This window comes from Oncorhynchus kisutch, linkage group LG6 (assembly GCF_002021735.2).
Source record: "Oncorhynchus kisutch isolate 150728-3 linkage group LG6, Okis_V2, whole genome shotgun sequence".
Classification (NCBI taxonomy): Eukaryota; Metazoa; Chordata; class Actinopteri; order Salmoniformes; family Salmonidae; genus Oncorhynchus; species Oncorhynchus kisutch.
In genome coordinates this window covers 21,874,813-21,946,901 of record NC_034179.2, presented here as the reverse complement: position 1 = coordinate 21,946,901, position 72,089 = coordinate 21,874,813, and the positions used below count along the sequence as shown (strand labels likewise).

Below are 72,089 nucleotides of genomic sequence, written 5' to 3'. Positions count from 1 at the left end.
TGTGATGAAAGAAATAAAAGCTGAAATAAATCATTCTCTCGAATATTATTCTGACATTTCACATTCTTTAAAAATGGTGATCCTAACTGACCTAGGACAGGGAATTCTTACTCGGATTAAATGTCAGGAATTGTGAAAAACTGAGTTTAAATGTATTTGGCTAAGGTGTATGTAAACTTCCACCTTCAACTGTATATTCAATATACAATTGAATATAGTTGTTATTAATGAATATACCTAATAGCATGCAATAAGAACAAAGTAAACACATTTCTTTATCTTATATAGAGCCCAATTATGCTGTTTTGTACTCACAAAAACTATTCTACAAACAGAATAATAATGTTGGAAATGGCATCATTATCATAGTAGTTACCTTGAGCAAGTGAGTGGGAGACAAAGAGAGAAACATAAAGAGAATTAGAGAAGCCGTTGGCTGGAGTTACTGGGGGTAAAGAGTTTAAATTGGTGCCATCCTGACTCGGCCCATGCCCTTCAGGTCAGGTCATGGAGCATGCAGACAGGGGTCTTTCATCCCTGTGGAGCATGCCATGTTAAACGTGAACCCTTAGCTCCATTCAGGAACCAGCACAGGGAAGTGGCAACGGATCAATAGTGTTGATTCATTAACTTCTAATGAGCTCCTGTGGGTGTGAAGGCCCGGCCGGGGAGCCTGGAGACGTCCTCTGCTGCTCTGCCCTCAGCCTGGCTGCATAGGCCAATGGTGACAATATATCTCACCTCCCCAACCCTAGACACACTATCATCACATATCAATCATATTCAGTAAGTCAAGGCCTATGAAGTGTCCCTGTTGCTGTTGTTCACTCGTTTTACCCTCTATCTTGTTTTCCTAAGAAATGTTCTTCTCAGAATTTGAGTAATGATATAAATACAACGAGGAGAGGAAAGCATAGTTTGACAGGGGATAATTCTAGAGATGTGTTTTGTTGTTAGGTACAGTACACTTGAGATGAAGGAAGAATTGAGTACAAAACTTGACTGAAAGCAAAAGTGGAAGCACTTATGCTACGTGGACCTACAGCTAGGCAACTCAGAAGAATAAATGGCCTCGTAAAAATCTGAAAACATTATGCCATCCATCATCGCCTGACCTGTTGTCGATTGTGGGTCAACATCCTTCTTCAACATGATTATACACAAAATCATCAAAATTCAGGACTTTCTGCTAGAGTCAGCAAAGGAGGGGTTAGTGTACACGTATGTGCTCTCCTTCTCTCTGGGCCATTCATAATTCTGAGAGATTCCAAAAACAGGAAGAAAAGTTCAGCATTTAAAATATGCTCAGCACAACATTGCCAGAACATTGTATTTATATCTTGCTCATTTACTTATTTAACTAATCTTTCAGGCAGAGCAGCCAACATCACTAATGCACCAGAGAATGCTGGGGGCCGATATAAGAGGATGGGCTCATTGTAATGGATGGAATGGTATAAATGGAACAGATTCAAACATGTGGTTTCCACACGATTGATGTGCATGAATCGGTCCATTAATTATATTTTCAGTCTTTACAATGAGCCCATCCTCACATACAGTTGAAGTCGGAAGTTTACATACACTTAGGATGGAGTCATTAAAACTCATTTTTCAACCACTCCACTAATTTCTTGTTAACAAACCATAGTTTTGGTAAGTCTACTTTGTGCATGACACAAAAAATATTTCCAACAATTGTTTACAGACGGATTATTTCACTTATAATTCACTGAATCACAATTCCAGTGGGTCAGAAGTTTACATACACTACGTTGACTGTGCCTTTAAACAGCTTGGAAAATTCCAGAAAATGATGTCATGACTTTAGAAGCTTCTGATAGGCTAATTGACATCATTTGAGTCAATTGGAGGTGTAGCTGTGGATGTATTTCAAAGCCTATCTTCAAACTCAGTGCCTCTTTGTTTGACATCATGAGAAAATAAAAAACAATCAGCTAAGACCTCAGAAAAAAAATTGTAGACCTCCACGAGTCTGGTTCATCCTTGGGAGCAATTTCCAAATGCCCAAAGGTACCACGTTCATCTGTACAAATAATAGTACGCAAGTATAAACACCAAGGGACCACGTATCCATCATACTGCTCAGGAAGGAGATGCAATCAAGTACCAAAGTATCTATATCCACAGTAAAACAAGTCCTATATCAACATAACCTGAAAGGCCGCTCAGCAAGGAAGAAGCCACTGTTCCAAAACCGCCATAAAAAAAAGCCAGTCTACGGATTGCAACTGCACATGGGGGCAAAGATCGTACTTTTTGGAGAAATGTCCTCTGGTCTGATGAAACATAAATAGGACTGTTTGGCCATAATGACCATTGTTATGCTTGGAGGTAAAAGGGAGAACCTTGCAAGCCGAAGAACACCATCCCAACCGTGAAGCACGGGGGTGGCAGCATCATGTTGTGGGGGTGCTTTGCTGCAGGATGGACTGGTGCACATAACAAAATAGATGGCATCATGAGGTAGGAAAATTATGTGGATATATTGAAGCAACATCTCAAGACATCAGTCAGGAGGTTAAAGCTTGGTCGCAAACAGTGTAACTATTCCTTCTGCAAGGCAATCAAACAAGCTAAGCGTCAGTATAGAGACAAAGTAGAATCTCAATTCAACGGCTCAGACACAAGAGGTATGTGGCAGGGTCTTCAGTCAATCACGGATTACAAAAAGAAAACCAGCACAGTCACGGACCAGGATGTCTTGCTCCCAGGCAGACTAAATAACTTTTTTGCCCGCTTTGAGGACAATACAGTGCCCCTGACACTGCCCGCAACTAAAACATGCGGACTCTCCTTCACTGCAGCCGACGTGAGGAAAACATTTAAACGTGTCAACCCTCGCAAGGCTGCAGGGCCAGAGGGCATCCCCAGCCGCGCCCTCAGAGCATGCGCAGACCAGCTGGCTGGTGTGTTTACGGACATATTCAATCAATCCCTATCCCAGTCTGTTGTTCCCACATGCTTCAAGAGGGCCACCATTGTTCCTGTTCCCAAGAAAGCTAAGGTAACTGAGCTAAACGACTCACTTCCGTCATCATGAAGTGCTTTGAGAGACTAGTCAAGGACCATATCACCTCCACCCTACCTGACACCCTAGACCCACTCCAATTTGCTTACCGCCCAAATAGGTCCACAGACGATGCAATCTCAACCACACTGCACACTGCCCTAACCCATCTGGACAAGAGGAATACCTATGTGAGAATGCTGTTCATCGACTACAGCTCGGCATTTAACACCATAGTGCCCTCCAAGCTCGTCATCAAGCTCGAGACCCTGGGTCTTGACCCCGCCCTGTGCAACTGGGTACTGGACTTCCTGACGGGCCTCCCCCAGGTGGTGAGGGTAGGCAACAACATCTCCACCCCGCTGATCCTCAACACTGGGGCCCCACAAGGGTGCGTTCTGAGCCCTCTCCTGTACTCCCTGTTCACCCACGACTGCGTGGCCACGCACGCCTCCAACTCAATCATCAAGTTTGCGGACGACACAACAGTGGTAGGCTTGATTACCAACAACGACGAGACGGCCTACAGGGAGGAGGTGAGGGCCCTCGGAGTGTGGTGTCAGGAAAATAACCTCACACTCAACGTCAACAAAACTAAGGAGATTATTGTGGACTTCAGGAAACAGCAGAGGGAACACCCCCCTATCCACATCGATGGAACAGTAGTGGAGAGGGTAGTAAGTTTTAAGTTCCTCGGCGTACACATCACAGACAAACTGAATAGGTCCACCCACACAGACAGCATCGTGAAGAAGGCGCAGCAGCGCCTCTTCAACCTCAGGAGGCTGAAGAAATTCGGCTTGTCACCAAAAGCACTAACTGCACAATCGAGAGCATCCTGTCGGGCTGTATCACCGCCTGGTACTGCAACTGCTCCGCCCACAACCGTAAGGCTCTCCAGAGGGTAGTGAGGTCTGCACAACGCATCACCGGGGGCAAACTTCCTGCCCTCCAGGACACCTATAACACCCGATGTCACAGGAAGGCCATAAAGATCATCAAGGACAGCAACCACCCGAGCCACTGCCTGTTCACCCCGCTATCATCCAGAAGGCGAGGTCAGTACAGGTGCATCAAACCTGGGACCGTGAGACTGAAAACAGCTTCTATCTCAAGGCCATCAGACTGTTAAACAGCCACCACTAACATTGAGTGGCTGCTGCCAACACACTGACTCAACTCCAGTCACTTTAATAATGGGAATTGATGGGAATTGATGTAAAATATATCACTAGCCACTTTAAACAATGCTACCTAATATAATGTTTACATACCCTACATTATTAATCTCATATGTATACGTATATACTGTACTCTATATCATCTACTGCATCCTTATGTAGTACATGTATCACTAGCCACTTTAACTATGCCACTTTGTTTACATACTCATCTCATATGTACATACTGCACTCAATACCATCTACTGTATCTTGCCTTTGCCGCTCTGTACCATCACTCATTCATATATCTTTATGTACATATTCTTTATCCCCTTACACTTGTGTCTATAAGGTAGTAGTTTTGGAATTGTTAGCTAGATTACTTGTTGGTTATTACTGCATTGTCGGATATAGAAGCACAAGCATTTCGCTACACTCACACTAACATCTGCTAACCATGTGTATGTGACAAATACAATTTGATTTGATTTGATTTGATTTGAAATGGGTCTTCCAAATGGACAATGACTCCAAGCATTCTTCCAAAGTTGTGGCAAAATGGCTTAAGGACAACAAAGTCAAGGTATTGGAGTGGCCATCACAAAGCCCTGACCTCAATCCTATAGAAATTCGTGGGCAGAACTGAAAAAGCGTGTGCGAGCAAGGAGGCCTACAAACCTGACTCCGTTACACCAGCTCTGTCAGGAGGTATGAGCCAAAATTCACCCAACTTATTGTGAGAAGCTTGTGGAATGCTTCCTGAAACGTTTGACCCAAGTTAAAACATTTAAAGGCAATGCTATCAAATACAATTGAGTGTATGTAAACTTCTGACCCACTGGGAATGTCATGAATGAAATAAAAGCTGAAATAAATCATTCTCTCTACTATTATTCTGACATTTCACATTCTTAAAATAAAGTGGTGATCCTAACAGACCTAGCACAGGGAATTTTTACGAGGATTAAATGTCAGGAATTTTGAAAAACTGAGTTTAAATGTATTTGGCGACGGTGTATGTAACTTCCGACTTCAACTGTTGCTCCTCCCACCAACCTCCTCTGTAATACACTCTATTGGCACATTTCCATACAGGATTTACCACAGTGTTTTACCCAAAAGGCTCAGACCTTTCTGTTTGCATCTACGTGGGCCGGCACCTGTGTCTCACTGGCCATGGCCCGGCGGACCGGTTCTCACTTTGGGCCAAAGCCATGTCACTGGTACCTTTCAGCTTTCATTTAAATAATGTTGGTTAGCTGTAAATGTTAACACCTGTTGATTCTCCTCACTGACAGCCCTAGAATTAGAAACACAACTTCCCTAGTACAGCATAAGGGTCTATGCCCTAGTGTAACACTGGTGTTACCAGTCGAAAAGTAGCATATGAGTGTATGTATCCAACATTCCATCCCCTGGAATTCTTACCAGACCAGCAGTTAGGGTATGAACTGTGAAGATGACAATGAGCCTTCTCTCCTACAACAGAACAGACAGGGAAATAATGCCCAGCCTGATGATGAACACCACTCAGTAAACCCGTCAGAGCCATTCTGAAGAGAAGAGGAAGCATGCACCAATTACATTTGGATTAAGCAGATTAATGTGTATCGAGGCCCTCCGGGACACACATCAATTTGCCAAGCAGGAGAAGGCTTTAGAGCATGAGCAGAAGGGATGCAATGATTTTAGCATGTCTAACCGCCTGGAATTGGAGGAGGGATTAGATGAATATCAATTACAACTGGGATCAAATGTTTGCGTTGTGTGAAGACACTCACCAGCCAAGCTGCTACTGAGACAGACACTGACACACTATTTGGAGGTGTGCAACTGCTAAAATGGCCTGACAGTGAATTTGGTATTACAAAGGCTCTTTGCCAGGCAGTTAGTGGTTTACTGGAGAGGTTCCTACTCCATTGATATTTCTGAACGTGTCATTGTCAATGTTAAAGGGATAATCCACCCCAAAACACTAATTCCTATGATTAAGAGTGTTAAACAGTGTTAAATAACACAAATATGCTCAAACAATATTTTTTGTGGACAAATGTTTAATTTTGTTGTTATAATAAGGTTGGTAGTAATCTCTCATGGACAGATTCTCGTGGACAGATGAAACAACGAGAATCTATCAAGGCTCACATATAATTATGTGATTACGAGCAGCAGTAGTTCCTGGTTTGGGTTTTTTATCATTGATTATTTGAACGAATCAGGATTGGGAAAAGGCAGTGCTTAAACTGGTGCAGTGATTTCAAGCCTGTGTGCTGATGATATATAAGATTCCACAGTCACAAAGTCAACATTTTCTGATTCAGAAAATGTATGAAAGCTCAAATGTGCTCATTATAAACATGGGTGAAATTAATGGAAGGGAGGTGTTTGGCAGAGAGAATCCGTTTGCAAGGGAGGAGACTTTGCTTCTTTTCTTTGCAAAAAGGTTATCGCAATTCTTAACACCATACCACCCAGAAGTAAAACAAGAAATGACATACTTTCCCGAGAGAATTTTACTAACTGAGACTAGGTTGGTAGCAACATGTGAAAATCGTTGTGGAAATCTGTTGCAGCTCAAGTCGACTACAAAACCCACAATGCAATGCTCTCTCGGGGGCTGTCTAGATCAATCACATCTCAGCATGTGAAGTAGCTAGCTAGCTGTACAATTGCCTAAACAAACTGCACTGTCAATTTAGGAGTCAATTTCACTAATTCAACGTGCAGTTCCTCCCTGCCCAGAGCAAGTGCACAGTATGTTGCTATGGCTACAACATCCTTTCCCACATTTCCCACAGATACGCAGGGAGCATTGCGAGGTGGTACTTTTTGAATAATTTGGTACACTGTTTAGATTGAGCACAGCTTAGCTAAATACACTGAGTGTACAAAACAACAGGAACACATTCTTAATATTGAGTTGCACCCACTTTTGCCCTCTAAACAGCTTCAGTTCTCTACAAGGTGTCAAAAGCGTTCCACAGGGATGCTGGCCCATGTTGACTTCAATGTTTCCCAAAGTGATGTCAAGTTGGCTGGATGTCCTTTGGGTTCTGGATCATTCCTGATACACACGGGAAACTGTTGAGCGTGAAAAACCCAGCAGTGTTGCAGTTCTCGCTTCACCATCTGGCATTCCAGATGCAACTTTGTGGCAACAGTTTGGTGAAGGTCCATTCCTGTTTCAGCATGACAATGCCCCTGTGCACAAAGCGAAGGTTCACACAGAAATGGTTAGTTGAGATTGGTGGAAGAACTTGACTGGCCTGCACAGAAGCCTGACCTCAACCCCATCAAACACCTTTGGGTGAATAGGAACGCCGATTGCGAGCCAGGCCTAATCGCCCAAAATCAGTGCCCGACCTCACTAATGCGCAAGTCCCCGCAGCAATGTTCCAACATCTAATGGAAAGCTTTCCCAGAAGAGTGGAGGGAATTATAGCAACAAATGGGGGACCAACTCCATATTAATGCCCATGATTTTTGAATGAGAGGTTCGATGAGCAGGTGTCCCCATAATTTTGGTCATGTAGTGTAGCTATGATGCATTCCTAAATGATTTCCTGATTTCACAGACAGACCCCTTAGAAGTTAAATTATAGGGAGAATTTTACTCACTAATAGAACATAGGCTTTCACCGAATTGACATGAATATTATGATTTTGATTGCTGTGGATGGATTCTCCCTTTAATATCATTTTTTAGGATCATGATGTACGTACATATGAATTATTGAATTATGTAGATGACCAGGTGCCCTTCAGTCTTAATGATTTAATTATGATGATTTATTTTAATTATACATTTTATGTTGATTATGGCTTTTAGACCAGTGATGATATAAAGTATACTAACTTGGAACTGCACTTGCACTTTTGTAAAGTTTATTTAATGATCTCGAGTATGATGTGCTCCTGATGGTGTAGTCAATTGATGCGCCCTCACGTGACACGTCACGGGTCATTTTGAATATCGAATAACTCCTGTGTGTTTATTGTAGAGATTTACCGTAACTTGCAGTGGGTGCAGCTCAATCTCCTCCTTCCGTCGATATAAAATGTGCGCATATTACATAATATCTGTTTTTATGTACCATAGACAAATTTCCAAATAAAGTTTTTCTAATTCTAATTTCTAATTCAAATTTTTGTACAGAATGTTTTTTCTTCCGGTTTAATATTGGACAATTCTGCTGAAATAGCCTTCCCTCTACACAGGCAACACTGAACCATGCATGAGAGCACCAGTAGGATTCAATCTTAGTCCTGTAATGTAGCTTTGCCCAACAGATACACAGATGACACAATCGCTTTTGCACAGCACACTGCCTTCATCCACCTGGACAAAAGGAATACTTATGTAAGAATGGTGTTCATTGACTACAGCTCAGCACCATAGTCCTCTCCAAGCTCATCCCCTAGCCCTGGGACTGAACACCTCCTTCTGCAACTGGACCCTGGACTTTCTGATGGGCCACCCCCAAACGGTGAGGGTAGACAACAACACATCCGCCATGGTGACCATCAACAGAGGGGCTCCTCTGGGGTGTGGACTTAGTTCCCTTCTGTGCTCCCTGTTCACCCACAACTGCGTGGCTGCACACAACTCCAACCCCATCATCAAGTTTGCTGATGACACGACGGGAGGTAGTATTGATCACAGACGACGATGAGGCAACTTATAGGGAGGAGGTCAGAGACCAGTGTAGTGCCAGTACAACTACCTGTCCCTCAATGTCAGCAAGACAAAGGAGCTGATTGTGGACTACAGGAAACGGAGTGTCAAACATGTCACCACCCACATCGATGGGGCTGTAGTGGAGAAGGTTGAGAACTTCAAGTTCCTTGGTGTCCACATAACTAAGGAATTAACATAGTCCACACACACCCACACAATTGTGAAGAGGGCATGACAGCGCCTCTTCCCCCTCAGCAAGCTGATTTGGCATGGGCACTCAGATCCTCAAAAGTTCTACAGCTGCACCCTTGAAAGCATCTTGACTGGCTGCATCACCGCTTGGTACGGCAACTGCAAGGCACCCGACCGCAAGGCACTACAAAGGGTGGTGAGTATGGCCCAGTACATTACTGGGGCCGAGCTTCCTGCCATCCAGGACCTCTATATCAGGCGCTGTCAGTGAAAGGCCCCCCCAAAAATTCACAGACTCCAGCCACCAGCCGTAGACTGCTCTGTCTGCTATCGGATGGAAAACGGTACCTATGCACCAGGTTCGGAACCAACAGGACTCTGAACAGCTTCTACCTCCAAGCCATAAGACTGCTAAACAAGACTGCTAAATAGCTAATCAAATGGCTACCCGAACTACCTGCATTGACCCTTTTTTGCGCTAACTCTTTTACACTGACTCTATACACACATACTGTGCATTCGCAAAGTATTCAGACCCCTTGACTTTTTCCGTATTTTGTTTTACTACAGCCTTTTCTGAAATGGATTAAATGAAAAACGTCCCTCGTCAATCTGCACAATACCCCATAATGACAAAGCGAAAACAGGTTTTTATAGAATTTGACAATTTCATAAAAAAATTAAAGTACTCAGACCCTTGGCTATGAGACTAATAATTGAGCTCAGGTGCATCCTGCTTCCAAATCAAATCAAATCAAAGTCTATTTGTCACGTGCGTCGAATACAACAGGTGTAAACCTTACAGTTAAATGCTTACTTACAGGCTCTAACCAATGGTGTGAAAAAAATAAGGTGTGTGTGTGTGTGTAGGTACTGTAAGTAAAGAAATAAAACAACAGTAAAAAGACATTTGAAAAAAGAGTAGCAAGTCTATATACAGACACCTGTTAGTCAAGCTTATTGAGGTAGTATGTACATGTAGATATGGTTAAAGTGACTATGCATATATGATGAACAGAGAGTAGCAGAAGCGTAAAAAGAAGGGTTGGTGGGTGGTGGGACACAGTGCAGATAACCCGGTTAGCCAATGTGCGGGAGCACTGGTTGGTCGGCCATTTAGGTAGTATGTATATGAACGTATGACTATGCATATGAATATAAGATAAACGGAGAGTAGCAGCAGCGTAAAAGAGGGGTTGGGGGGGGACACACAATGCAAATAGTCCGGGTAACCATTTGGTTACCTGTTCAGGAGTCGTATGGCTTGGGGGTAAAAACTGTTGAGAAGCCTTTTTGTCCTGGACTTGGCACTCGGGTACCGCTTGCCATGCGGTAGTAGAGAGAACAGTCTATGACTGGGGTGGCTGGGGTCTTTGTCAATTTTTAGGGCCTGCCTCTGACACCGCCTGGTATAGAGGTCCTGGATGGCAGGCAGCTTTGCCCCAGTGATGTACTGGGCCATACGCACTACCCTCTGAAGTGCCTTCCGGTCGGAGGCCGAGCAATTGCCATTCCAGACAGTGATGCAACCGGTCAGAATGCTCTCGATGTTGCAGCTGTAGAACCTTTTGAGGATCTCAGGACCCATGCCAAATCTTTTTAGTTTCCTGAGGGGGAATAGGCTTTGTCGTGCCCTCTTCACGACTGTCTTGGTGTGTTTGGACCAATCTAGTTTGTTGTTGATGTGGACACCAAGGAATTTGAAGCTCTCAACCTGCTCCACTACAGCCCCGTCGATGAGAATGGGGACATGCTCGGTGCTCCTTTTCCGGTAGTCCACAGTCATCTCCTTAGTCTTGGTTACGTTGAGGGATAGGTTGTTATTCTGGCACCACCCAGCCAGGTCTCTGACCTCCTCCCTATAGGCTGTCTTGTCGTTGTCGGTGATCAGGCCTACCACTGTTGTGTCGTCAGCAAACTTAATGATGGTGTTGGAGTCGTGCCTGGCCATGCAGTCGTGGGAGAACAGGGAATACAGGAGGGGACTGAGCACGCACCCCTGGGGAGCTCCGGTGTTGATCATCCTTGAGATGTTTCTACAACTTGATTGGTGTCTCCTTGTGGTAAATTAAATTGATTGGACATGATTTGGAAAGGCACACACTTGTCTATATAAGGTACCACAGTTGACAGTGCATGTCAGAGCAAAAACAAAGCCACAAGGTTGAAGGAATTGTCCGTAGATCTCCGAGACAGGATTGTGTCGAGGCACAGATCTGGGGAAGGGTACCAAAAAATGTCTGCAGCATTGAAGGTCCCCAAGAACATTGTGCCTCTATCATTCTTAAATGGAAGAAGTTTGGAACAACCAAGACTCTTCTTAGAGCTGGCCACCTGGCCAAACTGGGCAATCGGGGGAGAAAGGCCCTTGGTCACCTTCCAACTGGACAACGACTCTAAGCACACAGCCAAGACAACGCATGAGTGGCCCAGTCAGAGCCCAGACTTGAACCCAATCGAACATCTCTGGAGAGACCTGAAAATAGCTGTGTAGTGACTCTCCCCATCCAACCTAAAAGACTTTGAGAGGATCTGCAGAGAAGAATGAGATGAACTCCCCAAACACAGGTGTGCTAAGCTTGTAGGATCATACCCAAGAAGATTGTAATCACTGCCAAAGGTGCTTCATCAATGTACTGAGTAAAGGGTCTGAATACTTATGTAAATGTGATATTTCAGTAGTTTTTTTATTCATTTGCAAACATTTCTAAACACTGTTTTTTGCTTTGACATTACGGGGTATTGTGTGTATATTGATGAGGAAAAAAAAAATATTGTATCAATTTTGAATAAGGCTGTATTGTAACAAAATGTGGAAAAAGTCAATGGGTCTGAATACTTTCAGAATGGACAGTACTTACACTGACACCTCAACACACACAACACACACATACACACACACTGCATACGCCCGCACACACACACACACACACACACACACACACACACACACACACACACACACACACACACACACACACACACACACACACACACTTTCACACTCACCACATACGCTTCTGCTACTGTCTATTATCTATTCAGTTGCTTAGTCAATGTAACCCTACCTATATGTACATAGCTACATCAATTTACCTCTACCCCTGCACGTCAATTCGGCACTGGTACTCCCTATATATGCGCAATTTATTACTCGTTATGGTTATTCGTTGTTCACTGTGTCATTTTCCCTGTTAGTCTACACCTGTTTACGAATCATGTGACAAATAACATTTGATTTGATATGTTATGATATTCGCCGGTTCTGTATATTAGCAACAGGAGCTGAGCCTTGACTTCTGCCCTGTGGAATGGCCTTGTTTACATATCACTGATCTCCATTTCACAGAGAGAGAGAGAGAGAGAGAGAGAGAGAGAGAGAGAGAGAGAGAGAGGGAGAGAGAGAGAGAGAGAGAGAGAGAGGGAGAGAGAGAGAGAGGGAGAGAGAGAGAGAGAGGGAGAGAGAGAGAGAGAGAGAGAGTGTGTTTCTATTTAACACTGAGAACCAAGGTGTGAACAGCATCAGCTCCAGATCGCACAACAGTTGTCAGACCTTTGAGACCGCATTTTTCGCAAAACGACAACAGGATTTGTTACATTATTAGGGCCATTCAGACTGCAGTCACCTCTATATTAGACAAGATATAGGATGACACATAATATGGTGGTGTTGGAGTGTAGGTGCCTCAGGCACAGATTGGAGAAAGTACTCTATTGCGTGTTTGGCCTTCTCCCTTCTTCACCTGTCGTTACAGGTCTGCTTGCTTCTCACCCAGCTAAGGTGGGTGTGAATTCTGAGGAATGTCAGATTGGTGGTGAGACATGACCTCTTCAGCCCCCCCCCCCCCCCCCCAAAGAGCAACCCAGGCAAGAGCAAGCAATTTGAGTAGGTAGACAAGACTTGACTGAAAATCTCATTTGCAGTAGATCTGTGAAAATAATGATCCAGAAGCATTTCCCTCTCTTTCCTCCCATTGCTATTCTAAATGCTGTACCAACAGAGAAGAAACCTGAGGATTTAATTGCTCATCAGAAGTCAGCTAAGCATCCAGAGAGAGCCCTCTCCAGGACAAGGTAATGGCTTTTTTGCCTCCGTTCTTTCTGCTCTTTCTAGTAACCACTGAGACAGTAATCGTGCTGTTAAAATATATGATTTCAGTTTTTTTTACCTGGGATATTTACACTTTCAAATACATGTAATACACAATACTGTAGCAATGGAAGAGATTAATCATATGTCTTTGTATCAATATACAGTACAGTATTATATATGGTAATGCAATGTGCTGGAGAGACTCAGTCTTGTCATTGTCTTGAACGTTTAAAAGAGTCCCTGTCAGAGAACACCATACCTTTCCAATTTATCTGAATGTAGGAAAGGTCGGTCAACAAATATAGACAAAGCACCTTAACGAAGATGATGTACTGTGAGAAAGGTGCCCTCTAGGCCACACGTCAATGTGACTTCTATGTCAGGGTTGAGAAATAGCTGAACTTTACCTTACCTTCACTGTTCTAGCCCTTGTTGAAATGTGGAAATTTGCCCATTTTGAGTGGCAATAAGCATAACATGTTATATTTTGCTTTGTGGTGTAAACTTTTTCAGTATTAGAGGATAATTCACAAGGACAATGACTTCGACAAGGGTAATTATGTTGAACCATTGCTTTATAAATGAGTTTCCTTTTTTCATGACTTTTTCAGTTGAAATAGACATGCACTCCCGTGCTATACTTAAATCATTGTCATCGTGCTGGTGATAGTGAAACCTAACCTTACATTTAATTTATAACCCTGCACTTTAAGCATTGCTTTTCAAGCATAAACCTGTACATTGAGCATTGCTTTTTAATCCTAACCCTTTACTTTGAGAATACATTTTTAATCATAAACTTGTATTTTGAGCATTACTCAATCATAACACTCAAATTTTAGTTTGGATGACTTACATTTTGTACTCCTGAATAGCATGAACAGGTGATTATTAATGCTGAAAGGTCCTCCTATTCTTGTGTTCATTCTTATTGTTCATTGGAGGCAGAAGGGGTCTGTTACCATTCACTTAATGAATGAGTTTAAAACTTGAGCTATGCTTTGTTCAATAAGGGGCATCAATCCTGCAGGAGGAATTTTTTGCTTATTGAAAAAGTATCACCAGTAATAAGATGACAAATATGCTTTCAGTCATTTTGCTAAATGTTTTGTTTCTGTATGTCTCCTGCATAGATGTCTGACGCTAATGCCAAACTGGTGAAAAGAGCAGATGTGACTGTCATTGACTCTCTTTCATTGGCAGATGGCAAGCTTTCTCCTCTTTGGACTTGGGGCCCATCAGTGTCTTCCACCCATATTGGAAGTCCCTCAATGTCAAACACGAATGTGTTCCTTCCTGCCTGATGTATGCACAGAGGTAATTAATGACTGTACACAAAATGTCGGCCTTGGTGAGCACTGCGCTGCTGATGAGCTTAGGAATCATTAATTCATGTTCATATTGACTTTTTCATCCCCCAGCTAAGAAGCTTTGGGTTCCTGCTTCGGAACACTGTCTCAAGAATATTAATAGCTGCCTACACATCTCCAAACAGAGTTGTTACATCACTCAATCTCTGCTAAGTTCAAATCAGAACATAGATTGTGGTGCTGGAGGGTCCATCATATGGCTCCTGCTCAAGTTTACTGTACAGAAAATTGCCTGTCCTAAGAGACCTTTGCTGAACCTGCTCTCAGCTCTTTCCAACAGTACCAAGACAGTACTAGGATGATTTATGATTTGAAATAAAACTCTGTTGTTGAAACCTGATGTTGCAGTACATGTCTGTGCCATAAAAGGTGCATATTTCTGTAGGGTTGGGGCATCTTGGTGAGATGTACCGTGTTTCTGGAGATGTCTTCAAATAGACCTGGAAAGCTTTCTGAAAGCAGAGTGAATGAGTCCACAGTGCATAGAATTAATCAACTGACTACAAACCGTGTGTCACAGGTACTTCAGAAGGTCTGAATCACAAAGCCCTTCCTGTTTCACCCCCTTCCCTGACAGTTGAAACGCCCACAGTGATTTGCATCTTTTAATTACAGGCTCCATATATAATTGGGAGCGAGTGGGAGATGGGTAGAGTTCTGTGGATAGATTGTATATGTACATAAAGATAACTTGTTTTTGTGATGCCGAGGAGAATTCTCGGCTAGATATATAAGCTGATTCAAAATCCATAAAGTTTTCTTGCCTCAGGCCAAAACTTGTAACAGTTATATTACCTTCCTTGTATTGATGTATAATTTCAGACATTTTGCAGAAAATATGACCTAGAATTTTCTGAGGCACAGTAAATAGAGTAAACGGATCTGTTGTACTTGTTTTGTACAAACCAACCAGTTTAGAGAAACACAGAACTGTCTGTATCCCCAAGCTCACAGTAAGCCGAATACCAAAAGACAGAGCACAGAAGATTTATATAACATGTCTTAAGTGTGGACTTAAAAAAAATATATGTTTCTGAACAGAAAAATATCAACAGCATAAAGTGATGCATTTAATAAAGTGATTGTCTTTTGATAAATGCCTGCAGCATATTAAGATGCTTTACTATTTATATGTAATATGTCAGACAGGACACGCATACCTTCACATGTTGGCTTCTTTAGAAAAACTCCATAGGCATATGAGGGAACATGCCTAATTCACTAAGGCATCATTACTTAATGCAGCAGAAAAAATGACCTGGCAAAGGCTGTTGTTTACTAATGCTCAACATTAGGGTGGAACAAGAGTCAAAGGGATGGTACAAACACAGCCGATGACCAGAGCAAACATGCCATGAGCATTCACCAATATTATAGACAGCTTATAAGCTACTAAGTTTTCATGAAGCTTCATATAAATGTGTGTATGCAAGAAGCAGAAGAGCATGTTGCATCATTGTGCTTGTTGTAATGTGAAGGAAATACTTTACAGCCCAGTCATAGCTGTACTGTATGGCAGGAGCAAGTCAATTGGATACACGATTACTTCAGCTAAAATGTATTGGTTAATAAACAGATTGCCAACCCTGACAATCATAGGAACATGTATAACAGGTAGAATTACTTCTACATTATACTGAGTTACTGACAAAAGTTTTTATTCACAGTGTTAGGGGTAGGCAGATTTAGACATGCATTTTAGAGAGACTTACACTTACACCCCTCCATCCTGCAGCCTGCAAACAGCAGGAAGTGTTAGGAAATCCAATTAAATGATGAAATGTGAGTGTGAGTAAAAAGAGTAGGTTGCCATGTAATTGCAGCTTAACATAAGCAATTTCACATTGTCCCGGCTGCAAGATGTTAATGAGGTTTGTGTTGTCTCTGAAAAACAATGCAGTGGAGTGCAGCATTTTCTCAGCCTCCAGAGGCAAATTAGCCATATCTCATAAGTAGGGAAGAGTAGCTAGATCACACCAGATAGACTTCAGTAATCAATGTTCGGCCAGGTATCCAGGACATCGGGAGATTCCTTCAATACCTTCCACTGGGGAAACGTGAGTTCCTATTACCTGTGTGCTCTGGCTCCAAGGATTGTGGGTTCAATCCCAGTGCCAAGCATTCTTTTTTATATTTTTTATTTTTTCAAACCTATGCCAAACATGAACCCTTACCTTAAAGCTGCATTATGTAACTTTTTGGGTGAGCAGGCCAAATTCACATAGAAATGTGAGTTATACAGTGCGGCAAAAAAGTTTTTAGTCAGCCACCAATTGTGCATGTTCTCCCACTTAAAAAGATGAGAGAGGCCTGTAATTGTCATCATAGATACACTTCAACTATGACAGACAAAATGAGAAAAAAAATCCAGAAAATCACATTGTAGGATTTTTAATGAATTTATTTGCAAATTATGGTGGAAAATAAGTATTTGGTCACATACAAACAAGCAAGATTTCTGGCTCTCACAGACCTGTAACTTCTTCTTTAAGAGGCTCCTCTGTCCTCCACTCGTTACCTGTATTAATGGCACCTGTTTGAACTTGTTATCAGTATAAAAAACACCTGTCCGCAACCTCAAACAGTCACACTCCACACTCCACTATGGCCAAGACCAAAGAGCTGTCAAAGGACACCAGAAACAAAATTGTAGACCTGCACCAGGCTGGGAAGACTGAATCTGCAGTTTCAGCAGCTTGGTTTGAAGAAATCAACTGTGGGAGCAATTATTAGGAAATGGAAGACATACAAGACCACTGATAATCAGCCTTGATCTGGGGCTCCACGCAAGATCTCACCCCGTGGGGTCAAAATGATCATGAGCAAAAATCACAGAACCACACGGGGGGGACCTAGTGAATGACCTGCAGAGAGCTGGGACCAAAGTAACAAAACCTACCATCAGTAACACACTACGCCGCCAGGGACTCAAATCCTGCAGTGCCAGACGTGTCCCCCTGCTTAAGCCAGTACATGTCCAGGCCCATCTGAAGTTTGCTAGAGAGCATTTGGATGATCCAGAAGAAGATTGGGAGAATGTCATATGGTCAGATGAAACCAAAATATAACTTTTTGGTAAAAACTCAACTCATCATGTTTGGAGGACAAAGAATGCTGAGTTGCATCCAAAGAACACCATACCTACTGTGAAGCATGGGGGTGGAAACATCATGCTTTGGGGCTGTTTTTCTGCAAAGGGACCAGGACGACTGATCCGTGTATAGGAAAGAATGAATGAATGTATCGTGAGATTTTGAGTGAAAACCTCTTTCCATCAGCAAGGGCATTGAAGATGAACCGTGGCTGGGGTCTTTCAGCATGACAATGATCCCAAACACACCGCCTGGGCAACGAAGGAGTGGCTTTGTAAGAAGCATTTCAAGGTCCTGGAGTGGCCTAGCCAGTCTCCAGATCTCAACCCCATAGAAAATCTTTGGAGGGAGTTGAAAGTCCGTGTTGACCAGCAACAGCCCCAAAACATCATTGCTCTAGAGGAGATCTGCATGGAGGAATGGGCCAAAATACCAGCAACAGTGTGTGTGAAAACCTTGTGAAGACTTACAGAAAACGTTTGACCTCTGTCATTGCCAACAAAGGGTATATAACATGTTGGGGCTAGGGGGTACACATTAACAAGTCCAATACAGCAAATGAAAGATAAACATCTTGTTAATCTACCCATAGTGTCCGATTCTTTAAATGTTTTACAGCGAAAACATAACACATATTTATTTTAGATGACCACCAAAGTCAAAAACACACACAGCGATTTTTCACAGTCACAAAAGCATAAATATAGATAAAATGAATCACTAACCTTTGATTATCTCTATCAGATGACACTCATAGGACATCATGTTATACATGTATTTTGTGTTTTGTTCGATAATGTGCATATATATAAAAAAAATCTCAGTTTACATTGCCACGTTACGTGCAGTAATGTTTTGATTCCAAAACATCCAGTGATTTTGCAGAAATACTCACAATAAACATTGATAAAAGATGCAAGTGTTATTCACAGAATTAAAGATAAACGTATCCTCTATATAACCGCTGTGTCAGATGTTTTTATTTATTATGGAAAAATAATAATCTGAGAACGGCACTCAGAACCCAAAGAAATAGCCGCCATTTTGGCGTCAACAGAAGCTACAAAAAACACTATAAATTTTCACTTACCTTTGAATATCTTCATCAGAAGGCAGTTCCAGGAATCCCAGTTCGACAATAAATGACTGATTTGTTCCATAAAGTTCCATAAAGCCCACCATTTAGCCACTTGTTGTTAGCTTGTTCAGCCCAGCATCCAATACTCAAAAAGCACGACAGACAAAAACTCAAAAAGTTCCGTTACAGGTCGTAGAAAGTCAAATTATGTATGCAATCCATATTTAGGATGTTTTAAACATTATTCAGCAATAAGGTTCCAACCGGAGAATTTCATTGTCTGAAGAAACGCATAGGAACGCAAGAACACTCTCTCGTGACCGCGCGCAATGAGACGGAGGCTTTCTGCCAGACCACCCACTCAAAGAGCTATTATGAGCCCCACCTCTTTGCCCCACTGTATATCTGTCATTCTCATTGAAAGCAAGTCTAAGAAGTGGTAGATGTTAGCCATTTCAATGCTTCCTGTTTTTAAGTTTTGTTTTTGTGTCTTTTACTTTCAGTTTTGTACACCAGCTTCAAACATCTGAAAATACTATATTTCTGGTTATTGAAAAGTTATTTTGGTACGATTCGGTTCAATGATTCTCTACATTATACATAGCTTGTTATGTCAGAAAAGCTGAAATTGGGAAAACTATTAGAATTGTAGCAACCAGGAAATGGTGATTTCTGCATATTGCACCTTTAACCAGTCAGAATTAATGCCTACACCCAACCATGATGTTTTTACTGTTTTAGACCTATCCTAAACCTTAACCCTTACCTTAACCAGTCAGAATTAATGCCCAAACTTAACCCCCCAAAATTTGATAAATGTTGAATACTGAAATGAGACTATGTTGGGAACAGAGGTCCCAGCCACGATGTTTCATGTGAATGGATGCCAAGTGTGACAGGCAGGTAATGAATGCAGAGATTTGCACAAATTACTGACCCTAACAAATTTGTGTTTTTGTTTTCTGAAGCTATGTGTTGTTTATCCTCCTGGGCCGACTTCAGTTAAAGATCTAGTTTTGTATTTACATTTGGTTGAATTGTCAACTAACGTGAATTCAAGGTGAAATCAACAAAAAACGTCACCATGTCATTGGATTAGGTTCAAAGTTGGGTGAAAAAAAGATTAAATGAAGTTAAATGGATTACTTTTTGCAAATCCAATTCGTTTTACACGTTGATTGAACATCATCACATTAACATTTCTGGGTTTGAAATGATGTGGAAACAACATTGATTCAACCAGTTTTTGTACAGCGGGATGGCACATTACTTAGAGAGACGCCTAAGACAGCACTACAGGGAGACAGGACGGACAGCTGATCATCCTCGTTGTGGCAGAGCACGTGTAACAACACCTGCACAGGATCGGTACAGCCGAACATCACACCTGCGGGACAGGTACAGGATGGCAACAACAACTGCCCGAGTTACACCAGGAATGCACAATCCCTCCATCAGTGCTCAGACTGTCCGCAATAGGCTTAGAGAAGCTGGACTGAGGGGTTGTAGGCCTGTTGTAAGGCAGGTCATCACCAGACATCACCAGTAACAACGGCACCTATGGGCATAAACCCACTGTCGGTGGACCAGACAGGACTGGCAAAAAGTGCTCTTCACTGACAAGTCGCGGTTTTGTCTCACCAGGGGTGATGGTCGGATTTGCGTTTATCATCGAAGGAACGAGCGTTGCACCGAGGCCTGTACTCTGGAGCGGGTATTGATTTGGAGGTGGAGGGTCTGTCATGGTCTGTGGCAGTGTGTCACAGCATCATCGGACTGAGCTTGTTGTCATTGCAGGCAATCTCAACGTTGTAAGTTACAGGGACGACATCCTCCTCCATCATGTGGTACCCTTCCTGCAGGCTCATCCTGACATGACCCTCTAGCATGACAATGCCATCAGCCATACTGCTCGTTCTGTGCGTGATTTCCTGCAAGACAAGAATGTCAGTGTTCTGTCATGGCCAGCGAAGAGCCCGGATCTCAATCCCATAGTGGACGTCTGGGACCTGTTGGATCAGAGGGTGAGGGCTAGGGCCATTCCCCACAAAAATGTCTGGGAACTTGCAGGTTCCATGGTGGAAGAGTGGGGTAAAGTCTCACAGCAAGAACTGGCAAATCTGGTGCAGTCCATGAGGAAGAGATGCAATGCAGTACTTAATGCAGCTGGTGGCCACACCAGATACTGACTGTTACTTTTGATTTTGACCCCCCCTTTGTTCAGGGACACATTATTCAATTTCTGTTAGTCACATGTCTGTGGAACTTGTTCAGTTATTGTCTCAGTTGTTGAATTTTGTTGCGTAAATATTTGTATGAACACATGTTAAGTTTGCTGAAAATAAACGCAATTGACAGTGAGAGGACATTTCTTTTTTTGATGAGTTTATGTTTTCTATGGTGCAAAATAGTGTTCCGTTTAGTATTGCATGAGCTAGGCCTGCTGTTACTTGCACACAGTGTTCATTAAACACATGGAGCCAAATCATCCATCTATCATGGAAACAGGACTAGTAATTACAACAGCCAGTGTTCTCGTCTGCACTCCTTACTGCAGGATAGCCTCAAGTTTACTCGTCTCGAAGGGAAAGAGCGCGGTGGATACATGCGCTGTCCATGGTGCTGATTAGCATAAACACAATGCGGCAAGGCGGAAAAGACTAAAACATAAATCTCTGTTGAAGTGTGTTTTACAGACATTCATAGAAAAAACATGTTTGTCTTCTCTGTGGCAAACATTTCATGAGTGTTCACACCACCGCTGGGAGGCGTCTCTCTCTCTTAATTTAGAATAGCCTGATAGGAAGATCTCATACTCACCTATCATTACGACTAGCCTATGATATAAGCTCGTTTTTTTATGTCGTGTTACAATCAATTAAACGGGTCGAGATAAATCAAGAGCACTACCAACACCTATCACTAAATAAAAATATACAATTTGTTTGCTGTCCATCACATAACGGTACTGAGATGCGTATTACCCACTGGGCACAGACATAATTTCAACGTCATTTGATTGAGTTGTCAACGTGAATTTAACGTTAAATCAACAACAAATGTCACCATGCCATTGGATTTAGGTTAAAAGTTTGGTAAAAAAATAGTAGTCTTTTCACTAATCCAATCAGTTTTCCACATTGATTCATCGTCATCATATTGTTTCTTTGTGTGTTTTTTAATGACGTGGAAACAACGTTGATACAACCAGTTTTTGCCAAGTGGATGTCGTTTGTTGCGATCATCGGTTCTGCGTGTGTGTGGTTGTTGTTCAAGGATATGGGTTGTGATCAAAGAGTACAGAGAAGTTCAGCAACACCAACATATTTGCTGCGTTTACAAAAGCAGCCCAATTCTGATATTTATTTCACTAATAGGTATTTTAACCAATCAGATCAGCTCTGAAATAGATCAGATGTCAAAAGATATGATGTGATTGGTCAAAAAAATATATATATCAGAATTGGGCTGCCTGTGTAAATGAGTCCATGATCTCAGTTGCCTCCTCACGTTCTGGCTCAAAAAGACGCCCGCGCGCCTGCATCTCCCCACTGCCCTGTCTTGTTCTAAGCTGCTAGAGATGCGCAGGTCTTTGGATTCCCACCTTCACAAGCCAACCGACAATGAACTACTCATCTAGGATAACTCTGCGTTGGAAACCACACGAAGGATGATTGGATATATGACTGTTCTTAACCGTGGACAGCTGCTGGTTTTAATTCTGTAGCCCATTGGATTGCTGCCACCCGTGCGTTTATGTGGTCCGTTTGGAGACGTTCCTTTGGGTTGCCTGTATTCGGATGTAAATCGGAGGTTTTGTTCCCTGCGCACCTCTCAAATGACTAAGCGTGGCGCGAAGAGGAGACTGCGTTCTCCATCTCGCTTCTATGTTAAAACCTTGGGCTAAAGTTTTCATGGACGGTGCCCTGGATTTTCCACTGCTATCCATCTGAACAGGGTCTTTGCTTTTCAAGCAGAGAACAAGTATTTTACCACGCACACAAGAGGTGCCTTCTTTTGGAATCTATCTCCAAAATGAAGTCCGTTTTTATCCGAGGTACGTATGGGATACGTTTACATCAGATCCGAATGTGTCGTGTGTTTGCTTGTTTGTTAGTCTTTTACTGGTTTAGCAAACTCTGATTCAATTTGCAGACGATTTTATGTTGATTTGCAGAAACATATTATATAAATATCAGTGTTTGCTATTGTAAGTCTGAACACAACGTATTGATGTATAGCCTAGGCCTACTTAATGTGTACTTAACTTGTTTAAATGAGAAGATACAGCCTGTAACATGCCAATGTAGGCTAATAGATATATAATAAGCAAAGTATTTTTCGACGTTTATCTTTTAAAATGATATTGTAGCCTAATGTTGCATGATAGTTGGAACACATAAAACATGCATAGTAAACATGTAATGTTGTTTTATAGTTACCCAAAAATAATCAATGTGTAAACACGTGACATCCCAAGGGCTCCATTTGTCAGATAAAAAAGTGGGGGGGTTCTGTTTGCACTAAGCTTTCTCTCTCTATCGCTCTCTCTTTTTTTTTACCAGCGCCTTTGAGACTATTGTGCACGGTGACCAATCACCCATGTCGTCCTAAATGTTGGCGAAGACCACCAGAGCTCATGAAAATGATTTATCAGTGTTCACTGCTCATTTTGTATATCGCATCTAGTCACGCAGTGGGGATATGGGGACTGGGGAGTTGGGGATTGGGCGGGGTGTTTGCCTTACCTAATAGCAATTAAATAATATGGTTTCTTGTTTCTATGAGTGAGTGCATGCCTACTTTGGTCTTTGTTCTTTTTCTGTCTGTGCATGTGGGATGCCACTGCACACCTCTTAAATGTTAATTCCTGGAGAGCCCAGGTCACAATACATAAAGTGTGATTCACCACCAGACCCAGGGAGGGAGGCTGCCAGGCTGGATCCCTGTCTATCACACCAGCTGGGGGGTAGAGGAGAACAGTCCTGAATAATGAATAATAATCCCAACCAAATGCCCAGTGTGATGAAAATACATCAAACGATCCATAGCTCAAAGGAAGCGGAGAAAGAATAGAGAGATAGGGAGAGAGCATAGGTTGTAAGTGTCTAAGTGTGTGCTAGAAATCTAGACAGCAAGAAACTAGGGTGTGAAGTATGTGTGAATGAGAGAGAGAGAGAGAGAGATAATATGCAAGATATTGCAAACAGGGTGTTGGATTAGACTCATTAGAGACATGGAGAATACTTGAGAGCAGATGGTGAAAACCATCAAATCAAATGTTATTTGTCACATGCTTAGTAAACAACAGGTGTAGACTAACAGTGAGATGCTTACTTACTAGCCCTTCCCAACAATGCAGAGAGAAAAATATAGAAAAAATAGTAATATGAAGAACAAGTACACAATGAGTAACGATAACTTGTCTATATACACAGAGTACCAGTACCAAGTTGATGTGTAGGGGTATGAGGTAATTGAGGTAGATATATACATATAGGTAGGGGTAAAGTGCCTAGGCAACAGGATAGATAATAAATAGTAGCAGCAGCGTATGTGATGAATCAAACGAGTTAGTGCAAAGAGGGTCAATGCAGATTGTCCGGGTAGCTATTTGGTTAACTATTTAGTAGTCTTATGGCTTGGGGTTAGAAGCTGTTCAGGGTCCTGTTGGTTCCAGATTTGGTACATCAGTACTGCTTGCCGTGCGGTAGTAGAGAGAACAGTCTGTGACTTGGCTAGCTGGAGTCTTTGACAATTTTTAGGGCCTTTCTCTGACACTGTCTGGTACAGAGGTCCTGGATGGCAGGGAGCTCGGTCCCAGTGATTGGCAGTATGCACTACCCTCTGTAGTGCCTAGCAGTCTTTCCAGCCTCCTGAGGGGGAAGAGGCGTTGTCATGCCTGTTGGTGTGTGTGGAAGCAAGAGCAAAGACTATAGGATAAAAGACAGTGAGGATGCAGGAGGAATGGATAGCCGGTTATCAAGAGGTTGTTCTATATGTCTGTATGGGCATAGTGTTTGTGGTATTATGTAATATGACAAGCATGACAGGTATAGCTATTGTTTCTGTTTCCTATAGTGTGCACAGTTACACCATTGTCTGTAGGAAGTGAGTAATAATCTGGAATCCACTGACAATTGTTTATAAATCATGTAAGTGGTGTACTGTGTATTTTTCATTCTTACTTACTGGAGGAAAGACCCTGAACAGCCTGCACTGTAAATATAGAATGTTTTTGCAAATGAGAACAAGGCACGAATCCTTTGCTATCCAATCAAATAATCGTAACTCCTCTGTTATGGCTCTGCTGTGTTTGGTCAGGTTTAAAGATCAGACAAATGCTCATATGATATGGTATGTTGAGTGGAAACAGGAATCTCGTCAGTGTAAAGGTCAATCCATCCCCAAACCCATCACCTTTGAAAGATTGAGCCTGTAGTCATTACACTCAGTAGTGCATGATGTCCCTCTAGGAGAAACAACCACTGAGATGTGCACAGAACCTCACAGTGCTTCCTGTACATCAACCACTCTCCCTCCACAGTTCAGCACACATAAATCAACGTCCCAATTGTCTGTTGCAGCCAGCCTCCTTTATTGAAATCCATTAGGCTACGCCTTTGGCCTCAGATTAGCTTTAATTGCAGAAGGGTTGAATCCATTCCTGTGTGTGAGCATGCTGTGGGTGGGCCCCTTCCATTAGCTCGCTGGAGACTTTATGGTTCAATCAGTCGTGGACACGGACGGGCGGTATCTACCATGAAAGTGTCTGGGAGGGTGGAGGGTATGTTGGTGGTTTATTGGTGGAAGGCATGTTCTTCTCATTATTATGCGTGTTGCAGAGGAAGGGAGGAATGGTTTGGTTGATTGATAATTGAGCCAAATGGAAGCAGCCATTTTAGGGGGGAATTAGGGTGTGGCAAATGTACATCATCAACTAGATATCACACACACCTGCATGGTTAAACCTGTGTTTTTACTTGATTTGCTTGGGTATTGTAGCGTGAAGTCACAGACCATTGACTGTGCTGTGAATGGTTTCCACATAAACTGAACATTGCTGCTCAATGGAGTTCGATTAAACCGATGGGATTTACTTAGCTTAATCTGTAACTTCCTTTTAATTTAGAACAAATTTTGGTTCATGGTCCATTCAAGTTATTATAGGCAGAGCTCTGTGATGCAATAAGGCGTTTTGTGATGGTAAATGGGTCTGTGAGAGTTTGATGATTATTATGACATTGATGACATAGGAGCATGTACCAGTAAACCAATATTCAGTGTTTCAATAAATAAGTAATGCAGCATTAAGACTTTCTACTTGTAATCTATCCTTGCTGATTTCAGGCCCTGATACCCCCAGGCTTGAGCTTCCTGACTGGGTAAGGGGAAAGAGGGAGCATCTTAACAAATGTATTTATGCCAATTAAAGTAATGTCAACTGAGAATATTTTATGTTCATAATTATTCTGAAGAAAGTCAGACTCAAAAGGTTGCACAGCTACTAGCTACTTTGTTATTCTGACGCTGATGGGCTTTTCAGAAGAGCTTGAAGGTGATGGTTCATACCTCTCCTCTGCATCGTAAATGCATCCCAGGAAAAATCCCAATTACAGTACATGTAATGACAGCATGCCAGGGTGGACTGCAGAGGTCTTGAAAAAGAAGGGTCAACACTGCAAATATTTGACACTTATGAAATGCTTGTAATCATACTTCAGTATTTCTTAGTAACAACTGACAAAAATATCTAAAGACACTGAAGCAGCAAACTTTGTGGAAATTAATATTTGTGTCATTATCAAAACATTTGGCCACGACTGTATAGGTTTAGACTGCAAACATTCACGAAAATTACAATTCTGTAGGCATATTTCTGTAGATAGTTTCATAGAAGTGATCGATAGAGACAATGAAGAGCTTCAGCAATATTTCAGTGTTTTTTTCTCAGTGTAGAAGGTTTGAAAATGGATCATCTGCCTTCCTTGCAGACGAAGCCTTTAGGTTTCATAATACCCTCAGCAAGTCAAACCTGTAGTTAAAGCAATCATCAGCTTTTTTTAATAAAGCCAATAATTATTGACTAGGTGTGAAAATGACGACCTGCAAAAAATAAATGCTTACATGAGGGTTGTTGCCTGAACAATTTATTGATTGTTGATGTAAAAAAAAGTTTTTATAAAAGCAGTAATAAACTGGAGCCTGTATGTTATTGTGATTATTGTCATGGCTGTGCAATTTGGCAGTATTTAGTGATTGGAGCAGAGCCGGCAATCATAATAATCAATAAAAAAAAAACATTTGAATGCCTTATCGTTGTATTGACATCATGTGATATCCAAATCAAATCAAATCAAATTTATTTGTCACATACACATGGTTAGCAGATGTTAATGCGAGCGTAGCGAAATGCTTGTGCTTCTAGTTCCGACCATGCAGTAATACCTAACAATTTCACAACAACTACCTTATACGCACACAAGTGTAAAGGAATGAATACGAATATGTACATAAAAATATATGAATGAGTGATGCCCGAACGGCATAGGCAAGATGCAGTAGATGGTATAGAGTACAGTATATACATATGAGATGAGTAATGTAGGGTATGTAAACAATATATAAAGTGGCATTGTTTAAAGTGGCTAGTGATACATTACATCAAGATGCAGTAGATGGTGTAGCGTACAGTATATACATATGAGATGAGTAATGAAGGGTGTGTAAGCATTATATAAAGTGGCTAGTGATAGATTGATTACATCAAATTTTCCATTATTAAAGTGGCTAGAGTTGAGGCAGCAGCCACTCAATGTTAGTGATGGCTGTTTAACAGTCTGATGGCCTTGAGATAGAAGCTGTTTTTCAGTCTCTCGGTCCCCGCTTTGATGCACCTGTACTGACCTCGCCTTCTGGATGATAGCGGAGTGAACAGGCAGTGGCTCGGGTGGTTGTTGTCCTTGATGATGTTTTTGGCCTTCTTGTGACATTGGGTGGTGTAGGTGTCCTGGAGGGCAGGTAGTTTGCAGGCGGTGATGCGTTGTGCAGACCTCACTACCCTCTGGAGAGCCTTGCGGTTATGGGCGGAGCAGTTGCCGTACCAGGCGGTGATACAGCCCGACAGGATGCTCTCGATTGTGCATCTGTAAAAGTTTGTGAGTGTTTTTGGTAACAAGCCAAATTTCTTCAGCCTCCTGATAATGAAGAGGCGCTGTTGCGCCTTCTTCACCACGCTGTCTGTGTGGGTGGACCATTTCAGTTTGCCATGATGTGTACACCAAGGAACTTAAAACTTTCCACCCTCTCCACTACTGTCCCGTCAATGTATATAGGGGGCTGCTCCCTCTGCTGTTTCCTGAAATCCACGATCATCTCCATTGTTTTGTTGACATTGAGTGTGAGGTTATTTTCCTGACACAACACTCACACACAGTTTGGAGGGTACTATGGTGTTAAATGCTGAGCTGTAATCGATGAACAGCATTCTTACATTGGTATTCCTCTTGTCTAGATGGGATAGGGCACTGTGCAGTGTGATGGCGATTGCGTCGTCTGTGGACCTATTGGGGCGGTAAGCAAATTGGAGTGGGTCTAGGGTGGAGGTGATATGGTCCTTGACTAGTCTCTCAAAGCACTTCATGATGACGGAAGTGAGTGCTACAGGGCGGTAGTCATTTAGCTCAGTTACCTTCGCTTTCTTGGGAACAGGAACAATGGTGGCCCTCTTGAAGCATGTGGGAACAGCAGACTGGGATAAGGATTGATTGAATATGTCCGTAAACACACCAGCCAGCTGGTCTGTGCATGCTCTGAGGACGCGGCCGGGGATGCCGTCTGGGCATGCAGCCTTCCGAGGGTTAACACGTTTAAATGTTTTACTCATGTTGGCTACAGTGAAGGAGAGCCCGCAGGTTTTGGCCGTGTCAGTGGAACTGTATTTTCCTCAAAGTGAGCAAAAAATTTGTTTTTATTCTGTCTGGGAGCAAGTAGTCTATGATTGACTGTAGACCCTGCCACATACCTCTCGTGTCTGAGCCTTTGAATTGCGACTCCACATTGTCTCTATACTGACGCTTAGCTTGTTTGATTGACTTGCAGAGGGAATAGCTACACTGTTTGTATTCGGTCATGTTTCCGGTCACCTGCCCTGATTAAAAGCAGTGGTTCGTGCTTTCAGTTTTGCGCGAATGCTGCCATCAATCCACGGTTTCTGGTTGGGGAATGTTTTAATAGACGCTGTGGGTACAACATCACCGATGCACTTGCCGATGCACTCTCTCACCGAATCAGCGTATTCGTCAATGTTGTTGTTCGCCGCAATGCGGAACATATCCCAGTCCACGTGATCGAAGCAATCTTGAAGCGTGGAATCCGATTGGTCGTACTAGCGCTGAACAGACCTGAGCGCGGGTGCTTCCTGTTTTTGTTTCTGTCTGTAGGCTGGGAGCAACAAAATGGATTCGTGGTCAGCTTTTCCGAAGGGAGGGCGGGGGAGGGCCTTATATGCGTCGCGGAAGTTAGAATAACAGTGATCTAGGGTTTTGCCAGCCCTGGTAGCACAATCGATATGCTGATAGAATTTGGGGAGCCTTGTCTCAGATTAACCTTGTTAAAATCCCCAGCTACAATAAATGCAGCCTCAGGATATGTGGTTTCCAGTTTACATAGAGTCGAATTAAGTACTTTCAGGGCCGTCGATGTGTCTGCTTGGGGGGGAATATACACGACTGTGATTATGATCGAAGAGAATTCTCTTGGTAGATAATGCAGTCGGCATTTGATTGTGAGGAATTCTAAGTCAGGTGAACAAAAGGACTCGAGTTCCTGTATGTTGTTATGATCACAACATGTCTCGTTAATCATAAAGCATACACCCCCGCCCTTCTTCTTACCAAAGAGAGATGCTTGTTTCTGTCGGCGCGATGCGTGAAGAAACGAGGTGGCTTTACCAACTCAGATCAGATGTCTCGAGTGAGCCATGTTTCCGTGAAACAAAGAACGTTACAGTCTCTGATGTCTCTTTGGAATGCTACCCTTGATCGGCTCCATCACTTATCAGGGGTACATTGGCATATTTTCCCTCCTATCTCCATGTTAACAGACGGAGCCCATGCTGTTGGTATGTGGACAATGTGTGTATAAACTATGGACACAGACAAAAAACTGGTGCCAGAACTCTTGTGTTGTGATATATTGATGTACAAAGAAAGTGCTCCTACAACTTTCAGAGATAAAACATGATGCCATCAGCGTTTTCAGAGTAAAAACTGTTCTTTGTTATTCTACCATGAATCTGGTCAGAGTGCACCAAGCATTTGCATACCCACTCAGTATGGTAGAAGAGTAACCTTTAACTTAAAAACAGAATAATAACTAAGGCTTACAGCTGTCAGCTTCACAACATTAAACTTGCTCTTTTCAACAAGTGCAATACAGCTTACGTCTACGAAACTCAGCACAGTAGCAATTTAATATACCTTCGTGAGCTTGAGAGACTTAAAATATATATATATTTCACCTTTATTTAACCAGGTAGGCCAGTTGAGATCAAGTTCTCATTTACAACTGCGACCTGGCCAAGATAAAGCAAAGCAGTGCGACAAAAACAACAACACAGAGTTACACATGGGATAAACAAACGTACAGTCAATAACACAATAGAAAAATCTGTATACAGTGTGTGCAAATGAAGTAAGGAGGTAAGGCAATAAATAGGCCAAAGTGGCGAAGTAATTACAATTTAGCAATTAACACTAGAGTGATAGATGTGCAGATGAGGATGTGCAAGTAGAAATACTGGTATGCAAAAGAGCAGAAAAACAAAAACAAATATGGAGATGAGGTAGGTACAGTTAAAGACGGAAGTTTACATACACTTAGGTTGGAGTCATTAAAACTTGTTTTTCAACCACTCCACAAATTTCTTGTTAACAAACCAGTTTTGGCAAGTCGTTTAGGACATCTACTTTGTGCATGACACAAGTAATTTTTCAACAATTGTTTACAGATTATTTCACTTATAATTCACTGTATCACAATTCCAGTGGGTCAGAAGTTTACATACACTAAGTTGACTGTGCATTTAAACAGCTTGGAAAATTCCAGAAAATGATGTCATGGCTTTAGAAGCTTCCGATAGGCTAATTGACATCATTTCAGTCAATTGGAGGTGTACCTGTGGATGTATTTCAAGGCCTACTTTCAAACTCTGTGCCTCTTTGATTGACATCATTCGGAAAATCAAAAGGAATCAGCCAAGATCTCAGAAAGAAATTGTAGACCTCCACAGGTCTGGTTCATCCTTGGGAGCAATTTCCAAACGCCTGAAGATACCACGTTCATCTGTACAAACACTAGTACGCAAGTATAAACACCATGGGGACCACGCAGCCGTCACATCGCTCAGGAAGGAGACGCGTTCTGTCTCCTAGAGATGAACGTACTTTGGTGCGAAAATTACAAATCAATCCCAGAACAACAGCAAAGGACCATGTGGAGATGCTGGAGGAAACTGGTACAAAAGTATCTATATCCAAAGTAAAATGAGTCCGATATCGACATAACCTGAAAGGCCACTCAGCAAGGAAGAAGCCGCTGCTCCAAAACTACCATAAAAAAGCCAGACTACGGTTTGCAACTGCACATGGGGACAAAGATCGTACTTTTTGGAGAAATGTCCTCTCGTCTGATGAAATAAAAATAGAACTGTTTGGCCATAATGACCATCGTTATGTTTGAAGGAAAAAGGGGGAGGCTTGCAAGCCGAAGAACACCATCCCAACCGTGAAGCACAGGGGTGGCAGCATGATGTTGTGGGGGTGCTTTGCAGAAGGAGGGACTGGTGCACTTCACAAAATAAATGGCAGGAAAATGATGTGGATATATTGAAGCAACCTTTCATTACATCAGTCAGGAAGTTAAAGCTTGGTCTCAAATGGGTCTTCCAAATGGACAATGACCCCAAGCATACTTCCAAAGTTGTGGAAAAATGGCTTAAGGACAACAAAGTCAAGGTATTGGAGTGGCCATCACAAAGCACTGACCTCAGTCCCATTGAAAATTTGTGGGCAGAACTGAAAAAGCGTGTGCGAGCAAGGAGGCTTACAAACCTGACTCAGTTACACCAGCTCTGTCAGGAGGAATGGGTCAAAATTCACCAACCTATTGTGGGAAGCTTGTGCAAGGCTTCCCGAAATGTTTGACCCAAGTTAAACAATTTAAAGGCAATGGTACCAAATACTAATTGAGTGTATGTAAACTTGTGACCCACTGCGAATGTGATGAAATAAATAATATGTCACGAACCCCGCTTCCTGAGTCTGTGTTTGCCTGTGTTTCTGTCCTGGAGTGTGTTTCCGGTGTCCTGGAACGCACCCTGTCTGGTTGCCGGGCAGATTAGCTTGTTGGGAGATCGATGTTCACCCGCACCTGTATCCCATCAGTAATCTGCACACCTGTCCTGATCATCACCTCTCCCCTTCAAAAGCTCTGACCTGACATCCATTCCCTGCCGGATCGTTAGCCATGAACAGTATGTTGTGCCATAGTATCAGCCTCAAGTTGGATAGAATTTGTTTTGTTGTTTTGTACGTCTTGCTTGCCTTCAACTTACCTCCGTTTGTTCTGTCTTCAGTTACTCACCCGGATCATTTACCCCATTCCCGAGGATTCCGCTTCCCCATTGGATCCACCTATTTACTCCCATCAACTCACCACCGCTGCCCGCTATGCCACCTGGATGTATCTACCCACTCACATTCACTTGTAAATAAATACTCACCTTCTTCCTACTCTCCTTGTCCTGGTCTGCTTCTGGGTTCGATTTTGAAGAAACGTGACATAATAGCTGAAATGAATCATTCTCTCTACTATTATTCTGACATTTCACATTCTTAAAATAAAATGGAGATCCTAACTGACCTAAAACAGGGAATTCTTACTAGTATTAATATTAGTATTAGTCAGGAATTGTGAAAAACGTATGTATTTGGCTAAGGTGTATGCAATCTTCCGACTTCAACTGTATTTGGTTGGATGGGCTATTTACAGATTGGCTGTGTACAGCTGCAGTGATCGGTAAGCTGCTCTGACAGCTGATGCTTGAAATTAGTGATTTAGTGATTAGTGATTTTTACAATTCGTTCCAATCATTGGAAGCAGATAACTTGATCGAAAGGCGGCCAAAGTCGTTGTTGGCTTTGGGGATGACCAGTGAAATATACCTGCTGGAGACCGTGCTACGGGTGGGTGTTGCTATGGTGACCAGTAAGCTGAGATAATGCAGAGCTTTACCTAGCAAAGACTAATAGATTACCTGGAGCCTGTGGGTTTGGCGACGAATATGTAGTGAGGACCAGCCAACGAGAGCATACAGTCGCAGTGGTGGGTAGTATATGGGGCTTTGGTGACAAAGTATATGGAGATTTGGTGGCACTGTGATAGACTGCATCCAATTTGCTGAGTAGAGTGTTGGAGGCTATTTTGTAAATTATATCACTGAAGTCATGGATCGGTAGGATAGTCAGTTATACGAGAATATGTTTGACAGCATGAGTGAAGGAGGCTTTGTTCGTGAAATAGGAAGCCTGATTCTAGATTTAATTTTGCATTGGAGATGCTTAATATGAGTCTGGAATGAGAGTTTACAGTCTAGCCAGACACTTAGGTATTTATAGTTGTCCACATATTCTAGGTCAGAACTGTCCAGAGTAGTGATGCTAGTCGGGCGGGCAGGTGTGGACAGCGATCGGTTGAAGAGCATGCATTTCGCTTTACTTGCATTTAAGAGCAGTTAGAGGCCATGGAAGGAGTGTTGTATGGCATTGAAGCTTGTTTGGTGGTTTGTTAACACAGTGTCCAAAGATGGGCCAGATGTATACAGAATGGTGTCGTCTGAGTAGAGGTGCATCAAAGAATCACCAGTAGCAAGAGCGACATCATGGATGTATACAGAGAAAAGAGTCGGCTCAAGAATTTAACCCTGTGGCACCCCCATAGAGACTGCCAGAGGTCCGGACAACAGGCCCTCCGATTTTACATACTGAACTCTATCTGAGAAGTAGTTGGTGAACCAGGCGAGGCAATCATTTGAGAAACCAAGGCTGTTGAATCTGCCGATAAGAATACGGTGATTGACAGAGTCGAAAGCCTTGGCCAGGTCGATGAAGACGGCTGCACAGTACTCTTTTTTTGATGGCGGTTATGATATTGTTTAGGACCTTGAGCGTGGCTGAAGTGCACCCGTGACCAGCTCGAAAACCGGATTGCATAGCGGAGAAGGTACGGTGAGATTCAAAATAACTGGTGATCTGTTTGTTCACTTGGCTTTCGAAGTCTTTAGATAGGCAGGGCAGGATGGATATAGGTCTGTAACAGTTTGGGTCTAGAGTGTCCCCCCCTTTGAAGAGGGGGATGACCGCGGCCGCTTTCCAATCTTTAGGAATCTCTGACGATAGGAAAGAGAGGTTGAACAGAGTAGTAATATGGCTTGCAACAATGGCGGCGTATAATTATAGGAAGAGAGCGTTCAGATTGTCTAGCCCGGCTGATTTATAGGGATCCAGATTTTGCAGCTCTTTTAGAACATCAGCTGTGTGGATTTGGGTGAAGGAGAAGCGGGGGGGGGGGCAGTTGGCTTGGGCCAGTTGCTGGGTGCAGAGCTGTTGGCCGGGGTTGGGGTAGCCAGGTGAAAAGCATGGCCAGCCGTAGAGAATAGCTTATTGAAATGCTCGATTACCGTGGATTTATCGGTGGTGACAGTGTTTCCTAGCCTCAGTGCAGTGGGCAGCTGGGAGGAGGTGCACTTATTCTCCATGGACTTTACAGTGTCCCAAAACCTTTTGGAATTAGTTCTGCGGGATGCAAATTTCTGTTTGAAAAAGCTAGCCTTTGCTTTCCTAACTGACTGTATATTGGTTCCTGACTTCCCTGAAACGTTGCAAATTGCGGGGACTATTCGATGCTAATGCAGAACACCACAGGATGTTTTTGTGCTGGTCATGGGCAGTCAGGTCTGGAGTGAACCAAGAGCTATATCTGTTCTTAGTTTTAAATTTTTTTGAAAGGGGCATGCTTATTTAAGATGTTGAGGAATACACTTTTAAAGAACAACCAGGCATCCTCTACTGACGGGATGAGGTCAATATCCTTCCAGGATACCCGGGCCAGGTCGATTAGAAAGGCCTGCTCGCAGAAGTGTTTTAGGGAGCGTTTGACAGTGATGAGGGTTGGTCATACCCATAATGGACGCAGGCAATGAGGCAGTGATCTCTGAGATCGTGGTTGAAAACTGCAGAGGTATATTTAGAGGGCAAATTGTTCAGGATGATATCTATGAGGGTGCCCATGTTCACGAATTTGTGGTTGTACCTGGTAGGTTCCTTGATTATTTGTATGAGATTCAGGGCATCTATCTTAGATTGTAGGATCGCCGGGGTGTTAAGCATATCGCAGTTTAGATCACCTAATAGTACGAACTCTGATGATAGATGGGGGGCAATCTATTCACATATGTTGTCCAGGGCACAGCTGGGAGCTGAGGGGGATCTATATCAAGCGGCAACAGTGAGGGACCTACTGGCTCTGGCGTGGGCAACGGCGGTGTGGGAACAAGAGCCACCATCCTGCAGCTCCGTATTAGTCTTCCCTGCCGAGCTGCAACTAGTCTTCGACCACCCAGTCGACGGACGAAAAGCTGTCAGCTGACTGTTCAACATCCGCAAAGGGGTAGACCAGTGGCTGACTTGGCAATTGAGTTCCGCACCCTCGCCGCCGAGAGTGGGTGGAATACGGAGGCCCTGGTTACCGCTTTCCATCAGGGTTTGTCTAACTCTATCAAGGATGAACTGGCCTCTCGGGAACTGGCAAAGGACCTCGAGTCCCTGATAACGCTCGGAGGCGGATCTACAACCGCCTCCGAGAACGTGAGACAGCGCCTTTTTGACACTACCCCAGTATCCCAGTTTCCTGAGCACCCCAAGCCCCCCCAAACACAGCATTGTGGAGCCCATACAGCTGGGACACACACATCTGAGCCCACAGGAGCATGACAGGTGAATGTGCGAAGGGTGCTGAATCTACTGCGGAGGTTACCTCATCCTTTCGTGATCTGGATGGACCATAAGAACTTGGTCTCCATTCAAGAAGCCAAGAGGTTGAACCAGGCTAGGTAGGCTGTTTTTAACAGTTTGTTTTCACACTAGCCTATCTCCCTGGATCCAAGAATCAGAAAGCAGATGCCCTGTCCCACCAACATGATGTCTTTAATGAGGAGAGGGACTCCGAGCCCATCATCCCCAGCTCCCGCATTGTGGCCCCTGTGATATGGAGTATTGAGGCCATGATACGACAAGCCCAGACCTGAGAACCTGACCCCGGCAGGGGTCCCACGAACAGACTTTATGTTCCGCAATCAGCCTGTTCTGGAGTGCTACAATGGGGACACCAACCTCTAAATTAACTGGGCATCCAGGGGTTAATCGGACACTGGAGTTCCTGAGGCAGACATTCTGGTGGCCCAACATGATTGAGGATGTGAGATCCTTTGTTTGCGGTCTGTTCCACCTGTGCACAAAGCAAGTCCTCTTGACAGCGACCGGCTGGGTTGCTCCAACCTCAGCCCATTCCCAGCCGGCCCTGGTCCCACCTGTCCGTAGACTTTATCACAGGGTTACCTCCATCCCAAGGGCTTACCACTATCCCGGTGGTCGTCGATCGGTTCTCCAAGGCAATCCATTTCATCGCCTTACCCAAGTTGCCCTCAGCGAAGGAGACCGCTGATCTCAGGATTACCCATGTATTTTGACTACACCGACTTCCTCAGGACATTGTGGGTCCCAGTTCGTCACACGGTGTTGGAAGGCCTTCTGCTCCCTGTTGGGGGCGTCGGTGAGTCTCTCCTCGGGGTGGGCCAACCAGGAGCGGGCCAACCAGGAGCTGGAGAATTTCCTCCGCTGTTTCATTTCCTCTCAGGCCAGCAATTGGAGCAATTCCTCATCTGGGCGGAATATGCTCATAACACTCTGCTGAATTCATCCACTGGATTGTCACCGTTTGAGTGTCAGTTCGGGTTCGCCCCCCGTTTCCTGAACAAGATGCCGATGCAGGGGAGCCATCAGCCAAGGCATTCATTCGACGAAGTCGCCCATCTGGATCAGAGCGCGATCCTCCTTGCTCCACTCCTCTGCCCGACACCAATACCAGGCAAACTGGGTGTGTCTCTCCACCCATGATATTCCCTTTAATTTAAGGTGGACTCACAGAAGCTCGCTCCATGCTACATAGGACCATTCATGCTCCTGAGTCGCATCTACCCGGTCTCCTATCGTCTCCAGCTTCCCAGGTCTATAAGGGTCTGGCCATCCTTCCATGTCTCCCGTCTCCCGTCTCAAGATGGTAAGGAACAGTCCCTTCTCTCTGCCCACACCTCAGCCACTCCTAGAAAGGGGGGGGGGTATTGTCATGGTTTCACCTGTCACCAAAGGGCGGCAGAGACAGTCCTAGAGACATTAATGACACTCAGATGTGTCCTACTACTCATTATGATTTACCTGTTAAAAGAGGGGGTTTTCTGGTTTCCTTTGCAGAAGCTTGAATTGTTTGCCCTGTGCGTTTGTCTCCTGAGTGAGTTTTCGAGACTTAGTGTTTGTTGTTTTCCCAGTGTTACTGTGATCGTTTGTTTACCGTTCCTCGGTAAAGTATTATGTTTATCTTGAACCACCAATTCCTCGTCTGGTCACTTCTCTGCGCCTGGGTCCAACCTCACCACTACACCCATACAGCATGTAAAGTGTTTTATTGGTGTTTCCAATGATCAGGCTTAGCTTTGTGAGGAATTACAATGTATGCAGAGTTGTCTGCAGAATGAATCGCTGGTGCTTCCATACAGGTGTGGTTCCTGAGTCAATTAACCATCATGCTTAGGGTCATGCATAAAAATGCCCAGTTGACTATTATTTTTCGCTACCATGGCTAGAAGAAGAGCTATCAGTGACTTTGAAAGATAGGTTTTAAAGAAGGATAGGGGGTTGGGTGAGTGGGTGGGTGTGTGTGTGTTGCTTGCTGTTTGGGGTTTTAGGCTGGGTTTCTGTACAGCACTTTGAGATATCAGCTGATGTACGAAGGGCTATATAAATAAATTTGATTTGATTTGATTTGTGTGTTAGTCACCAGATCTCAACTCAATTGAACACTTATGGGAGATTCTGAAGCGACGCCTGAGACGGCACTTGTAGACTCCATGCCAAGGTGCATTGAAGCTGTTCTGGTAGCTTGTGGTGGCCCATCACCCTATTAAGACACTATGTTAGTGTTTACTTTATTTTGGCAGTTACTGTACCTGTAGATTTGCATTGTGCTGTATGGACGCATGAAAAAATATGGCATCACTCTGTCTCTCCCAAGAATACTTGATGGCCTAACTTGCTGTACGCCATAAACCAGGAAGGCCAGAAGCATGGTCCATTTCTACGCCATGATGTGTTAGCACCCCAATGAACTATCCAATATTTTCCTGCTAGAGCACTCTATCAATTAACTGTTTAGTATGGACAACTGCTGTTAAAGCTAGCATGAGGAACCTATAGAAAATGTCAGTAATCTTAATCTCCATTAATGTAAAGACTTAGACAGAATCGGGGTTCCTATTCCAACCATATTCCTTTTCCAGCCCATGCAGAGGGATCTCTTTCCAGACAGTCCTGACAATGCATGTTATAAATAATGCCAGAGCATTTGTTTTTCACTTGAATGAATTCCTCCCTTAAAATACTGCACAAACATAGCCTGAGAGAGAGTGGGACATCTCAGGCCTCTCTGGGAGACAGGTTCGGCTAGAGAACAGAGGATGCTCAAAAGCTCCCTCTCTGTAACGATGTGCGCTGAGAGTCGGGAAGCAAGTTTGGGGAGTGAGGGTTTTAATAAATAAATGAAACATAATACTAAACAAGAAACACGAACAACGCACAGACAGGAAACAGAAACAATGACGCCTGGGGAAGGAACCAAAGGGAGTGACATATATAGGGCAAGTAATCAAGGAAGTGATGGAGTCCAGGTGAGTGATGACACGCAGGTGCGTGTAACGATGGTGACAGCTGTGCGCCATAACAAGCAGCCTGGTAACCTAGAGGCCGGAGAGGGAGCACACGTGACACTCTCAAAGAATGGGTGTAGACAAAGGAAAATTCTGAAGAAAATAGGTCATATGTCGCACGTCACTACTTCACAGGAGAGGCATTTGAAGTTTCTGTAAAAATGTGTATCAAAAGATATTTTGGGGCACAAATGGAACATGTGGAACATGTGAACTTTCATGTGCCTTAATAACGAACTTGAATGCCATCTGTAAATACGAGTAAATTAGCTAAATAACGAGCCTAGTTGGCTTAGCCTCAAAAAATACAGGAACCTTCCTGCTTGCCGTGATTGGCTGAGATAATGGATGAGTTGGACATGCCCGAGAGATGAGTTCGGATTGGTCTGCTATGTAGCATGCTTCTGTCTATAACATGAGTGTCATGTCTTGTCATATTATGTCTTGTTCCTGTTCTTTCTCTTCACTCTGTCTCCCTCTGCTGGTCGTATTAGGCTACCTTCTCTTTCTCTCCTCCTCCAGCTGTTCCTCATCTCCTCTAACTACCTCGTTCACCCTTTTCCCACCTGTTCCCTTTTTTCCCTCTGATTAGGTCTCTATTTCTCTCTCTGTTCCTGCTTCTTTCTTTGTCAGATTCTCGTTTGAGTTTCTCATGCCAGAACCAAACTATCGTCTTGTTTGCTTCACCCTTGTCCCATCCTGTTGGAATCTGCCTGTTCTTCTGATGCTACGTGTGATCAGGTACCTCTGTCCGCTACGACCCGCGCCTACCCAGAGAGACCAGCAGTCTGTCGCCGCAACCCAGCTATTCTCCTCTGCTGCTAAGAAGGGGACTCTTTTGTAAATATCAGAAGGACTTTCTGTTTCATTTGTCGCCCTCTCTGAGGGTTGTGTATTTTGCCATTTTCTACATCTGAAGAGGATCTATGTCTTCCCTGTGTTTTTACATTAAAGGACTCTGTTTTTGTTAAATCGCTTTTGGGTCCTCACTCAAGTGCACAACAGAAGAATCTGACCAAGAATGGACCCAGCGATTTCGGATCCTTTCCACTCAGCCGTCGAGATCCAGGGAGCGATGCTAGGCAGACACGAGCAGGAATTGTCTGTTGCTCGACATGCCGTTGAGACCCTGACCGCCCAAGTCTCCGACCTCACAAGACAGGTTCACCATCTCCGCCTCGATCCACCGGCCACTTCCAGGGCTTCCGAATCTCCGGAGCCCAGAATCAATAACCCGCCGTGTTACTCTGGGGAGGCCACTGAATGCCGCTCGTTCCTCACCCAGTGTGATATTGTGTTTTCTCTCCAGCCCAACACTTACTCCAGGAGCACAGCTCGTATCGCCTACGTCATATCTCTCCTTACTGGACGGGCTCGTGAGTGGGGCACGGCTATCTGGGAGGTGAGGGCTGAGTGTACTAACCAGTATCCGGACTTTAAGGAGGAGATGATACGGGTTTTTGATCATTCTGTTTTTGGGGAGGAAGCTTCCAGGGTCCTGGCTTCCCTATGTCAAGGTAATCGATCCATAACAGATTACTCTATTGAGTTTCGCACTCTTGCTGCCTCCAGTGACTGGAACGAGCCAGCTTTGCTCGCTCGTTTTCTGGAGGGTCTCCGCGCTGAGGTAAAGGATGAGATTCTCTCCCGGGAGGTTCCCTCCAGCGTGGATTCCTTGATTGAACTCGCTATTCGCATAGAGCGACGGGTTGATCTTCGTCACCGAGCTCGGGGAAAGGAGCTCGCGTTCTCCGTTGCCCCCCTCTCCGCATCACTACCATCTTCCTCCGCCGGCTCGGGTGCTGAGCCTATGCAGCTGGGGGGTATCCGCATCTCGACTAAGGAGAGAGAACGGAGAATCACCAACCGCCTCTGTCTCTATTGCGGTTCCGCTGGTCATTTTGTCACTTCATGTCCAGTAAAAGCCAGAGCTCATCAGTAAGAGGAGGGCTACTGGTGAGCGCTACTACTCTGGTCTCTCCTTCAAGATCCTGCACTACCTTGTCGGCCCATCTACGCTGGACCGGTTCGTCAGCTTCCTGCAGCGCCTTGATAGACTCTGGGGCGGAGGGCTGCTTTATGGACGAGACCTGGGCTCGGGAACATGACATTCCTCTCAGACAGTTAAAGGAGCCCACGGCCTTGTTCGCTCTGGATGGGAGTCCTCTCCCCGGGATTCAGCGTGAAACGCTACCTTTAACCCCCACTGTCTCTGGTAATCATAGCGAAACCATTTCTTTTTAAATTTTTCGTTCACCTTTTACACCTGTTGTTTTGGGTCATCCCTGGCTAGTTTGTCATAATCCTTCTATTAATTGGTCTAGTAATTCTATCCTCTCCTGGAACGTCTCTTGTCATGTGAAATGTTTAATGTCTGCTATCCCTCCTGTTTCCTCTGTCTCTTCTTCACAGGAGGAGCCTGGTGATTTGACGAGGGTGCCGGAGGAATATCACGATCTGCGCACGGTGTTCAGTCGGTCCAGGGCCACCTCTCTTCCTCCGCACCGGTCGTATGATTGTAGTATTGATCTCCTTCCAGGAACCACCCCCCCCGGGGTAGACTATACTCTCTGTCGGCTCCCGAACGTAAGGCTCTCGAAGATTATTTGTCTGTAGCTCTCGACGCCGGTACCATAGTCCCCTCCTCCTCTCCCGCCGGAGCGGGGTTTTTTTTTGTTAAGAAGGACGGGTCCCTGCGCCCCTGCATAGATTATCGAGGGCTGAATGACATAACAGTTAAGAATCGTTATCCGCTTCCTCTTATGTCTTCAGCCTTCGAGATCCTGCAGGGAGCCAGGTTTTTCACTAAGTTGGACCTTCGTAACGCTTACCATCTCGTGCGCGTCAGGGAGGGGGACGAGTGGAAAACGGCGTTTAACACTCCGTTAGGGCACTTTGAATACCGGGTTCTTCCTTTCGGCCTCGCAAACGCTCCAGCTGTCTTTCAGGCATTAGTAAATGACGTCCTGAGAGACATGCTGAACATCTTTGTTTTCGTCTACCTTGACGATATCCAGATTTTTTTCACCGTCACTCCAGATTCATGTTCAGCACGTTCGACGTGTCCTCCAGCGCCTTTTAGAGAATTGTCTTTATGTGAAGGCTGAGAAGTGCACTTTTCATGCTGTCATTGATTGGCCCGTTCCTAAGTCACGCGTCGAGCTGCAGCGCTTTCTCGGCTTCGCGAATTTCTATCGTCGTTTCATCCGTAATTTCGGTCAGGTGGCAGCTCCCCTCACAGCCCTTACTTCTGTCAAGACGTGCTTTAAGTTGTCCGATTCCGCCCAGGGAGCTTTTGATCTTCTCAAGAATCGCTTTACATCCGCACCTATCCTTGTTACACCTGACGTCTCTAGACAGTTCGTTGTCGAGGTTGACGCGTCAGAGGTGGGCGTGGGAGCCATTCTTTCTCAGCGCTCCCTCTCTGACGACAAGGTCCACCCTTGCGCGTATTTTTCTCATCGCCTGTCGCCGTCGGAACGTAACTATGATGTGGGAAACCGCGAACTGCTCGCCATCCGCTTAGCCCTAGGCGAATGGCGACAGTGGTTGGAGGGGGCGACCGTTCCTTTTGTCGTTTGGACTGACCATAGGAACCTTGAGTACATCCGTTCTGCCAAACGACTTAATGCGCGTCAGGCTCGTTGGGCGCTGTTTTTCGCTCGTTTCGAGTTCGTAATTTCTTATCGTCCGGGCTCTAAGAACACCAAGCCTGATGCTTTATCTCGTCTCTTCAGTTCTTCAGTAGTCTCCACCGACCCCGAGGGGATTCTCCCTGAGGGGCGTGTTGTCGGGTTGACTGTCTGGGGAATTGAGAGGCAGGTAAAGCAAGCACTCACTCACACTCCGTCGCCGGGCGCTTGTCCTAGGAACCTTCTTTTCGTTCCCGTTCCTACTCGTCTGGCCGTTCTTCAGTGGGCTCACTCTGCCAAGTTAGCCGGCCACCCCGGCGTTCGGGATACGCTTGCTTCCATTCGCCAGCGTTTTTGGTGGCCCACTCGGGAGCGTGACACGCGTCGTTTCGTGGCTGCTTGTTCGGTCTGCGCGCAGACTAAGTCCGGTAACTCCCCTCCTGCCGGCCGTCTCAGACCGCTTCCCATTCCCTCTCGACCGTGGTCTCACATCGCCTTAGATTTTATCACCGGACTGCCTTCGTCAGCGGGGAAGACTGTTATTCTTACGGTTGTCGATAGGTTCTCTAAGGCGGCTCATTTTATTCCCCTCGCTAAGCTCCCTTCTGCTAAAGAAACGGCACAAATCATCATCGAGAATGTTTTCAGAATTCATGGCCTTCCGTCAGACGTCGTTTCGGACAGGGGTCCGCAATTCACGTCTCAATTTTGGAGGGAGTTTTGCCGATTGATTGGAGCTTCCGTCAGTCTCTCTTCCGGCTTTCACCCTCAGTCTAACGGTCAAGCAGAACGGGCCAATCAGACTTTTTGGTCGCATCTTACGCAGTCTTTCTTTTCGTAACCCTGCGTCTTGGTCAGAACAGCTCCCCTGGGCAGAATACGCCCACAACTCGCTTCCTTCGTCTGCGACCGGTCTATCTCCTTTTCAGAGTAGCCTCGAGTACCAGCCTCCGCTGTTCTCGTCTCAGCTCGCCGAGTCCTGCGTCCCCTCCGCTCAGGCTTTTGTCCAACGTTGTGAGCGCACTTGGAAGAGGGTCAGGTCTGCACTTTGCCGTTATAGGGCGCAGACTGTGAGAGCCGCTAATAAGCGTAGAACTAAGAGTCCTAGATATTGTCGCGGTCAGAGAGTATGGCTCTCCACTCAAAACCTTCCCCTTAAGACAGCTTCTCGCAAGTTGACCCCGCGGTTCATTGGTCCGTTCCGTATTTCTCAGATCATTAATCCTGTCACAGTACGACTTCTTCTCCCGCGATATCTTCGTCGCGTCCACCCGGTCTTCCATGTCTCCTGTGTTAAGCCCGTTCTTCGCGCCCCCGCTCGTCTCCCCCCCCCCCCATCCTTGTCGAGGGCGCACCTATCTACAGGGTCCGTAAGATTTTGGACATGCGTCCTCGGGGCCGTGGTCATCAGTACCTACTAGATTGGGAGGGGTACGGTCCTGAGGAAAGGAGTTGGGTTCCCTCTCGGGACGTGCTGGACCGTTCGCTGATCGATGATTTCCTCCGTTGCCGCCAGGTTTCCTCCTCGAGTGCGCCAGGAGGCGCTCGGTGAGTGGGGGGGTACTGTCATGTCTTGTCATATTATGTCTTGTTCCTGTTCTTTCTCTTCACTCTGTCTCCCTCTGCTGGTCGTATTAGGCTACCTTCTCTTTCTCTCCTCCTCCAGCTGTTCCTCATCTCCTCTAACTACCTCGATCACCCTTTTCCCACCTGTTCCCTTTTTTCCCTCTGATTAGGTCTCTATTTCTCTCTCTGTTCCTGCTTCTTTCTTTGTCAGATTCTCGTTTGAGTTTCTCATGCCAGAACCAAACTATCGTCTTGTTTGCTTCACCCTTGTCCCATCCTGTTGGAATCTGCCTGTTCTTCTGATGCTACGTGTGATCAGGTACCTCTGTCCGCTACGACCCGCGCCTACCCAGAGAGACCAGCAGTCTGTCGCCGCAACCCAGCTATTCTCCTCTGCTGCTAAGAAGGGGACACTTTTGTAAATATCAGAAGGACTTTCTGTTTCATTTGTCGCCCTCTCTGAGGGTTGTGTATTTTGCCATTTTCTACATCTGAAGAGGATCTATGTCTTCCCTGTGTTTTTACATTAAAGGACTCTGTTTTTGTTAAATCGCTTTTGGGTCCTCACTCAAGTGCACAACAATGAGCTGCTAAATATGTGTGGATAATCCTGTTTTCCACGGCTTAAAAAAAAATATATCATGAAGAACTGAATAAATGTAGCTACTGTTCTCAACATTGCTGCCCTGAAGGTAATAGCGCTATCGACAAAGCACAGTGTGAAAATGTTGTGATGGACTACATTCTGGAGTGCCGTGCTCACTCTCTTTGACTGGTGGGAGCAGAGAGATTATTGCCAAATGCAGAGAGAGTCCAAAAAGAAAACACAGAAAGAAGGCTGTTGTATAAAACTCCTGTCTCCAGATCACATCAAACTAAGGGCAACCATGGCATCCATGAGGGAGAAGCGTTCATCCATGTATATGGGTAAGAGTTTAGCTACATTTTCAGATATAATATGCTTCTAATTTGGTCAGAAAGTCATTTTCATTGCAAGTTAAAGCATACTGTTAGCTATCTACTGTAGCTAACTGTAGCAGGCTGGCTCGCTAGATAACATTACATGTATGACCTCTGTAGGAGCTCTAGAAAGAGGCCCGAGGTCCCGGAATGAAATTCTGAGTTTATTATTTTTTTGTTCCCAGTTGTTTTGAACGCGGCATCAGAGTTGGGATTATGGTTATTGTTTAGTTAGCTAGCTAGCTACATGTCTAAACAAAAGACTCCACTATGCAAGTAAACATTACACTGTACCGTTTATACATTCTGTGTCCTGTGCATGTGTTAAATAAACTTAGATTTAATTTAATATGGTGTGTGTTGACCAGAGATGGTAATGTGAAGAACAACATGACCTGCACCAAAGTCAGATTAGGATATAGGCCAAGGACTAGATACAATTAATGTTTACTACTACTTTTTGCTACTACTTTTATAACATTTTCTTTGAAATCTTAGTTTTTTTACTACAATGTGAATCCTTAACGAGATGGTTGGGGCTGAGGCTTAAGAGGGTGTGAACGATGCTGCATGGGTGTAAACAAATAGCACTCCAGTAGGTGTACCAAAACATTCATGGGACATTTTCTCAAAAGTGGGGTTACAAGTTTATCAACTTTCAAAGCAGAATAACTTTCTCATTGTTCCTCAACTGTAGTGTATGATTTACAATTTTCTAGCTTGGAGTATCTACTTTTAGCCAATGTAAAACACACTACTTCAAATTTTGCAGCATAGGACCGAATCCAGGTGGTGGGTCACATATAATAATGATGCCCCTCTCTTTGTCTAGCCCACACTTTTAGCCTGCCCTTAACAAGAGCTGCAACTTACCATGACGATTTAGGGGACAGAATGAGAAGTTCTCAAGTTTTTGGCACCACATATTAGCCTTGGGCAATATACCATTTGTATTGTCTACTGGGGTATTTAAAAATACAGATGGTATGATTTTCAATACCATTTCATAAAAAGCGCCCCTTGTGGGCACTTCAGGTAATAATGTATACTGTATGGTACAGCAACGGTATGAAGTGTGAAAATATGGATACCACCCAACCCTACCCCATATATAATAGCATGGTTTCAGTAATATCTATCCTTTATACAACTCAGTGTTGTGTCCCTGTCTATCATAAAGTTGAAGTCAGAAGTTTACATACATTTAGGTTGGAGTCATTAAAACTTGTTTTTCAACCACTCCACAAATTCTTGTAAACACAATATAGTTTTGGAAAGTCAGTTAGGACATCTACTTTGTGCATGACACAAGTAATTTTTCCAACAACTGTTTACAGACAGATTATTTCACTCATAATTCACTGTATCACAATTCCAGTGGGTCAGAAGTTTACATACACTAAGTTGTCTGTGCCTTTTTAAACAGCTTGGACAGTTTGCAACTGCACATGGGGACAAAGATCGTACTTTTTGGAGAAATGTCCTCTGGTCTGATGAAACAAAAATATAACTGTTTGGCCATAATGACCATCGTTGTTTGAAGGAAAAAGGGGGAGGCTTGCAAGCCGAAGAACACCATAAATAATTCTCTCTTCTATTAATCTGACATTTCACATTCTTAAAATAAAGTGGTGATCCTAACTGACCTAAGACCTATCAGGTGTCTGTTCTACCTTGGTAGCTTGCCTTAGGCCTACGTGGTATATGTCAAGAACCATACAAACTCAAAACTGAGTTCATTGTTCACAGGAAGACAGCTTTGCTTGTCACTCAAAGTCAGACAGTTATTTCAATCTAATTGACTTGCCCATTTAATCTCTGTGATGTCCTCTCTGTGGTCTGATTGGGGGTTTGAATTCAATTATTAATTTGGTTATTTCAATTCTGCCTGGAGGCCACCAGCTGGGTTGGACTTGCTCGAGGACCAAGACCAGAATTCATAGTCTAAGACATTTTCCATTGAGCATGAAAAGCCTGGCTGCTCAAGAGACCTGCTGAACTGTGTGGATGTGTAAACCAATCAGCATTGAGTTTTCTATCTATCTTCCTCAGTAAAACATTTTCCATAGCTAAAATACAGCAAGCTGTAGTGAATCACTGTCCCTGCCATCTCTAATAGCACTCTGCTCCGTAACCACATTTTTGTGGAATTGTGATTAGTTCAGATATTATGAGATTTCCCCAAAGCAACCTCTACTGTATGTTAGCAGGCCCTATTGATAGAAGTGACATAATGATAGTGATATCACTGCTCACTTTTCAGTCAGGAACACTAAGAATAGATGGGGAAGAATCTGAGTTTCTTAATGGAGCTCCAATGACTTTAAATGTGACTTATGTATGAGCTAATCCAATAGGCTATATTGACGGGGTGGACCACAGTATGGTGCATTAATATGATCAAGCTTTAGCTGACAGGAAACGGGATCAAATCCTTTTACATTGGATCTCGGCTGTCTGTTTTCAACTAGTCTGTGTGGCGGCATTCTGTTCTTGTATTTATCCCTGTTGGCCAGAGGACTCGGAGCATCTTCCTCTCAAAAAACAAAAAACAAAAACATCTTCAGCAAATCCTCTCTCATGGAAGGACAAGTTGCCCAACACCGAAGACAATCTTGCTTTGCATGTGGATTAATGCCACACAAAGGAACACATTTCTAAACTATTTCAAGCCATTGTTTGCTTTCCTCCTTCCTTCCCTGCTTCCCCTTTTTGGGGTTCAGTTTAAAATAGACAGTCTCCTAAATTAGTTTTCGTCTTAGATTTTGCGGTTCCTCTTCAATGTTTTACAGCAAACTGGAAGCTTTTCCAAAGGGGTGCTAATATTTTGGACACACATTATCAGCTGTAAATAGCAGATGCTTGTCTTGAGTTTGCAATGTTCATTTATGTTGTGCGGATTCATTTTTTGGGGTTGTTTCCTTTTAGATAACTATGGACTTTTTGACTTTTGCTGACTCTGAAAATAGTTTAGCTGACTAATTGAAGCTTAGGTTACCTACATAACTGTTTGTGTCATAACTAAGTCAGTTGCTATCATTATTGTTTATGTCATGGTGATAACTGTGTTGGACAATTATGTCATCAGTACTGTAGCTTTTTAAGCCTGGCAGTCTCAAGTAGTTGTTTTACTACAGATTCCCTCTCTTCACCTACTCTCTATCTCTCTCTCCATTTCAGTGGGATGACCCATTTGCTATGTTGACTGGAGCTAATGGCATAATTAAGTGAGTTTGAACTGCCAGGCAGTTCTGTCAGCGTTGTTTCAAGTCCCGATCACAAATCACTTGAGGAACAAAGACCAGGTCACCCACATGTTTACAGAATAAAACATTATGATAGCATAGCTTAAAGCAGTTTACAGGTGCACCTTTCCACGTTTTCACAGTCAGGAGCTTTTTCCAAAAGGATTACCTTCTCACTTTGATGTTTTCCCATAATATGGTTTAGAACATCAGCTTCTAGACTGCAGGCTTTGCGAGAGGCAGATCAACTGTATTTGCCCTGTTTTCTGAGAATGTACACTGAGTGTACAAAACATTAGGAATGCCTGCTTTTTCCATGACATAGACTGACCAGGTGAAACCAGGTCACCTGTTAAATCCACTTCAATCAGTGTAGTTGAATGGGAGGAGACAGGTTGAAGAAGGATTTTTAAGCCTAGAGATAATTGACAAATGGATTGTTTGTGTGCCATTCAGATGGTGAATGGGAAAGATAAAATATTGAAGTGCCTTTGAATTAGGTATAGTGGTAGGTGCCAGGCACACAGGTTTGAGTGTGTCAAGAACTGCAACGCTGCTGAGTTTTTAATGCTCAACAGTTTCCTGTGTGTATCAAGAATGGTCCACCACCCAAAGGACATCCAGGCAACTTGACACAACTGTGTTCTTCAGCTGTCCCCATAGGAGAACCCTTTGAAGAACCCTTTTCTAAGAGTTTGGGCTTATACCATATAGCCAAAACTAGTATGCAAATTAAAACTGGGTGATCAGAAAGTTGCATAATGTGTATGGGGAATAAGATTCTACGAGCACAACACGCATATGGCTCTACACAATAATTTAGTGTTTAAATTAGTATTCATTGAGGGGTGCTATGCTCTGACACTGTACTGTTCTGATCATTAGATGCATACATGCAGCAGTGTAGCATTGGGGCTACTTTCACAGATAGCTCATCCACTGTGTGTTCCTCTTGTGAATACAATGTGTGACATCTTCAGCAGTTGATGAGAGAGGGAGGGGTGTGTGTGAGAAAGAGGGGAGTGGGAGAGGGGAGTGTGTGATAGAGAGGTGTGGGGAAGAGAGGGAGAGAGAGGGGGGGGGAGCGAGAGAGAAGAGGGGGGCGGGCAGAGGAGATCCCAGTTCAGATCGTCAAAGGCGCCCATGTGCAAACAGATTTCCCTCTTGAGTTTGTGGTTGTGAATACACAAAGATGAAAGGAAAGGAGGGGGAGGGCAGATGATAGATGCAAGGACACACAGAGTGGGAAGGTAGAGGAGACTTATGGAAGTAAGAAACCGAGGGTGGGATGGTAGAGGGATGGAGAGAAGCTGAGAGAAATAGAGAGTGTGAGATGCTTATCAAGTTGTCGTTGCTGATTCATAGACGCTTGGCAATGTACAGCTTAAATTTAATCTGCCAAAGTACATAAAATATTTTATACAGACAGAGTTTATTCATATCTGAATATAATGTTGTTTGATCAGTAGAATTTAACGATCTAACACAATTATTAATATTTGTGTGTGTATGCATTGAGTGTACAAAACATTAGGAACACCTTCCTAATATTGAGATGCACCCCCTTTTGCCCTCAATTCGTCGGGGCATGGACTCTACAAGGCGTTCCACAGGGATGCTGGCCCATGTTGACTCCAATGCTTTCCACAGTTGTGTCAAGTTGGCTGGATGTCCTTTGGGTGGCATTTTTGATACACACTGATTGAAGTGGATTTAACAGGTGTGGTTCACCTGGTCAGTCTGTCATGGAAAGAGCAGGTGTTCCTAATGTTTCGTACATGTTTGTGTACACTCAGTGTATGTGACATACAAAACCCACAATATATTTGAATAGGCTAAGCCACATAATAAACCATATGGAAGAACTATGGAAGATATGCAGGGTTTTTATGAGGACCATTAAGATGCAACGTCACATCTGTGTGAAATCACTTTCATCCTTTTTTCTCTGCTGTATGGCATCTTTCTCTGTAACCTTTTTTAGTTGTGTATTTATGCAAGGCATACATAGCAGGAACCTACTCCCTGTTCACCCATGAATGCGTGGCTATGCATGTCTCCAACTCAATCATCAAGTTTGCTGACGACACAACAGTAGTAGGCCTGATTACCAACAACCACGAGACAGAAGAACAATTGCTCGTTCTGATATTAGTATTATTATTATTTCATATATTTCTTTTGCTAGGTATTACCGCACTGTTGGGACTAGAAATAAGCATTTCGCTGCACCTGCGATAACATCTGCAAATCTGTGTACGCAACCAATAAACTTTGATTTTGGATGGATTCAAAAGGCACGCTAACATGTTAACTTCAGATCCACATTTCTTGTTAAACATAGCTGCATAATAGATGCCATGTGAGACTATTTGCAGTGAAGGTGGAGACTGGTGATTTATGACTCAACCCTTCAGCCTCCATGAAGAACATATACATTTAGAGCTTTGTTCTATTATCAATGGGAGGATGGAAGCTGAGACAATAGGTTTGGCTAATATGGGACCCAATAGAATCAGACTCGCTTTGAAGTTTTCATGAAATACATGCTGTAGCATGCATACCCTTGTTACCCATTGTCAAATAAAATCGTGAAATGATTTTGGGCATTGTGAAAATACCAATTGTGCTCTTCTCACAGATATTTGAAAATTGGAGTGTACCCATGGAAAATATCCAAAATAGGATGAATTCAAGGCAGCACCTCATTTGAACAAACAAAAAGCAGGTTGAGCTTACATAATCATAGGCTTCATTCCAAATGGAACATATGAGTGTAGGCACAAGTAGATCCTTCCAGATTTCGTTAGATAACAAGTGTGTGCACTGACACTATTGTAAACAAAGCTGATCCATAAATATTGCTACGGCAGGTTTTATGGTTTTAATAGGCACAGTATTCATAGCCAGTATTCGAGTACCACCAGGCTGTGGTGGGGCCAGAGAGCAGGCTCTGTTCTCCAGCTGCAGGCATGTTTACCCCCTTCAGTACAGCAGTACCAAGGCAGCTCAGACTGTCTGTGACAGGCAGGAGGAGTGTGGGCTCAGCCTCTCCTACTCCTCTCTGTGACCGCCTGAACAGTGGAGGTAGGCAGCAGATAGGGGCCCTTACAGCTGTGCGATCCTCCACCTTCGCAGCTGCCGCCTGTCGAACACAGACACTTATCAAATCACCGATGACGCTGCCTTTGGCTTACTCAACACCCCCTACCCCTTTCTTCAGGGCCATGTCGAGTGAGGTACACAAACTAATTTCATGTCTGCTTGCATTTCGGTTGTTGTTCAGCAGCGGTGAGATAAGGGGAAGGGAACAAGACCAAGAGTGATGGCTGTCTGGGCTGGCCAGCAAAGGAGCTGTGCTGTGCTGTGGAGAGCAAGGCAGGGCTTAGACTGGACAGCCCTCTAAATGAAAAGGTGATGGATCAATAAACGGCTGTGGCTGAGAAGTGTCCTATCAGCTGAGCAATGAGAAGCTCCAGAGCGCGTTGTGCGATGATCTAGAGGTGGAGAGCGCCAGGGTTCAGTGGCCTCGTGCCTTATCGCTACTATTTACTGCAGAATCTATTTTCCACCACAGGGCTTAGTGCACCCAGGAGCACCCGAACAAGAGCAGCTTGTCAATAATGCAGCACCTTTTCCCCCTCCATAGGATGTTCAGCACAACATGGGCCCCACAACACAGGCATGTAAAACCTTTAAGGGCACAGTCAAACTTTTCTGTATTTCTTTGTGATGGATTGGGGCCCACCTCTCTCTCTTGCATGTCAGTGCAAATGTAATCCCACCCAAAAATGTTGTTTTAGCTTTTTTTCTGTTGACGTGCACTTCACAGTCAGATAAAACAATTTCACACTGTTTCGTGACACGTCAAAGAGGATGAAAAAAGCACCAGTCTGTCAAGAATGTAGATGACGCACAACGATACACCTATGTCTATGCACATAGTCTATGCACACTGATGCACTTAACACCTTTAATTCATTTGGGATATTCTTGCAATTTTTTTAGCATAGTCTGTGACTGAGCGATGTTCTGGACCTGCCTGCAATTTGACTTCAACAAGGACATAGTTGTTACAATATGCTGCCAAAAGATCTGCAATTACTGTATAGTTAATATCTGGAGATTGTCATTTTGTTTATAAACCCCCCTGCCACCAACTCGGTAGCTCCCATGCTTTCATTTGCTGTTTACCAGATGTTGGTTGTCATCATTTGACAGGGTTTTGTCTCAGTGTTCTGCAAATCAGGGCTTTCGACTAAAGTACATTTAAGAAATAAGGTACAAGAGGCAGTGCTGTATCATGAATACAGTCAAAAGTAAATGGCGTTGTTCTACCCGACACGATAGCGGACAGCCAGTCAACCCATTTACCTGTAACTGTATTCATGATACAGCACTGGCTCGCCTTTCTTATTGCTTTTATAAAATGGTTACCAAGATATTAAAATAACAATGAATAACATATTTTCATGCCCTCCCAGGTCCAGCCTATGCCCTCCCAGGTCCACCCATGGCTGCACCCCTGCCCTAATCCATAGATTAGGGCCTAATGAATTTATTTCAATTGACTGATTTCCTGTAACTCAAGAAAATCTTTGAAATTGTTGCTTGTTGCATTTATATTTTTGTTCAGTATGTACTCAGCAAAAAAATAAACGTCTCTGTCATTCAAAGATCATTCGTAAAAATCCACATAACGTCATAGATCTTCATAGTTAAGGGTTTAAACACTATTTCCCATGTTAGTTCAATTAACCACAAACAATTAATGAACATCCACCTGTGGAACGGTCGATAAGACACTAACAACTTACAGACGGTTGGAAATTAAGGTCACAGTTATGAAAACTTAGGACACTAAAGAGGCCTTTCTACTGACTCTAAAAAACACCAAAAGAAAGATACCCAGGGTCCCTGCTCATCTGCGTGAACGTGCCTTGGGCATGCTGCAAGGAGGCATGAGGACTGCAGATGTGGCCAGGGCAATAAATTGCAATATCCGTACTGTGAGACGCCTAAGACAGCCCTACAGGGAGCTAGGACGGACAGCTGATCGTCCTCGCAGTGTCAGACCATGTGTGACAACACCTGTGCAGGATCGGTACATCCGAAAATCACACCTGCGGATCAGGTACAGGATGGCAACATCAACTGCCCGAGTTACACCAGGAATGCATCAATCAGTGCTCAGACTGTCTGCAATAGGCTGAGAGAGGCTGGACTGAGGGCTTGTAGGCCTGTTGTAAGGCAGGTCCTCACCAGACATCACCGGCAACAACGTCGCCTATGGGCACAAACCCACCATTGCTGGACCAGACAGGGCTGGCAAAAGTTCTCTTCACTGACGAGTCGCGGTTTTGTCTCACCAGGGGTGATGGTCAGATTTCCGTTTACCGTAGAAGGAATGAGCGTTACACAGAGGCCTGTACTTTGGATCGGGATCGATTTGGAGGTGGAGGGCCCATCATGGTCTGGGGTTGTGTGTCACAGCATCATCAGACTGAGTTTGTTGTCATTGCAGGCAATCTCAACGCTGTGCGTTACAGACATCCTCCTCCCTCATGTGGTACCCTTCCTGCAGGCTCAACCTGACATGACCCCCTAGCATGACAATGCAACCAGCCATACTGCTTGGTCTGTGATTTCCTGCAAGACAGCTATGTCAGTGTTCTGCCATGGCCAGCGAAGGGCCCGGATCTCAATCCCATTGAGCACATCTGGGACCTGTTGGATCAGAGGGTGAGGGCTAGGGCCGTTCCCCCCAGAAATGTCCGGGAACTTGCAGGTGCCTTGGTGGAAGAGTGGGGTATCACGACAAGAACGGGCAAATCTGGTGCAGTCCATGAGGAGGAGATGCACTTCAGTACTTAATGCAGCTGGTGGCCAAACCAGATACTGACTGTTACTTTTAATTTTGACCCCCCCCCCCCCCCCCTGTTCAGGGACACATTATTCATCTTCTGTTAGTCACATGTCTGTGGAACTTGTTCAGTTTATATCTCAGTTGTTGAATCTTGTTATGTTCACACAAATATTTATACATGTTAATTTTGCTGAAAATAAACACAGTTGACAGTGTGTGGACATTTCTTTTTTGCTGAGTTTATACGTGATGGCCATCAGATGCAAATGTATCATTCTCCACATATCAGTTTCCTGTAACTTTTCCACATAACAGAAGCACGCAAGGGAGCTCCATAACTTCCATTTCAAATGTCCTTTCGCCCAGTGCTCGAGACCCAACAACTGAGCATGCATAAAACCCTTAACTCTCTTTATTCGGTTTCTCAAAGTAAAGTTTACATAAAAATGGAGTTAAAACCATTTCTTACAAGCAAATTTATTTTCTGTGCTCTAGTGCGCCTAAAGTTGATTTAAGCAGTTTTCCAGTACATTTGTCGTCGTTATTTCTTGATGCGCATCAGTTCTAGCACATTAATATTTTATATGGAAAATGGTTATAGACGTGTTAAAGAGGTCAATCGAACTCAACCAAAACAATGGAATTGACATATTTAGGCTATGGTTTATACAGTGCCTTGCGAAAGTATTCGGCCCCCTTGAACTTTGCGACCTTTTGCCACATTTCAGGCTTCAAACATAAAGATATAAAATATATATTTTTTGGTGAAGAATCAACAACAAGTGGGACACAATCATGAAGTGGAACGACATTTATTGGATATTTCAAACTTTGTTAACAAATCAAAAACTGAAAAATTGGGCGTGCAAAAAATTAACCGTCTGCTTTCATTTGACTCTTTTAGTGCATTTATAGTGTCCAGATACCCTTTCCCCACACTATATTGAAATACCAGTATGCATTCTGCAAATGGTGGAACAGGCTAAATCTGAAAATAACACAACAACTTGATAGCACTAACGAACTAGTGTAGCTAACTAGCCAGCTAACCTCTGTAACTAGCCAGCAAGCTAGCTAGTAAAGCTAAGGGTATTGCAAACAGGTTAGCATATCTCCCCCCCAAAAATGCTTTCCCTAATAAGCTAGCTGGCTAGCATTTATAAAGCCAGCAAACACGTTCCTCACACGCTAGGAAGGTATTTCCTCCAACTTTTAATGAAAAGATGTGCCTGCCGCTCCCAAAACACAAGATTTGTGCTGATGAAGTCGCCCACTCTATGCGCTTTCAGGTGGCCTGATTGTATCCAGACTGAGAAGAAATCCGCACACAATGCGTCGCTGACCACCTGCTGAAGTAGTATGCCAGTTCTGAACACAATCTGACCACAATGTGACTTTTGTGCATCTTGACCTGATATGACCTTCAATGCGATCTTCGTATTCTGATAGTGAAAGGGAAAGTGAAACATTGTTTCCGAGGTTGCCCACATGAATACTATGGTATGCTTAAGCAATAAGGACAGAGGGGGTGTGGTATATGGCCAATATACCACGGCTAAGGGCTGTTCCTTTGCACAAGTGCCTGGATACAGCCCTTAGCCATGGTATATTGGCAATATACCACAAAAACCTGAAGTGCATTATTTATATTACAGTGCATTCGGAAAGTATTCACACCCCTTGACTTTTTCCATATTTTATTGCGATACAGCCTTATTCTAAAATGTATGAAATACATGTTTTTCCTTATCAATCTACAAAAAATACCCATAATAAATGTTTTGCAAATGTATTAAAAATAAAAAACAGAAATACCTTATTTACATAAGTATTCAGACCCTTTGCTATGAGACTCGAAATTGAGCTCAGGTGCATCCTGTTTCCATTGATCATCCTTGAGATGTTTCTACAATTTGATTGGAGCCCACCTGTGGTAAATTCAACTGATTGGACATGATTTGGAAAGGCACCCACCTGTCTATATAAGGTCCCACAGTTGGCAGTGCATGTCAGAGCAAAATCAAGCCATGAGGTTGAATAAATTGTCCGTAGAGCTCCGAGACAGGATTGTGTTGAGGCACAGATCTGGGGAAGGAAGAAACCGATGCTGACAGCATTTCAGAGTTGCTCTGTGGAGATGGGAAAACCTTCCAGAAGGACAACCATCTCTGCAGCACTCCACCAATCAGGCCCTTATGGTAGAGTGGCCACACAGAAGCCATTCCTCAGTAAAAGGCACATGACAGCCCACTTGGAGTATGCAAAGGTCACCTAAAGGTGACTCTGACAATGAGTTACAAGATTCTCTGATCTGATTTAACTCTTTGGCCTGAATGCCAAGCGTCACGTCTAAAGGAAACCTGGCACCATCTCTACTGTGAAGCATGGTGGTGGCAGCATCATGCTGTGGGGATTTTGTTCAGCGGCAGGGACTGGGAGACTAGTCAGGATCAAGGGAAGGATGAATGGAGCAAAGTACAGCGTGATCCTTGATGAAAACCTGCTCCAGAGCGCTTAGGACCTCAGACTGTGGCGAAGGTTCACCTTCCAACAGGACAATGGCCCTAAGTACATAGCCAAGACAACGCAGGAGTGGCTTCAGGACAAGTCTCTGAATGTACTTGAGTGGCCCAGCCAGAGCCCGGAGTTGAACCCAATCGAACTTCTCAAGAGGGACCTGAAAATAGCTGTGCAGCGACACTCCCTATCCAACCTGACAGAGCTTAAGAGGATCTGAAGAGAAGAATGAGAGAAACTCCCCAAATACAGGTGTGCCAAGCTTGTAGCCTCATACCCAAGAAGACTTGAGGCTGTAAGTGCAGCTAAAGATGCTTTTAACGAAGTACTAACGGGTCTGAATGTTTATGCAAATGTGATATATATATATATTTTATATGTATATAAATGTGCAAACATGTGTAAAAACCTGTTTTTGCTTTGTTATCATGGGGTATTTTGTGTAGATTGATGAGGGGGAAAAAACTATTTAATCAATTTTAGAATAAGGCTGTAAGGTAACAAAATGTGAAAAATGTCAAGAGGTCTGATTACTTTCCGAATGCACTGTATAAACTGGTCACCAACATAATTAGAGCAGTAAAAATACATGTTTTGTGATACCTGTGGTATACGGTCTGATGTACCATGGCTTTCAGTCAATCAGCATGCAGGGCTCGAACCACCCAGTTTATATATGGTATATAATATGGTAAATACTGTAGCATTCACTGTAGTGTTTTTGTGGACATTACTTTAGTATTTAGGCCTACTATAGTATTTAGTGTAGTATATTGTAGTATACTGTTGTATTTACAGTTAACTATAGTATAAATACTGTAGTAAAAGAACTGTAGTATATATTATTCTATAGTAATTAATATACTGTTTTTGCAGATTGTAGTGTACTGTAGTATTTACTGTCACATTTTTGCAGACATTACTAAACGGTAGTACTTATTTTTGTGTTTTTGCAGAATCTATTGTACTGTAGTATTAACTATAGTGTTTTGCTATAGTGTTTTGGTACTGAGGGAACCTACTGGAGAAATACTAAAAGAGCACATTCTCCATAACCAGTAGGTAGATAGATAGATCTGAACAGATAGTTCAGCGCTTCTGCTCTTTCATATTATCTGTAGGGAACACAATATATCATCTATACTTGGCATGTAGGTTTCTCACTTATGGGTGGCACAAACTGTGATATGGGGAAGGGGAATGGGCAGGGTATATGCAAATTAGATACTGTAGTATTTACTACAGTGTTTTTTTTTGCATAATACTGTAGTGTTCACTATAGTATCCTACTGTGAATAGAGTTTCCATCATGATCGAGGGATAGCATGTGTGTAGTATAGTATTCTACGGTATACTACAGTTTACTTTCGGTAGACAGCTCGCCCAATTAGCAACCGGGATATAAACAACCAGTTTTATAATGGAATTGAAAGTTTTCTTCTTCTTTTCTTCATTCTAACTGATTTGTATGATTGAATAAAGGTGAATAAATGTGTTATCAACTCTGAAACATCTGGAGGAAAAACGTATTTTTCATAAATACTGATACCGTATGCTTGGGTGTCGAGTTGACTTCTGTAGATTTACTGCAAACACTTCTTCCTGAGCTGATCTCAATGCTTTGCAGTTTTAATGACTTGTTGTGACTGTCTGTACTGTGGTGTCCTGTCTAGCAAGCATCCGCTTTTTCTTCTTGCATGGCTCGATGCTGAAAGCTATGCTTTTTTTCTCCCTCTGAAAAGAACCAGCGGAATTGCTGCCAACTATAATAGCCATAGACTCCCAAGCAGTTCAGAAACAATGGGTGTCCTGAAAATCTTTATACCAATAATAAATTAAACCCTGTTAAGACATTTGATTATGAGTTTCTATGAATGTACTGTAAATACATGTACAGTATGTCAATACCGACAAACATCTTTATGAGTGCATTGTACAATTTCAGGTTTCGTTTTAGTGTCGGAAAATGCACACGTGCCATTTTCACTGTGAGTAAATACGCTATGTGGCGGCAGTTCATTTGGGAGTCACCTCTCAGTTCCTGAAATGATGATGGCTTCATTTACAGGATAATTACTGTAGCTGTGGGGACCTTTACGAGAGAGAACATAATGCTGAAGCTGTGAGCATCTCTTCTGAGAGGTCTCCTAGTCCCAAAGCTGGCACCTGTGCCAGAGGAATATTTAACTTAGATGACTAAGGCCTGCCTTTATCACACTGAGGACCGATGGGCAATGCCCACATCCCAGAACACGTTGGACAATGTTGATGAAATAACTGTCTGGTTGGAATGGCTCTAAAAAAATCCTAGAATACAAATAGATTATATTGTGTTAATTAATAATGGTATCAGAGGGGATGGCTGCTGTTTTACTGGCTTCTAACCAACTGGGCTATTTTGTGTGTTTTTTCGCGTTGTTTGTAACTTATTTTGTACATAATGTTGCTGTTACCGTCTCTTATGACCGAAAAGAGCTGCTGGATATCAGAACAGCATTTACTCATCTCGAACTGGATGAAGATTCTTTCTTTAATGAGTTCGATGCGAAGGATATACTGCTTCTCTGAGACCAGGCCCAAATCCCTGTCATTCGCGTGAAGAAAAGACAGAAATACAGGGGGCGGAGATCGGGGTGCCTTGTGAGAATTCGTTGGCGAGTGCGTAAACCGCCTCTACCATCCGTTCTATTGGCCAACGTGCAATTGCTGGAGAATAAACTGGATAATCTCTGTTCAAGACTATCTTAACAACGGGACATTAAAATCTGTAATATATTAGGTTTCACCGAGTCGTGGCTAAACGACGACACAGATAATATACAGTTGGCTGGGATTTCTGTGTATCGGCAGGATAGAACAGCTATGTCTGGTAAGACGAGGGGTGGGTATGTGTGTCTTTTTGTCAATAACAGCTAGTGCGCGATGTCTAATATTAAGGAAGTCTCAAGGTATTGCTCGCCTGAGGTAGAGTACCTCATGATAAGGTGTAGACCACACTATCTACCATGAGAGTTTTCATCTATATTTTTCATAGCCGTCTAATTATCACCACAAACCGATGCTGGCACTAAGACCGCACTCATCCAGAAGTGGCACCCCTAGTGGCCAGGGACTTTAATGCAGGCAAATTTAAATCCGTTTTACCTCATTTTTACCAGCATGTCACATGTGCAACCAGAAAAAAAAACTTGACCATTTTTACTCCACACAGAGATCTATACAAAACTCTCCCTCGCCCTCCATTTGCCAAATCGAACCATAGTTCTATCCTCCTGATTCCTGCTTACAAGCTAATTCTAAAGCAGGAAGTACCAGTGACTCACTCAATACAGAATATGTTCCGGGTTTCATCCAATGGCAATGACCAGTATACCACCTCAATCACAGGCTTCATCAATAAGTGCATAGATGACATCATCCCCACAATGAGCGTACGTAGATATCCCAATCAGAAGCCATGGATTACATCCGCACCGAGTTAAAGGGTAGAGCTGCCGCTTTCAAGCAGCAGGGCACTAATCCGGGTTGCTTATAAGAAATCCTGCTATGTCCTCAGACGAACCATCAAACAAGCAAAGAGTCAATACAGGATTAAGATGGAATCCTACTAACCGGCTCTGACACTCGTCAGATGTAGCAGGGCTTGCAAACTATTACAGACTACAAAGGCAAACCCAGCCAAGAGCTGCCCAGTGAGGTGAGCCTACCAGACAAGCCAAATGCCTTTTATGCTCAATTCGAGGCAAGCAACACTGAAGCGTGCATGTGAGCACCAGCTGTTCTGGACAAATGTGATCCCACTCTCAGTAGCCAATGTGACAAGACCTTTAAACAGGTCAACATTCACAAGGCTGCAGGGCCAGGCGGATTACCAGGATGTGTCCTCTGTGCATGAACGGGCCAGCTGGCAAGTGTCTTCACTGACATTTTCAACCTCTCCCTGACCACGTCTGTAATACCTATATGTTTAAAGTAGACCACCATAGTCCCTGTGCCCAAGAAAGTAAAGATACCCCCCCCCCCCCGCCCCCTAACAAACAGATCACCAACCATTTTGAATCCCACCGTACCTTCTCCGCTATGCAATCTGGTTTCCGAGCTGGTCATGGGTGCACCTCAGTCACGCTCAAGGTCCTAACAATATCATAACCGCCATCGAGAAGAGACAATACTGTGCAGCTGTATTCAACCATATTTGACCAAGGCTTTCGAATCTGTCAATCAGCTCATTCTTAACGGCAGACTCAACAGCCTTGGTTTCTCAAATGACTGCCTTGCTTGGTTCACCAACTACTTCTCAGACAGAGTTCAGTGTGTCAAATCGGAGGGCATGTTGTCCGGACCTCTGGCAGTCTCTTTGGGGGTGCCACAGGGTTCAATCTTTGGGCCAACTCTTTTCTCTGTATCCACAATGATGTCGCTCTTGCTGCTGGTGATTCTCTGATACACCTCTATGCAGATGACACCATTCTGTATACTTCTGGCCCTTCTTAGGGCACTGTGTTAACTAACCCCCAGTCAAGCCTCAATTCCATACAACTCTCCTTCCGTGGCCTCCAACTGCTCTTAAATGCAAGTAAAACTAAATGCATGCTCTTCAACCGATCGCTGCCCACACCTGCCCGCCCATCCAGCATCGCTACTCTGGACGGTTCTGACTTAGAATATGTGGACAACTACAAATACTTAGGTGTCTGGTTAGACTGTAAACTCTCCTTCCAGACTCACATTAAGCATCTCCAATCCAAAATTAAATCTAGAATCGGCTTCCTATTTCTTAACACAGCCTTCTTCACTCATGCTGCCAAACATACCCTTATAAAACTGACTATCCTACCGAACCTTGACTTCAGCGATGTCATTTACAAAATAGCCTCCAACACTCCAACAAAATTACTGAAGCTGGAGACTCATATCTCCCTCACTAGCTTTAAGCACCAGCTGTCAGAGCAGCTCACAGATGACTGCGCCTGTACATAGCCGTCTGTAAATAGCTCATCCAACTACCTCATCCTCATACTGTTATTTATTTGATTTATTTTGCTCCTTTGCACCCCAATATCTCTACTTGCACACTCATCTTCTGTACATCTATAACTTCAGTGTTTAATTGCTATATTGTAATTATTTCTCCACTATGGCCTATTTATTGCCTTACCTCCCTTTTCCTACCTCATTTGCACACACTGTATATAGACTTTTTTTTCTATTGCATTATTGACTGTATGTTTGTTTATTCCATGTGTAACTCTGTGTTTTTGTTTGTGTCACACTGCTTTGCTTTATCTTGGCCAGGTCGCAGTTGTAAATGAGAACTTGTTCTCAACTAGCCTGGTTAAATAAAGGTGAAATAAAGTTTCAAAAAATGTAAAAAATGCCTCCATGTTGCCAGTCTGACAGCCTTCGCAGCCTGACAGCCATTTTAAATTGATCCAAGGTATTTATTAAAATCATATTATATTTATCTTTTCTTCTAATAAGCTAATAAATTACAATGCACATCAATTGGCAAAAACCTGTAGTCCATATGATATTTTGGTGAGGTGGCATAGTCCTGCAATGTAAGACTTTTCAGCACACAGTTTGTGTATGTTTTTTTATGGATATTATGTTTAAGAAAACATATCTGTTTTATCAAATTGAGTTGTCCTTTACTATAAGAGTAAAGTATAGTAACTGTAGGAGGAAAGTGCATCCTGCACTGGACACGAGTTCTACTGTAGGCACTCATGCGATGTCAGTACTGATGTGAGAGCCATATGCCAACTTTCCTTTCTCCACCCCATCACTCCATCACTACCATTGAAGCAAGAAAATCCACTCTGAGATCTCTAGCACAGGCCAAGTGGCAATTCCCAGCTATCCTCAAATGTGATTTGCTCTGTTAGTCTGGAGCAAATTTTCTCAACCCACTAATGTTTTGTTAATTTGTCAAATAGTCCACCCCCCCCCCACTCCTGCATTCTCCCCCTACATCCCCCCTTTCTCTCGCTCCCCTCTGTCTCTTTCCCTATCTCTCTGGTCTGTGCTTCCAGAACAGGAATCAAAATGAAGTGGTCAAAAGCTACCAAATTTGGTGTGTATTCCAGCCGCTATCCACTTTATATGGTATGCTTTACTCATGCAGGGAAATGCAGATTTTTATGTGAATTGACTGAGTGAGTACATCATGTGTGCATTATATCCATTTCACTTAATAAATGTTGTTTTCTATAGTAAATAAAAACTCAATTTGAAGACATCATAAGGGGATTATATAGTAGTAAAACAGAGGAAGAGACTGTGATACTGCAGTAGTTGGAGAGCTGAACAGAGATGAAATGTTGAGGCACAGTCAGTGAAAACTAAACCAGGATCTTCTGCTCTGATTAGACTTGCAAAACTGATTCCTTCTAAGGATTGTAAATATCGCCATTTTATAGAGGGTGTTGTGTTCTGCTGCTTCATTCAACAAAATCCCAAAACGTAAAGATCTAAAGAGCACTACATTTGTAAAATCATGAATTCCATGCTTCTACTATTATTGTGTTTTATTTTCCATTGTTTAAATATATTCTAGCTTTAATAGGTAAATTCAAACTTTATAAATGTACTGTGAGGTAGTTTAAGAGACTGTTTAAATATTCTACAGTATGTGTTAGATCAGCTTTCCCAAACTTGGTCCTGGGGCCCTCCCTGGGTGCACTACACAGGCGATTCAAATAATCAACCAGGACTGAGTTTGGGAAACCCTATGCTAGAACAAAGTCATACAATATGATTTTAAACATAACCCTAACCTTAACCCTAGCCTTAACCACACTGTTAACCCTAATGCCTAACCCTAACCTTAAATTAGAAACAAAGAACACATTTTTTGGGTTCATATATTTTTACAATATAGCCAATTTTGACTTTGCACCTGGCCTACCTTAAAGGAAATTGCTCAGTTCTGCCTCAAGGACAAGACTCTATTCATGTTGTATGATTTACAGCAGACTGGGTGTTTGGAAGTTAACACAAATGCTTTTCTTCTAGATCCAGCAGAACCCAAACATATTCTCATTACCCACTTGTTTATTCCTCTTTTGCAGTTGGTGAACTCTACTTTCTGGTCCTTTGGCTTCAGTCAGTGCCTCGGATGGAAGGTTGGGTGGAGGGCTGCCCAGCGCCATGCATATGCCACAGCGAGCCACGGCCCACCTTGGCCTGCCAACAGCAGGGCCTCTACTCCATCCCCACAGAGATCCCCATCCACAGCCAGCGCATCTTCCTCCAGAACAACAAGCTTACCGTGGTCCGCTCCACCAGCTTCAGCCCCTGCAGAAACCTCACCGTACTCTGGCTCTACTCCAACAACATCAGCCACATCGAGGCTGGTGCCTTCTACGGCCTAGAGAGGCTGGAGGAGCTGGACATAGGGGACAATGACCTGAGGATCATCAGCCCCACTGCCTTCCGAGGCCTGTCTAGACTGCACACCCTGCACCTGCACAGCTGTGGCTTGTCTGTGCTGCCTGTAGGCGTTTTCAGGGGACTATTTTCCTTGCAGCACCTCTATCTCCAGGACAACAGCTTACTGACTCTCCATGACGATACTTTTCTGGACCTGGCCAACCTGACCTACCTGTTCCTCCACAACAACAAGATAAAGACTGTGACGGATCACATGCTGCGAGGCTTGGTGAACTTGGACCGCTTGCTGCTGCATCAGAATCGAGTGACCTTCGTCCAGCGCAATTCTTTTCATGACCTACGCAAGCTGACCACTTTGTTTCTGTTCTTCAATAATCTAACAGTGCTGACAGGGGAGACCATGGACCCACTGGTGTCCCTCCAGTACCTGCGTCTGAATGGGAACCAGTGGATTTGTGACTGCCGGGCCAGGACCTTGTGGGACTGGTTTAAGGGATTTAAAGGGTCTAGCTCAGAGCTTGAGTGCCATGTTCCGACCAGACTGTCCGGAAAAGACCTGAAACAGCTAAAGGTCCCTGACCTGGAAGGTTGCTATGACAGCTCTGACCATACTTGGATTAGCGCGTTCAGTTCCAAGACACGATCTGGAAAACTCACCACGGAGAGTCCACTTAGGGCTGGTATTCCCAGGTGCTGCCTCTCAGATAAAGACAAGTCGTCCATCATCTCCAGCAAGGGTATCCCAGATCCCTCCTCGTACAACAGCAGACAAATCACCAACAATCCTCTGAAGGAGAAAGAGAACATCTCCAAAACTAAGCTGTTGGAAGCTGACCCCAACAAACCCCAGAACAAACAGAGTTTGAACGATGGGCCAGTGGGAACATTATCTAACAACCTGGACCAGTCCTCAGAGGATCTAAGCCCCTCCAATGACCCTGAAAAGAAGAAAAGGTGTGCAAAGGAAAACATGTCAGACCCTCTGTGTCTCAAGTCCCACGGATCTACAATTGGAGCATGGAGGCTTGTCTTTCTGCCTGTGTTTTGGCTATCCTTAGACTTCTGTTAGAAGTTACAATAACAGAGGGATAATATGGGCCAGTGTAAGGCCAGTGCAGGAGGCCCTGCTAAGTGCCACGGGTGGGAAAGGGGAACAGAACTTTCATTCAAGTAACTTCCAAAATAATGGAAACACTTGACTAAATGAGGGATACAAAGTATTCTGAAAGCAGGGGCTTTCACGCAGGTGTGGTTCCTGATTTAATTAGGCACTTAACATCCCGTCATGCTCAAAGGCTCTGCATGATCAATCTGCCATCTGCAGTGGCCGTACAGCATTTAGTGTGATATGGCCTCACCAGAAGTCAGGGCATTGATATTTTTTGCACTTTGCGGTGCAGAGCAGAGCTGTTGTGAAGGAAATTGTCAAGGAAGTAAGTGTGTGTTTATATAGGACCTCTCACCCCCAGCTACTGTCAACCAATAATCCATATGCCATGGCAGTCTCAGTCACCAGATCTCAACCCATTTGAACACTTATGGTAGATTCAACATAACACCAAATTATGGAATTTCTCGTGGAATGGTGTCGCATCACTCCAATAGAGTTCCAGACACTATAATATATTCCAAGGTGCAATGAAGCTGTTCTGGATTGTGGTGCCCCAACACCCTATTAAGACACGTTATGTCCGTGTTTCCTTTATTTTGTCAGTTACATGTAGATCTGATGATATGAATTTGAAAAGAGAATTGGAAGAGCTAAAAAAAATACAAATCAACAAATGGATGCCTTTCTACAGTATGTCCATTCCAAATGTATATATGTAATGGATTTGTTCCCAGGTGATACTGTATGTTCTGCCCAGCTATAAAGCACTTATTCTGGGAGGCCCTATCCTCTCTAGGTTTACTCTGCCAATGGTGGTGATTGGTTATTACAAAGACATTGAAACAGCACAAGCTGTTTAAAACTAAGAATGTTTTGAGGTTTCCTTCATGACAACCCCAAAGATGTGATAGATCGTATTCCTCCATTTATTTTTGTTAATCTTTTTTTAGAGTGGAACATTGATTTAAATGCTATTTTTATGTTTATAAGTGTAAACGTAAGACAAATACTTAATATTTCTTGTCACGCTGTGGTTATGGGTAGCATTCTCAAAAGAGTACTGTCTATTTGTTCACTGAAGTTGCTGTGTACTATAGATATGCATTTTATTTTACTTGTGTAAAAGTATAAATATATTGCAAATAAAGTATTCTTTTTCTTACATTCGTTATGCTATTTATTCAAGCAAATTAAAAAAAGTATAGTCACCAGCTTGCTTTGTATGAGTAGGAAATATAGTCTCCTACTGTGGGCTCCTGAGTGGTATAAGGCTACATCTCAGTTTTAGAGGTGTCACTGCAGCCTGGTTTGAATCCAGGCTGCATCACAACTGGCCGTGTTCGGGAGTCCCATTGGGCGGCGCACAATTGGCCCAGCGGTGTAGGCCGCCATTGTAAATAAGAATTTGTACTTAATTGACTTGCCTAGTTAAATAAAGGTTAAAAAAATATATTGATTATCAAGTCTACACAGGGGACAGACAACATTGCAGATGGTGATTGTCTTGTCTCTGGCAGCTTTGTAACATAATAACACTTTCTATTTAGATAAATACAATGTTTAACCTGCTGAGAGCTAACCACTCATTTTCCTTGATCACGATGGAATGCGTAAATACAAGATCTAATTATGTCAAACCCCATGAGCGAGACCTGCTGGAAACGCGATGACACAGACATAAATCAATGTGGGGTTGCTGATGCACCGGTCAATTCAAGGTCAATCGGAGGGATATTGACAACTTATTAAGTTTAATGATGAATATCTGATTTCATAGAAGGGTATGACTGACTCCATTAATTTAAATGGCCTTTCAAACTCATATTTTTTGTCCAATTGTTGCTGGATTTCAAACCAATTTAATCGCACCACTCCCAGTAGTATTAGCCAATATAACAGCAATAACATGATACTTAGTACAGAAAATCTGAATAATGTAACATATTATAGCAATAGATCACTTCAATACCTTACAGTGAAGATTCTTATTATATTGTTTTAATGAAGGAATTCATTCAGATTTTATCCAGAGCAATTAGAGTTAAGTGTCACGCCCTGACCATAGAGAGCTTTTATTCTCTATGTTGGTTAGGTCGGGGTGTGATTTAAGAGTGGGTTATCTAGGTGAATTATATTTCTATGTTGGCCTAGTATGGTTTCCAATCAGAGGCAGCTGTTTATCGTTGTCTCTGATTGGGGATCATATTTAGGTAGCCATTTTCCCATTGTGCTTTGTGGGATCTTGTCTATGTATAGTTGCCTGTGAGCATTATAGTAGCGTTTCGGTTCTTCGTTTTTGTTGTTTTGTTGTTTAAAGTTTTCTATTCCAAAATAAAGGATGGAAACATACCACACTGCATCTTGGTCCACTCCTTATAATGATCGTGACAGAACATACCACCACAAACGGACCAAGCAGCGTGGCCAGGAGGAGAAGACATCCAGGACTTGGGAGGAGATAATGGCAGGAGACGAAAGCCTTCCATGGAAGCAGATGCAGGAGGATCAATGGCGACTCAGAAGTTCACGACCACGACGGAAGCCACAAAACATTTTTTTGGGGGGGTACACAGGTTGGTCTGCGAATCTGAGAGTGAAGAGGAATATTGGGATAGACTGAGCGAGGAGTATTGTGAGATAGTTGAGGGGAGTGATGAGGTAGAGTGGATGTTTTGAGTGTCTGGAGCAAGACAGTCGCCGTGAGGAGCGTGGGACCAGTCAGGCACCATGTTTTGCAGAGATACGCAATGTGTCTCCAGGGCGCATCCACAGCCCGGTGCGTTCTGTGCCAGCTCCTCGCACTTGCCGTGCGAAAGTGAGCATCCAGCCTGGACGCGTTGTGCCAGCTCTACGCTCCAGACCTCCAGTGCGCCTCCACGGCCCAGTATATCCTGCACCGGCCATACGTATTGTGTCTCTAGTGCGCCTCTACAGTCCAGTAAGTCCTGTGCTTCCTCCCCGCACTCGTCCTGAGGTGCGTGTCATCAGCCCGGTGCCACCTGTACAGGTCCCACGCATCAGGCCTCAAGTGCGCCTCCATAGTCCAGTACATCCTGTGCCTCCTCCCCGCACTCGCCCTGAGGTGCATGCCATCAGCCTGGTGCCACCTGTATCGGTCCCACGCATCAGGCCTCCAGTGCGCCTCCACAGTCCAGAGCTTCTGGTGACAGTTCCCAGTCCGGCGACGGTCTGTGGTCCGAAGCATCCGGAGACGGTCTGCGCTCCGGAGCGTCCGGGGACGGTCTGCGCTCCGGAGCGTCCGGGGACGGTCTGCGCTCCGGAGCATCCGGGGACGGTCTGCGCTCCGGAGCATCCGGGGACGGTCTGCGCTCCGGAGCCTCCGGCGACTGTCACGCCCTGACCATATAACCATAGAGAGCATTTATTCTCTATGTTGGTTAGGTCGGGGTGTGATTTAAGGGTTGGTTATCTAGGTGATTTCTATTTCTATGTTGATCTAGTGTGGTTCCCAATCCGAGGCAGCTGTTTATTGTTGTCTCTGATTAGGGTTCATATTCAGGTAGCCATTTTCCCAGTGTGCTTTGTGGGATCTTGTCTATGTATAGTTGCCTGTGAGCATTATAGTAATTTCGTTTGTTCGTTTTGTTTAAAGTTTTCTATTCCAAAATAAAGGATGGAAACATACCACGCTGTATCTTGGTCCACTCCTTATAACAATCGTGACATTAAGTGCCTTGTTCAAGGGTACAGACAGCAACCAGCAACTTTTTGGTTATTGACTCAACACTGTCAACCGCTAGGCTACCTGCCACCCCATAATTAATTTTAGTCCACTTCTGACAGTTTCTGTGCTGCATTAAATCTATGAGAACACAGCTACATTATATGCTTTAGGCATCTGCCAGCACATAGCAAAAAGAGGCCTTAATGTAATGGTAAATGTACTTCTTGCATATGGTTCCTTTCCAAATATTATCATCTAAGCTATCATTGTCATCATTACTATTACATTCAGAGGAATATGGTATTTTAGATACCTTCACACATTTCTTGGCATAATGTACAGTAGGTTAAACAGATTAACAAAAAAATGCAGGATATTTTGCAGCCAATATATTTTTTTTAAGGCAAGTCAATCATACAAACTCAAACTCAATGAAACTCAAACAAAGGAAAGGAGGGCTGCTCAACAACCATGACAATAATTATGAGAATGACTTACCAAGAAAAACTTCCAAAAGGACTAATTCAAAGTAAAAAGGAGTTTGAGCACTGCTAACTTTAATTCACTGTACAGGATGCGAACAGAAGTACTGATGTTTTGACGTCAAGCTGACGTCTTCCGGAGTGACCTGACCATTGCACTTAGCTCCTATTTATAGCCTACTGGCCCATTGAGACACAACACTTGTATTTTTTTTTAAATGATAATGTGTTTCAAGGTAAATGGCAGGTTACAGCACAAAATAATTACATAAATAGTGTGTCTCGTTAATCAACAGGCCATGTAAAAATATACATTGGTGATATTCTGTGAATCCGGATTCATAGACGCCCAAATATCACCTATGTACAGTATATTTTGACATGGCCTATTGACTAACGAGACACACTATTTTACCTTGAAACATATCATTATACTTGTTTTACATTGTTGTTTCACAATGGGCTATTAGGCTATAAATAGGAGTTAAGTGCAATGATCAGGTCACTGAGGAAGACGTCAGTTTGACGTCGAAACGCCAGTCGTCTGTTCTCATCCTGTACAGTGAAATAAAGTGAGCAAAATAAATCACTCTGCCTTTTTTTATCGGGTGTTCCAACTCAATCTTGTCTCATCGCTGCAACTCCCCAACCGGCTCAGAAGGAGAAGGTTGAGTCATGAGTCCTCCTAAACATGACCCGCCAAACTGAACTTCTTAACACCTGCCTGCTTAATCCAGAAGCCAGCCGCACCAATGTGTCGGAAGAAACACCGTTCAACTGACGGCCGGTGTCAGCCTGCAGGCGCCCATCCCGCCACAAGGAGTCGCTAGAGCATGATGAGCCAAGTAAAGCCCCCGGCCAAAACCTCCCCTAAGGTGCTGGACCAATTATGCGCCACCCTATGGGACTCCCGATCACGGACAGTTGTGATACAGCCCGAGATCGCACCTGGGTCTGTAGTGATGACTCTAGACCACTGCGCCACTCAGGGGGTCCACTCCAACTAATTTCTACTTCTAATTAGTCCTTTTGGGAGTTGTTCTTGGTAAGCCACTCTCATTTCTAATAGGAATATTTAATAAATTCAATATTTAACCTTAAAAATTTTTTTAGATGCCATTCACTAGACCACAGACACATGTTTTTGAGTAAAATAGTTGTTAACGGTTTCAACATATACTTGCAATGATGCATATAATGAACACTAGTAATTGTATCTACATTTTTCAAAATAGATCCCATTTGTATACCATAAAGCAATTTTAGGAACACATGAATCATTCAGGAACACAAACATTTTCAGGAACGATACTGTAAAGGTCTACGGAAACATTACAGGACCAATAATAGACACATGATTTTATTTGCATTACTCATTACTCAGAACCTTGAGATAGGATCTTAATTTGATCACCCTGTTGGAGCAGAACTTTCTTGCAATACAGAAAATGTAACATTTGTTGTGTATTTTAGGTTTTAAAACACTTCTGAAGTTTGTCATTTCCACTTTGAAATTTCAGACTTCATTTTCCTCTTACGAAAAATGTATCAACCCTTACAAAAAAGTCCATTAATTGTAATCCAAAAAATGATTCCAATTTCTGTTGCTGCTGTGAGAAGCAGAGTCAAATTAAGATACACCTTCCGGAAGGTCAAGAACACCAGGGATGAATAGGATACTCCCACATAAGTAACAAATTAAATCCCTATTCGAATAGCTCCAGAAATACAGAGCACAAGTAAATCCCAAGTGTGTTTTAGCTGCATTCTTTACCATGGCTTTAGCTATAACGACTGTACTGCAATGGCTCAAATAATAATAATTGAACCCCCGTTTATATATGTTGTAAATAAAAGTAATCTGATCATTTAAAATGCTTTTCATTGAGGTCAATACAGTACCTCACAAAAAATATTTTATCTATTGTTATTGCTGTTTGTCACGCCCTGGTCTTAGTATTTTGTGTTTTCTTTATTATTTTGGTCAGGCCAGGGTGTGACATGGGTTATTTATGTGGTGTGTTTTGTCTTGTTTTTTTGTAGGTTATGGGATTGTGGTGTAGTATAGTTGTCTAGAAAAGTCTATGGTTGCCTGGAGTGGTTCTCAATCAGAGGCAGGTGTTTATCGTTGTCTCTGATTGGGAACCATATTTAGGCAGACATATTCTTTGAGGGTTTCGTGGGTGATTGTTCCTGTCTCTCTGTTTGTTTGCACCAGATAGGGCTGTTTTGGTTTTTCACGTTACGTTTAAATTCAACTAAATCCAGATGTAGTTGAATGTCCCAGCCTAGCCCACCAATCATTGCCATTAGTCAAACCTGAACATTAAAGCTGGAATCCTTAATGGTGAAACCACCACATCCATTCCATCTTTAAATAATATTCATGTTCATGGATATAATCATTCACTTCCTGTTTGGTGACATGAATATGGCCTGGCACTGCAGTAAGTGACATACATATCCAGCTACTGTTAATTGAAATGTATCACCAAGGGCAACACATTCTTCATCCATCTTTAATTCATTCATCGTTACTGTAGGACACTTGGTCTGAAATGATGTAGGCCATATGAAATATTGATCATATTGTCCACTGTGGTTGTTGAAAACGCATTAGTGTACCGCAAATAATTATTAACAATAATGAGTTAGATGGTATCATTTGTCAATAATTTCTCTCTTCTGGAGTCTAATTTGCATAGAAGAAAGAAACCACAGTGAATAGGCATATGTACTGTACAGTCTAAGAACCTTTGTGAAACCGAAGTGTGTCTACAGTTAGGGCCTGATGGCCATGTCGTCAGATGTTCTGCTCAAACAAGAGCTTTTCAACAA

At 43.4% G+C, this 72,089-nt stretch overlaps 1 protein-coding gene across 1 annotated transcript; it reads left to right on the top strand.

Annotated features, from left to right (window-relative positions):
• Positions 1–22,179: 22,179 nt before the first annotated feature.
• On the top strand, positions 22,180–66,246 carry LOC109892072 (reticulon-4 receptor-like). Its single transcript, XM_020484492.2, has 2 exons — positions 22,180–22,754; positions 63,652–66,246. Exons 1-2 carry the CDS (start codon positions 22,733–22,735, stop codon positions 65,040–65,042), a joined length of 1,413 nt encoding a protein of 470 aa, XP_020340081.1. The 5' UTR covers positions 22,180–22,732; the 3' UTR covers positions 65,043–66,246.
• The last annotated feature ends 5,843 nt before the right edge of the window (positions 66,247–72,089 follow it).

Bases quoted from the DNA above. Each gene is read 5' to 3' on its own strand.
- LOC109892072 (XM_020484492.2), top strand. From the start codon at position 22,733: ATGAAGTCCGTTTTTATCCGAG. The intron at 22,755-63,651 runs GTACGTATGGGA...CCTCTTTTGCAG, and splicing joins GAAGTCCGTTTTTATCCGAG to TTGGTGAACTCTACTTTCTG.